This window comes from Pinus tabuliformis, chromosome 3_1, assembly GCF_031772625.1.
Source record: "Pinus tabuliformis cultivar Carrire ecotype Pingquan chromosome 3_1, CPIR1, whole genome shotgun sequence".
In the NCBI taxonomy this organism is placed as follows: Eukaryota; Viridiplantae; Streptophyta; class Pinopsida; order Pinales; family Pinaceae; genus Pinus; species Pinus tabuliformis.
The window spans coordinates 646,300,307-646,372,395 of NC_142301.1; the positions used below are offsets into that span (position 1 = coordinate 646,300,307).

At 36.1% G+C, this 72,089-nt stretch overlaps 1 protein-coding gene across 1 annotated transcript; it reads right to left on the reverse strand.

Annotated features, from left to right (window-relative positions):
* Positions 1-14,995: 14,995 nt before the first annotated feature.
* On the reverse strand, positions 14,996-38,539 carry LOC149188729 (tetraspanin-18-like). Its single transcript, XM_089411694.1, has 6 exons — positions 37,688-38,539; positions 33,470-33,569; positions 33,134-33,214; positions 32,928-33,032; positions 15,483-15,692; positions 14,996-15,401 (listed from the first exon to the last, which is right to left on the reverse strand). The coding sequence occupies exons 1-6, from the start codon at positions 38,038-38,040 to the stop codon at positions 15,312-15,314; spliced, it is 939 nt and encodes a 312-aa protein (XP_089267820.1). The 5' UTR covers positions 38,041-38,539; the 3' UTR covers positions 14,996-15,311.
* Positions 38,540-72,089: the final 33,550 nt, after the last annotated feature.

Below are 72,089 nucleotides of genomic sequence, written 5' to 3' on the forward strand. Positions count from 1 at the left end.
TTTGGACCAATTTTCTCTGCACACCAACAATCAATCTAGAAAATTTTCAGAGGTAAGCATATCACAGATCAAGGCCAAGAGAATGCAAGAGAGATTCCAAAATCAAGGGAAAAGACCTCAATAGGCATGCGGCTAGGGTAAAAGGACTAACAAGCCTTACGACAAGCCTGAAAGAGGCTTTCGTTGGGCTTAGGAGGGGTTGAAAGGCCCACTAGGGGCTGCGGCCTAGGGTTTTGAGGCCCTAAGACATGTGGCACCATAGGGAAGGCCTCGAAAGAGACAGTCGCAAGCCCTTTTAGGGTTTCGACTTAAGGGAGAGGAGCACCGAGGGCAAGCAGAGGGGTCAAGAAGGCTTAGAGGACGAGAATTTTGGCCACAGAGGGAGACGAAGGGCTAGCAAAGGAGGACAGAGGGCTGAGGAAGGTCGAAGAGAGGGCAGAAAGGCCTCTAGGGCCTGCGACAAGGATCAGAGAGCAGGACGGGAGCCTTAGGGCTTACGTCCAACCTTAGAAAGGCCAAAAGGCTTCACGTAGAGGGTCAGATAGGTGACCCTGGGGCTTGGAGGAGATAACTAGGGCTAAGATCCCTAAAAACCTTGAAACCCTTGCTCAGAAAATCTTTATTCTTCAACTCTTCAATTTTTTAAAAATTCTTTTGTGGGTAACCCTGCAAATTTTTTAAGAGACATAATCTTACCCTTAAGGGCCTAGATCTAGCTCTTCTTCCATTTGATCCTTTGATACAACCTGCAAAATAAAAATAAAAATACAGCACCCAAACCCCAAATATATACAAAATTCTTAAAACCCCAATCAAAAATATTATAATTTACAAAAAAAAAATAGAAATTATACAAGGGTTTTAAAATAAATTTTGAGAAATAATTTTTTCTATGGTACTTTCCCTTGATAAATGGCTAAAAATGCTTCAGAAACCCCATGCGTACTATAGCCTTAGCAAAGATTTAATCCACCATACAAATACTTAGGATCTAAGAAAAATGATGCTTGCCCACAGTCTGTGAACTTGGAGATCAAGGACTGAAGTACTTGCAAACACTATGTATTATCTCAAAATAATCATATATAAGCACAACATAGGAAACTCGTAGTCATTACATACCACAAGTCGATGAAAAAGTACACCTTGAGTTTCACCCCAAAGTATTTATTATGGCTGAAAAAATAGTCCTCAGCGAGACAATAGTTTACACAAATGTTTCAGCAGAAATTTACTAGCTAGAGCTCAAATGGCTAGAAACTCAACTGACTCTCTAATTTATAGTTAAATTCTCCAAGTGGAAAAATAACGACTAGTTTCTTTGATCATTGTCAAAATAATCTCAGCCGTCAAATAATACTTTATCATCTTTTAATCTTAGTCATTGAAATAAATTTTTTGTAGGAAAAATCGAACATTTATTTTGATCCCTTTTTTATTAGCTCAAAATTAATTATTTTGAGCTAATTTTCTCAAAAAAATGAGTTTGACTTAACCACCAAGGTCCAAGGGTCGAAATTTTCTTGAAATATACAATATTCTTTTGGTGGAGGACTTTTAAAAATTGATTCCTTTTAGACCCACGAATTTTTCTACTTGGAGAATTACTTTTGCTAAGACATTTTATTTTGACTCTAATTAATTCATTTTCTGGCTTAGGATTTAATTTTATTTTTCAAGAAAAATAATTAATTTACACATGAGGGGATTTAATTATTTTCCACTCTCTAATACATAAGATTTTAAATTTACAACCTTCAAGGGGGAATACACATTTGGTTAGATCCTCGAGACACATATCTAATCTGCGACACAATATGAACTAGTAGACCAAGTGATTTGTAATAAAATAATTTAGCCAAATAGCTTAAATTATTCCCAAATCAATTTTACATCAGACTTGACTAAAACATTAGGACTTACCTAAGACTTTGACAAAGAATTCCACCCTAGCTTTGGGGTGAGGTTGGAGGGAAAAACTTTGTCGACCATATGTGTTTAGAAACACAAATGAGTCAGTGAGACGAAAAACTTCCTAAGATGAAACTCTCGTCAAAATAATAGGCTTACCTAGGTTGTTACATACTTTCACAGTCTTACTAGCATCATTTACATCACATAACTTGTAGAATGGGTTTACAAATGATATGTAGATTGTTGATAAATGATCTGATCCTTTGAAAAAATTGGTCTTTCAACTTCCTTATAATTTTGACAAATTGAGTGCAACATGTCCTATGGGCCAATTTGTAATGCTCCCGAAGTGTTGGTCACCAAATTTGATTTCAATGCATAATATTAAATTACTAGGGGTTATTAGTTTAATTACTAATCCATGGTAATGTGGAAAAGCCAAAGACTTTGTAGGCCCTGATCAAACCACAACGTATAAATACAAGGGCAAGGTGATGATTGAATAGAGATTGTGTGCAATATACAAAGGACTAAAGTGCATGAAGTTGTGTGAATATAGTGATGTGTAGCGAGGCTATGTGACTGCATTTTTGGGCCATGTATGCAGTAATTTTTGAGAGAATATTACACAGAGAGAGAGAAAAAGGATTGATAGGAATGGTGAAGTCATAAGATGAGTAGTTTGTGCAAGTTATAGATGCTGAAAGAAGACAACAATCTAGTGCTACTACCGCGTGTGTGAATATGTTGATCAAGAAGAATTGGAACTATGTCGTGTACATGAATCTATGTAAGAGTAGTTATGGATATGAGTTTGAAAAATAACGAAAGAGGGATCAAAATGATTGAGAAAAGCAGGGGATCATAGTCTCCTTCACGTTGGTTCCTACAAGTTGTGGAAATGAGTGCTTCTAGCAAGTAGGTGCTTGTGAAGAAAGGGGATTGGTGTTTCCTATAGGTTGGTGCCTACAAAATTTGTTGTAAATTGAATTTGGTGCTTATGTTTTTTTTTTTTTTTTTCAATGTGGTTCACGGGCACTCAATGAGTGGCTGCTACGTCCACGTAGAGAAGCAGGGCAGTTCCACCCGAAGGGATCTGCCGGTCGGCCATATCAGGCCTAACCCCGAGGGCGTCGAGGAGATTTGACCCCGTGACCTCCCAACTGGGAAAGTGCTTAGCAACGGGAACTCGACCATTTGAGCTATCCCTTGGGGCTTATTTGGTGCTTATGTTTACCTTAATCAAGAAGTATTATTTTTTCCTCCATTTATAGGTTTCCACGTTAACATCTTGTGTTCAAAAATGTTATGTGGTTTATACTATGTTGTTGAATTTGTTTGGTTAGTTAAATAATTGTTAAAATTTACATAATATTGATTTTCCCTCGCCCCCCTCCACCCACCCTCTCAGTATTATTTTGGTTTCTTACAGTAGCACTATCTAGATTTAACCTTGGACAAACGGATATGTTTCCTAGAATGGAAAAAGTGTGTGAAAGAGTGCCTCCTTGGAAAGGGGGGTTTCTTTTGGAAGTTATGCCTTGAGAAAGGAAATGTAAAAATGTGTGACTCATGTGATTGGTGTTGATAATGAAATCAGCAAGGAAGAATAAAAGGAGGGAAAAGTGTAGTGAGTACACTTGCATACATAATGAAAACATATGGATATGTATGTATGTAGGAATTAGGATTCCATTGAAAGCAATGTAGGAAGTACATTATTGGACGTTATATTGACATGATATGAAGTAATGATTTAAGAAATGATGAAATGCATTCTTGAGATATATTTGTACATGAGTGGATCCCATTTAAGATGTTTTAGTTGAAGGAGCAAGAGTAATGACTTGTAGGAATCTTGGACAATGTGGATATTTCCTAGAAACATTGTTTTGAAGGTCATGGATGCCTTAGAATGGTTAAGGAATAGCTATATATGAGAGTTTGGGGTGGAAATGGACATACATGTATATCCTCGAAAGATTTCATGTTTGGATGCATGATGTGGTTATACTAAATATTTCCTTAAGGATGTGAGGTTTAGTAAATGGTGAAAAGGCTTAAATGGTTGAAGCTATAGTTATGCTAGGGATGAGAAATAGTGCTCACACTGAATGTGAAAAATGAAAAAAATCTGAGTTATAAGGCCTTAGTTTTAGGTCCAAGATAGGTGACGTGAATGGCTAAGGATTGGTGCCTTGAAGAAAAAGGAAAATGGTTATTGTACAGTATGATATGTGAAGTGAGTTTATGAACAAGTGATATGATTATTTGTGATGACTAAATATCACAGGAATGTTGAGCTAATAAGCAAAGGATAATGTTTACTTGACTTGTTTTAGAGTAGATTTAACTCTTCCTAGTTGCCTAGGTGAAAGGCTATCAAGCACATCGTGCTCATAGAAACAATGGTCCAAAAGAGAACTCTCTTGGAAAAGGGGAGCCACATTGTTAAATAGTATGGTTGAGGATTGTTGAATGGATAAGTAAGAAGGGGAAGTCTTAAAAACCAACTTAACTTTAAAATATAAGTGAAAAAGTATCATGGGTAGAGTGATCCACATGGATATATGTGTAGGTGCACATGAAGGTATGCAGGGCATACCTAGAGGTACCCTTGAGTTTCTTGTGTGATATAGCACAAATACATGTAAGTGGTATGAATGTTGATCATGTTAGAGAATTATTCCTTATGGAGATGAAGATATCCATGGGTAAGCTAAGTATGAGTTTTCAATTGGAAAGTGAGTGAGATTGTTGTTTGTATATTAGATTTTCCTATGGAAGAGGAAGGTTGCTTGATAAGAGTGCCTATATGAATTTCCATTGGGGAAACGGAAAGGCCTTGAAGATGTCATGAAATTCGAAAGGAAAGCCCATGGTAGGGATGTGAGAGCAAATGTAGATAATAGGACATATTGATGTTCTCCTTGGTAGAGGAATGTACCTGAAGTATAAATGTGAAATAAGTTATTTCAAACAAATGAGAATGGAGACGAATAAATTTTTGGTAACACTGAATATTGAATTCATTGATGTTGTCTAAGAGCAAAGAAAATCTCTCAAGAGAGGAGCTAAATTTCATGAGCCTCTAATGAGGCTTTAGGGACTAATGTCCAGTGATTTAAGGAAATCAAATGACATGGTGTTGTCATCCTTGAGTAAAAAGGGGATGATTTAAGATTTTAAAGCTAGTTGAATATCTTATGAAGTGCAAGTTGCACATAGGATTATGTGAATATCAACAAAATAAGTGTTGGATTAGGCATAATGCAACAACATGAGATTGCATGGAAAATGGTCCCTTGGGTGGACTACAAAAAGGTTTTTCAGGAGGTCAAAGGTTATATCAAAACATAAAAGTAATAAATACTCAAATGAAGACCAATTATGTTTTTAATGATCATCAAATTAAAATACAATGGTAAGGTATAAAATATGTTGAGATAGCAGGTATGCATAGGAGTGCAAGGTGAAGGGTCCCCCCAGTTGTTAAAAGAAATGTTGGAAATACTGAGAGGGGAGTGAATCAATATTTCACTTACAATTAGTTAATTGTTCTTTTTCAGAGAATTTATTATCTTAAGAACTTAAATCAATAGTTCACATAATCAAGGACAACAAACACAAAAAATTTAGGTGGAAACCCTTCCGAGAGAAAAACCACCAAATGCTTCTCTAATAATTTTCTAAGTACATCAATGCTTCAGCTCCAACTAAGAAGCCCCAACTCCAAAGTACTCTAGAAAGATGTTTTCATTTTATCATACAGCTCCAACTCTTGAAAGGATGCTCCTACACCCTGTTTTACTAGCACCCATTGGAAGGGAACTCCAAATCTTTGCAAGCTCCAACTTTCCCTAGCACCACCGTACCTCCCTGAAGATGATAATTATTTGACAACTATTGTGGGATCTTATACCAGGGACAATGACCCACATACAATGAGTAGATTCTAGCAAGTTGTTGTGGGCTCTAGTACTAAGGTCAATGACCCACTTACAATAAATACAAATTCAACAATGAACTCCCAATCAAACAAACCCTTACTCCAAAAACCCTAATGCAATAATGAAATAAAACCTTAATGATAAGACAATGTAATCTTTACTGCTATATTTTTGTTAGATGATATATGGAAGAAGCACATACTATTTCATAATGATTAATCAACCAAAGATGAAACCCTTACTATCTACTACAAATAATAGAGCATTTCTTACAAGATATGACAATGAAGACATTGTTGTAGAAAAAATGATGATATAGCCCAAACTTCTTATTGCTAAAGATGTGAAAACCCTAACCACATACTTCTTTAATAATATAGTTCTACAATAGTAAAACCCCTTATTGTTGATGGTTAACCCTTAATTCCAAAGTAGGGCAACAACCATAACTCTTTGCACAAGTTCATAACTTCAATATACTAGAAGGTAAGTTTCAAAATTTTATGTTCATACCTTTATCCTTACGTGTAGCAGATTTATATTTAGAATAGTTCAAAACAAGAGCAATGTGTCTAGTGGTTGTAATAATTCATCAACTACGAGAGTGTGAGAAACCTATGTTTGCTCATAAAGTTACCTTAATTTGTTGCATTGGAATTAACTTCTCATTGTGTATTGAGGACCAAAAATATAATGCACAGACCTCAGACTTGTTGCTATAGTCGACTCCCCTTCCTTTTGGCAGGCACAAGAATAAGTATATGTATTAAGGACATGTCATTATAAATGAGGGACTAGAACAAACATTTTTACAAGAACAGTTGTAATCATACATCGTTTGATCCTTTGCACAAGAGTAAACATGTCATTGTAGGTACGGGTCTAGGCCAAGACCTTTACAACAAAAACCGCAATCATTACCTTATTCCCAAGTCTGCAAGGTGGCTTTTCAAGCCTTTATGCTCATAATGATCCAAATTAAAAGCAAAGGCAACAATCAACTTCACATATTTTAAGATGCACAAGTCAAAATCATGAATTAGGGTTCTTCTTCAGGTAGTCTTCATTGTTAAATGCATCAGGTCCATAGGTGTTTTAAGCCTTAGAAATAATATATTAATTTGTTTCAACATACTTCAATTACTCTTCTTCAAAATATATCTAGGCCATAGAATGTTAAAGTCAAAAATCAACAGAGATGGGTCGATTTGGAGCCACATAGATCTGCATTCTAGACTTTAGAGGTTATGCCCATAAGGAGGGTCAAAAGCTACAAAAGATAGTAGGATTAGATCACTTCAATCCTTCAACTAACTCGTCTTTAATCCCTGCAAAATCAAACCAAGTGAAACCCATATAAAATTCACATTTGACAAGCTCTTTAGCTTAGAATGTGATGCCCTAGAGAGGGCCAAGGCTTGCACAAAACCTTAAACAAATCCAAAGTTCCCAAAACAAGAAAAAAAAAGGAACTTTTTCCAATGCCTCTCTTTTGATTCAAGAAACCACAAGGCTCAAAAAATTCATAGCACTCTTACTTGAATAATGAGTGTTTGAATTGATGCCAAGGAGGTGCGTTCAGATACCTTTATATAGTATTTGTAGATATCAGATTAGGGCATGACCTAATAGATTTTAGGAGGGAAAACCTCATTAAAACTTTGAATTTTTAATTTTGTGGAGCCAAAAAATCGACTTGACTTTTGGGAAAAATATTGAAATTCAAAGCCATTGGTGCCAAAGCCCTCTATTTGATTTATAATTAAGGGTTATTGTTGGTGCCAAAACCCTCTATTTGATTTAGAATTTTAAATAGATTTGAAAAACCCTACAAAAATATCCTTTTTCCATAAGGATTATTTTAATCGTTGGAGAGGAGCCTCATTAATTGACTAGTCTTAGCCAAAGAAAATTTGCAACATAATTATTCTTTGTGGGTTTTTCCCACAAGTTGGGGGCTTCATCTTCAACCAAGAATATATCCCAAGTCGTGAGGCCTCTTGTGGTATGCCACATACCATTGGAATCAGCATGACTAAGTGAATCCAATGAAGGTGACATTGATAAGAAATACCTTAAATCTTTGTGTCATTTTACCCTTAAAGGCGGAGATCCATTGATTGTTGCTTGGGTTGACATCAATGACAACCATAGTTCATCAATAAATAATTAGGCTATTGACCTTGATGAAAATCATAAGAAAATTCTAACAGAAACGGAAAAAAATAATATATATATATATATCATACAATTTATATTGAAAAAGTCACAATGAACTTGTGAAATCCCTTACTAAGATGCAACGTAGATTTGGATAATGTATTAGTCAAGTAGGAGTTGACTAGGTCAATATGGATAGTTGGAAAGTGAGGTCATAGCTATGAGAAAGGTTAACAGGGGAGTCTTCCCCAAAACGATATTATGTATCGGTTGATATATTTTCCTAAAAACATGAGAAAGATTATTTTTTGAAATAAATTAAACTTGTGAACACTCGAGTAATCATTGATATAAAATGCTAAAAATGCATAAATGAGTACATGAAAATTAAATCAATTGAGCTATTGATTTGGATTTTTATATCACATGTTTTAATTCATTAACTAACAAGTGATGTGTGGGTGATGTTGTGCATTAAGAAAATACGCAGATTGTTCGTGTGAATTTGATATTAAAGGCCACTTATTTGAAGTTGAATTGAGGCAACAACAACGTAAAGTTATTGAAATACCTTAAGGACAATGACAAAATTTGGTAAAAATGTTAATAATGTGTGCATATTTGACGTGTCATAATGGACAATAGTTAAATAAGGGAGTGATACACTCTCGAGTAAAAAGATAGTTCGTTTGATAATGCATTCTAAAATGTATGCTTATGTGTGATGTATGAAGGGAATGCAAAGATTCTAGTGTATGCATGAGCCCATGGGTGATGGCCCAAGATATTCTAAATATGAAGCAAATAATTTTAGTGATGAATATATAAGATGGTACAATATGCAATAAGCTAGAATATTTTAGGCTAACATGAATGACCATGTAAATTGCTAAATGATTTAACATTGGTTTATCACATGAATATGAAATCATTGTGCATGGGACAAGCAATCACACGAATGAGACGATGTCATGAAAAAAGTAAGGATATTAATGTTTCGAGTAATTGTTGAGTGTTGAAGTGAGTGGTGTGAATCCCTCACCCCATAGAGAATAAAATTGGAAAACCAATTGATAATACAATCTAGGAAATGTATTTTAGTGTGAAAAGTATTAATAACACTCTCATATTTGCATAATTATTTTAATTGTTGAAATAAATGATTGAATGCATTGTTGAGTGTTGGAATAGTAAAAAATGCAAGACATGATAGTGATGATGTGTATTTATATAATGCAAAAAGTGTTCTTTCTTAATTGAAAGGGCGAGTATATGATAATTCAGAGGTTCTTTATATTGAATGGATTTTATGCATGAAGATTTATAATTGGTTGGCTGAGTGAAATTGTAGATTGTAGGTAAAATGGTCATAAGAAGGTTGGGTATTATCAAGAGTGAAAAATCCAAACATTATGAAAATTTCTCTGATTTGTGAAATTTTGTTTATGTATGAAACATGTTGAAATCAAAGATTTTTTATTTGAAATATAATGATTAATCTCACAAGAACTATATGCATGTGACACGGATGAGATGATGTTTACTCAAGGAGGATAGTGATGGTTTTGAATCTGAAATCCTAGGAACAAGGCCACTATGATGATACTGGAACCCTATGATATGTCATAATCGTCATTGACATGTGTTATGACATGTTAAAGCAATCTAAATGGATGCATTGACTATAAGACTCTAAGTATCTGTAACCTTCCTATATGAGGAATCCATGGAAAACGGTGGATTCTCTTAGGCACTGTGTAGCAGTGAAGGGGATCCCTGAGCTTGAAGGGTGAGTAGCTGAGAAAGTGGAGACTTGAATGAATGGGTTATGGGAGATTCATGTTACAAGCTAGTTGGGATCATAGTGCATTTGGGTGAGTCTGAGCAAGTTGTGAACTAAACTTGTTTCCTATGGAATGCCTTATGTAGTAAAGAAAAACCATTCATATAAGTATTGAATTGAAATTTCATAGGTTTAAAAGCATGTTTACTTTTTGGGAAATTGAGATTCCCTATAAAAAGTTAATCGTTCTATAAGAAAATGATTACGATAAATGTTTATTGGGATGATTGTTATATAAACAACTAAAAAATTGTGTGCTAAGGCAATGAGGAGGATGACATTGCAAATATAGTTGAAGAACGAAGAGACATTGCTATACCGAAAGAAGACCAAGGTCAATTTTATTTCGAGGGGAGGCAATGTATTATTCCAATTTATCTCCTTGGAAAATTTATAGTTAAATTTGTTTAAGACTATGCATGAATATTTTTATTTTCTACTATATTGATCACCATGAGGTAGAGATAGCATGGTGTTCTAAATGTTGTAAATATTTTTATTTCGTAGCTACTAGAGTGATGTCAAGAAGATGTTCAATCCTATCCATTCTCATTCCAATTAATCTACCATTCTTAGAACTAGGAATAAAGAATTTGATGGGAGTATCTAACCACATGATGACCAAGCCTAACAGATAATGAGTGCCTATAGGGGCTATGATACCACTAGTGGAAAAACGTGGCAGGCCTACGGGATTTCTTTGTTATTCATCTATTTATCATGCATGGAGATAACTAATTCCTAGAGTACGGCCATCATTCCTTTACATTCTTGCAACAAGTAGTCGGAAAATTTCTTGTTAGGTAGTTATGCTCAAAAGATTCGAGGAGGAGAAGGGAGACACATAAAAGGAGAGAGAGAAAAAGATGGATGGAAAAGAACATATACAAAACCTGACATGAAAACGAGGAGGCTATTGGCAAAAAGAGCTGAGAAAACCAAGAAATATTGCCAAAATTTTTGTGACATCTATGCCACGTGTTATCCATGTGTCATGTGACATGGCAGAATGAGGTGATGGCAAATGGATCGAATGAAACATGTCAACTATTAACATGCATTTTTACAATGATACTTTTGATGACCATAACTTTGTGTCTAGAACTTGGAATTTGATGAAATTTATATTTTCTACAAAGCTCTCCATGATCAAAACACAATGTTGATATCAAATAGGAAGCTTGAATTAATTTAAATAAAGAAGATTTAATAACCCACCTTCTCATGGTATATTAAATACTTTCAATGAAAATATAACACTGAGACATGATCAGAGGATTATATATGTGTTAATTATATTTCCTTGTCATTTACTTGGTTATATCAATATAGTTTTTCATTTTGGTAAATGGATATTTTATAGCCGAAGGTTTACCTCGTAACTCTCTAAAAGTTAATTTATGTGAACAGTGTATTTATTGAAAACATGTTTGTGTTAGATTTCCATCTAGTGCTATAAGGGAAAAGACAATTATGGAGCTAGTTCATAGTGATGTATTTGGGGCATTACTAATACCATTACTAATATAACTATGTTTCTTTCATTAATGATTTCTCTGGGATGACATGGTTGTATTTCTTGAGGAAGAAATATTAGGTTTTCAAAAAAATGGAGTTCAAATCTCTTGTGGAATACGGGACAAATAGGAAGGTAAAGGTGTTGACAACTGACAATGAAGGTAAATGTAAATTCTATTGTAAATAATTTGAGAAATTCTACAAACAAAACAAGATAGTACACCAAACAATTACTCCATACACCCCTCAACAAAATGGATTTGCTAAAAAAATGAATAGGACATTGATGGACAAGGCGAGGACCATGCTTAGTAGTGTGGGACTAGCATAAAAAAATTGGATAGAAGCAGTCAACACTGTGTGTTGTCTAGTAAATAGGTCTTCATCATCAGCATTGGTCAACAAAATTCTATGTTAAGTATGGTTTCATAAAAGTGGATAAAAGCTTTGGTAATCTTTTGAGAATCTTGATATGCAAATTTTCTCAATTAAATGTCATGTTAGTAAGCAATTTTTTGGAGCTATATTATGTAGAAATTCTTGAAACTTCAAACGTTTGGAATAAATACCTTACCCATATTCAAGGATACAAAGCTACAATAATAATAAAAAGGAAGTAGGGTCATAAATATTAAACATTTTGAAAATTATAGTCCATAAAATAATAATTATCTATTAGAAAAAATGTACCCATATTCAAGGATACAAAGCTACAATAATAATAAAAAGGAAATAAGGTCATAAATATTAAACATTTTGAAAATTATAATCCATACAATAATAATTATCTATCAGAAAATAAGGAAGAAACAACCCTTTGAAAAAGGTTTGAATGAATAAGATGAACAAAATAATTAGGATTGGACTCAAAATCCAACCATGAGTCAAAAAGGGAGTTAGGATATTATTATTAGGATATTAAATTATAATAATAGTAATAAAGTTGGAAGATATTATATATAATATAATGAATATTAAATTATAATAATAATAATAAATTTTGAAAATATTATATATAATAATGAAGATTGTAAAATAAAATTAACAACTAAATAGATGAATAAGGGTTAAGAGCAAGAAATAATATTCATATTAAATTTGGGAATATTAGTTTTATGAAGATTGGAAAATAATATTAAGACACTTAAGTTATAATATATTAAGATACAAAATCAAGAGCAATACAAATTATTAACCACTTTGGATTAGATTTAAAAAACAGAAAGATTTCAAATAAGTGATTAAATTCAAGCTTTTAATAAAGTGAAAAGGAAATAAATAAAGTACAATTAATTTCACCATCGTGAAATGTGTTGGCTTATTATTGGGATACTTCTAAGCCTGTTTTTAATAAAAGGGATACTTCTAAGCCTGTTTTTAATAAAAGGCTTATTATTGGGATGCTTCGAAGTGTTTTTTAAATAAAAATCAAAGAGTCGAAGGGGTAGAAATCAGAATTTTGGTTAGGGTAGAGGCTAGAATTTTGGTTTTGTGGAAGCAGATTAGAATTTTGGTTTTTGGTTGTGGAAGCAGATGAAGTGTTTGGGGGAACTGCGGAGGTGTTCGACCGACCGATTTTGAGATTTGAGTATAATAATTGTTGACCATTTGCTTTTTAAAGCAGATTTTAAAATCTTTAAAATATCTCTAAATTTGGCTTAAATTTGATAAAATCTATGACCTTTAAAGCAAGCTTTAAAATATCTCCAAATTAGTCAAATTTGGCTTATATCAAATCTATGACCTTTAAAGCAAGCTTTAAAATACCTCCAAATTAGTCAAATTTGGCTTATATCAAATCTATGACCTTTAAAGCAAGCTTTAAAATACCTCCAAATTTGACATATTTGACTTATGTATGATTTGCCACAAGAACCTAAGATTTGATCAAATCTATGACCAAACATTGAGTTTGTTTTGTCCTCAGATTAGTGTCAAGTATTTCGAATGGTTGAGTTCAACAATGACAGTCAAGTGTTTCGAATTGTTGAGTTCAACAATGACAGTTTGTTTTGTCCTTAGATCAAGTGTTTTGGAATTATCAGAAAGTTTTTTTGGCCTTAGATCGAGTGTCAAGTGTTTGGAATTGTGAGAAAGTTCAACCATGACAGTTTGTCATTGTTTTGTCCTTAGATTAAGTGTCCAGTGTTTTGGAATTGTGGTAAAGTTCAACGATGACCGATTTTAAGATTTGATTATGATAAGTGTTTTGGACTTGTGGTAAAGTTCAACAATGACCGATTTTAAGATTTCATTATGATAATTGTCGACCACATGCTCTTTAAGGCAGACTTTAAAATATCTCCTAGTTTATCCTATGTATGGTTTGCCGTGATTTGCCGCGATTTGCCGCAAGCACATGGAATTTGATAAACTCTAGGGCTAAACATACATAGGTTCCGTTTTGCCTTTACCAAATCTGACTGATTATTTTAGAGTGTTTTGGGGACGCTCCAAGAGAATCTTAATATTCTTTTTAAAAAATATCTTTGAAATATAATCAATGGTCCCTTGAATATTCTTTTCAAAAAATATCTTTGAAACATAATCAATGATCCCTTGAATATAAGAGAAAGACATCTTAACAAAGTGGGCAGATGAAGAGATCATCCTCACCCTCGTATGATAATGAGTTTTTTAGAGTTCTGTCCATTTTCCTGGTTTTTATTCCTATGGGTTCATTATTATCAAATCAGATGTGAAATTTAGCTCAGCTCATCCACATGACTGCATTCTATGCCTTCTGTAAAACTCATTTTCATTTAAACCACAGATTCATCTGCCATGCTAGGTTCGCCTAAATTGTGTGCTTAAGCTAGGTTTTGCAATAGTTTTCGTCACAAAAAATGAGGTGCATTGGTACTGATTGGCTCATAAAGAATGTATATGTATGCATTCAATTGATCCCACTAGCATCAATATTTCCAAATGTTTGGAGAAATTTCCCACAGTACTTTCAAGTCCAAGATGCTTAGAGAAGTTTGCAACAGTACAATCAATTGAATGCACACATTTTATGCCTGACCCTCGTAATATCTAAACTGCACATTACAGGTGATAGAAGCCATATGTAATGAATGCTTCTGCCTTTGGCCACTGACTTTTAATATGTGAGAATTAGCACCATAGTCAAGTAATGAGTATATAGCCTCATTCGCAACTTATTGTTTAGAAATTGGAATTTCTGTCCAACTTTCATCTCCTGACAGTACAACAAAAATAACAGAATGCTAACTGTGTAGGAGTTCAGATTTCTGGCCACCTTCATCTCCTGACAGAACTACAAGAATAACAGAATGCTCCTACTTCAAACGATTTGCTTTGCTTCAGATTTATCAGCTCTATTCATACTTATGAGACGCCATAGTTGAGTAACGAGTACATAGCCTCATTAACGGCTTATTATTCAGGATTTCAAATTCAGTAACAAGTACATAGCCTCACTAAAGGCTTATTTTTAAGGAATTAAAATTTCTATTCAGCTTACATCTCCTGACAGTTGTACAGAAATTGAAAAAATGCTGCGCCTTCAAACTATTTGCTTTGCTTGTGGTTTACCAGTTCCATTCATACTTACATATAACTAAAAAGATATCAACAAAGAATCATCTTACAAAAAAAAACCTCCTTTATTGCTCAATTGAATATTTAACAAGCACCAGAAGTTTGCCTTCTAAATTTATATATAGCCAAAACTTAAACAGCACAAGCACTTAGCCTCTGATTACGAAGTCCAACGAGCTAAAACCTTAGGATAAGTTCTCATCAGAAAGAAATGTTGAACAGATCAATGAGTAAGAAAATACATGGAAAATATTCCATCCTATCACTAGCAAAACTATGTTACAGAACTTTCATGCCTAACTACATTTACAAATTATGATTCTATTTGGGCAGCCTCTTAACCGTACAGTTAAACCCGAGTTCTACATAATTGCACATCGACTTTCTGTGTTTTGATCTGTAATGCTTGGCTCAGTTGGATTATAAGTGAACTCATTTGGATTTATCGCATACTGCATAAAGGAAAGCATGGGATTAGAGTTCTTTCTATCTCAAACATTGGCAAGAAGTTTTGTACAAGCAAAAGTAATTACCTTCTCACGCATTCGTTTGCTCCAAGCATCTCTGCTCTTAGATTTGTTCTTGCCTGTAAGAGGAGCTGAGGGAGTTTCAGATCCTTGGCATAATAAAGGTTGGTGACTGTTGGCTCTTGAGGCAATGTAGTCATCATCATCACTGTCGTAATCAGGTCTCCTCGTTGACACCATAGCTCGAAGAATCGTAGCAAGTAGCAATGAAAATGCCTACAAATGAAATAACGATACATACAACCTTGAATATTCTGCTTACACATATCCATCTCAAATAAGATTCTTTTGTAGCCTAGGATATTATATTGAATAAGAATCTTAAAGATTATCACTGTGATTCAGCTCCAACAACATTGAACACCATCCAACAAAGATCCCAACTTCCTTCTGTTTTGGAAAAGGGGAGCATTTCGGACTTGATGAAGTTCAAGTTCAGTGCAGTAACAGATGCATATTGAAATTTATTAAAACATATATTATCAAATATAATTCTTCACTATAGCATTACAAGCAACAAAAAGGAAACCAACTCGCATTGCAAGGGTTATTGAGTGATGACAACCACAAACAGAATTCTGAGAGCAAAAAGAAAATACTGTGTTTGAAAAAATAATTAACAGAACTGATTTATATATAGCCCTTTATTTCCGATAAAAAAAAAAAGGAAATAATAATAAGATACTGTTGAAATATGAGCTTACAACTATAATGTGATTTAGTTAGAAGTGATTCCCTTCGATATAAAATCCTCCATAGAAAACACATCATCCAATTTCTAAAGAAAAATCTGCGTTGCTTATTTTAGCAATGGAATCCTTAAGAAAAATCTCACTTAAGTCCAGACTCCAGATATTATGTGAACACAAACAAACCTTTAATCAAGAGAAAAAGGATTCTTCCTATATAGATTATGTTGCACCAGAAGTGTCCACAGAATTTGGAGAATCTGTTTCTTCTTTTAGTAGGCAATAAAAACATTGTATTTCCGAGCATATAGATTTTCACAGTTCAAAAACATATTGCTTATTGCTTTTGGAGTAAATACTATATGACCAGTATTTTGGATCTGTCCAACTTTTCCGTGGACACTCCACCCATCCTCGCAGACCAAACCAAAGCATAATGATACGGGAAAGAGAGCATGGAGATATTTAAACATGAAAGGGTCTATCAATGGTAGGAAAAGGGCCGTTCTCTTTAAGAGTGGATTGATAATAAAATAATTAATCAATTAAAGGTCAATTCCAAGGAATAAGGGTCAACTCATTTTAAAGTGCCAGATTTACAGGGAAGCAAGAAATAGATTCAAAAAGGGGATTAAAATAACAATAAGTTATTAAAAGAAGCAGTTGAAATAAAAGTTAATAGACGATCCAGAGCAAAGAAAGAAAGTGAAATCGTAATCAAATTTATAACATAGGTTAAAAGGGTGGGAAATTAAAGACCATTAGAAGATTACAAGAAATTCTTTGTATTACTCTTTTGTATATGGTCTTGTACAAAAAATACATTGATAGACTACTGTATATGGAGCAAATTCTAGAAAATGTGTATTTTTCTTTTCTCTGGCTCATCCTGAGAATCTGAGAAATATCTAGATAATGGCAGATGCTGTTAATAGGAGCATATATTTAGTTTCCTGATTCATCTAGCATTTACAGTCTGAAATTCATGACCGATTTAAAGATTTTCCAGTTTATCAGCTTATCTACTCGCTCAGTTCAAACTTGTTTTTATATAAAATGCCAGCATTCCTTCATAGAATTCCTCTGTTTTGCTAATGTTTTAAAGTTTGAAAACACACAATTCTAAGTTATAAACAACATAGACAACACAAATCCACCATTGCATCATTCATTTCCTGTGACTGGTGCTATGGGAGGTACTCCTATTGGTGGTCCCAGTTCTCAGTATGCTACTAAGTCGTCACTTCTTCTGGAGAAGCTATTCCTTTTAACCACTGCTTGCAAGACTGCAACTTTGAGCAGTCCCATTTCTATCTAAATTGATCTCACCAGATTCTGAAGATGTTCTTCAAACCTTCCTAACCTCTCTTCGATCCTCCTTAGCAACTTCTATACTCAATCATTACATTTGCACATATGCCCATACACCAGTGTCTTCAAGACTATCGTAGCCACTTGTAATCATACAATGTCCATTGTATTTGTACACTGTTATGACCCACCCTGTCAGTGTTTGCTAAGCCTTCTTATTCGGTAGTGCAGCCATATAGACATGATCCTTCTCCCTTGCAGTGTACCCAAATTCTCCATTTCTCCAAGTACTGTCTAAAATCAGGGGGCAATCTTTGCTCAAAGACCTTGTCCATGCAACAGTTTCATAGTGGCAAGGTTCCATCTTCTTTTCCTACTACTCGACTTTACCCTCTCCCTCACCCTGCCACAATTTCTTCTCTTTTGGCATTTTCCCTTGGCTATCGAATTCCCCTCTCCAAACTTTCTTTCAACTTCTTACAGCAGTTTCCAAACCTATGATACTATGATGGTTCACTTTCATTTGAAATTAAAAAAAAAAAAACAAATTGGCTAAAATGTTCTACAAATTTTCCCAAGGTGACCAAACCATAAGATCTCTTTTCCATCTCTTTCCTGAGAGAGGAGGATCCCATTCCAGCTCATCTTGGAAACCTGCAGAGCTTGAACCTTGCCATCCATCATCAATACTCTGTCCTTCTTGCCTCTGACATCGCACACAGGCAGATTTTTCATCTCTTTCCTAAGAGAGGAGGATCACATTCCAGCTCATCTTGGAAACCTGCAGAGCTTGGACCCTGCCATCCATCATCAATACTCTGTCCTAAAGCCTCTCACATCGCACATAGGCAGATTTGGAAAGATATAGCACTACAGGTTTTCAACATTTGGCAGCACTTGATGCCCAAGTGCTTTTTACTCATGACTTTTTTCTATGCCAGAATCTTTACCAACCCGGAAGATGGCTTTGAGGTGCAAGTATCCAGGTTGGTGTGATAAAATCTTCACTCACTGGTACAGCTGTTTTGATGTCATGCTTTATGGGTCATCTTTGATTTCTGATTGTTATCTATGTGATGTTACAAGCTATCTCTACAGTGGTATATACCTGTGTTGGGATTTCATTTCACAATAATACTACTCTTCCACATTGTGTGTGCGCATGTTAACATCAACATTGGGTGTGTATTGTGAATAATACGACCAATGTTATCAGATCTGAACCGGTGATCGAACCAAAAAACCTTGTGGACCGGGAACTGGACGGAACCAGTAAAAAACCAGAAAAAAAATGGTTTACCAAAAATAAATAAAATATTCATATTTTAAAGAAAAACATATATATTCATGTGCATTGTGCATCCATATGAATCCAAACCATTTATACACAAATATGCAGAAGGCTCAATGTTTGGCTAGGGAGGCAGTTTCGGTGGCAGGAATTAGTTGTGGGGTGAGAGAAAATTCTCACAATAATTTTGCTAGTATTTTCCTTAGATTAGATTGTCAGTAGAACATCTAAATCATTGTACTCAGAATTGTCACTAAAGAACAATAATAAAACCCTCATCTGTTGCACCAGTTTTCCCACATTAGGTTTTTCCGGGGACAATTGTCCAAAAATAACTATGTCAAAATTCTTATGTGTGCTAGAATTTCTCAGTTTTCAATATTTTATTTTCCACAATATTTTTATGGTGAAAATTGCAATTGTGATTTTATTCATTGTTTGTCGTAAGCAAATAAACTACACAATTTAATTTATAGTTAGGAGAATATTTTTGCAGTTGTTGCAATAGATGAAATTTTCACACGGTATCAGAGCATAAGAGATCAGCCGGAAGCTCAAAAGTGAAAGGAAAGAATTTTTGCTGCGCAGGAGAAGCAACAAACCGAAATTCTTGAGACAGCGCAATTCATTGCGGGGCAGGCCGAGTTGCTTGAGGAAGTTTGATTCTTCAGTGCAGGAGGCAGAAAAAGTTCGAATTTCCCAAACTAGTGATTCGAGCAAGCAAAGGGAATAGTTGCAACTCAAATTTTCGCTGAACAGATTCCTGGTTGGATGCAAAGGGTTTTGCTGCAAGTTGCAGAAGCAAAATCAACATCGGGAAGGGAAGAGGAATAGCACACTGTATGGCCATGGATCAATTTCATATACAGGGAGCTTCAGAGTTATCTTCCAGATTGGAGGATGAATTTGCTTGCTTACCAGGGTCAACTTCACAGGGTGTCTGATATATAGACAGTGGAGCATCATCCCATATGACAGGGGTTAGAGATTATGTCTCTAGCTACAAGGAGGAGCAGATGAACTTCCAGATCACAATGGGAAACAAAACTAAGTGTACTCCAGTAGGGAGAGCCACCATTGATTTTCAAAGGGAGTTAAGAGCAAGCACCAACACTACAGATGTACTACATGTGCCAAGATTGGGTATGAACCTAATTTCAGTATCCCAACTACAGGATAAAGGATATGATATCCACTTCGCAGGGAAGAGTGTTTAGTAAACACTCAAGCTGGAAGAAGGTAAGACAAATTGGAGTTTGAAGCAACAGATTGTACAGGTTGCAAATCGACTCTCCAATCATAGGCAGTGACAATAGCAGTGGGAAGAATCTGAATGAGTTATGGCACAGGAGAATGGGACATCTACACCATGGAGCACTCAAGATGCTCAAGGAAGCAGTTACAAGGGTTCCAGAACTTGGCACGGAACACGATGATATGTGCAGAGGATGCGTACGTGGGAAGTATGTTAAGGAAACATTCCCGAAAAGTGACAGAGCAGAAGCCGTGTTAGGACTTATACATTCAAATATTTGTGGCCCGATGTCCACTAGAGCTCTCAGTGGTGTCGAATACTTTGTCACCTTTATTGATGACCATTCCAGGAAAACCTGGATCTACTTCTTGAAGACCAAAGATGAGGTCTTCGATCACTTTAAAGAGTTTAAGGCTCTCGTGGAAAATGCGACAGGGAAGAAGATCAAGGTGCTTCGCTCAAATAATGGTGGAGAATATATTGATAAGGACTTCACAGATTTTTGTGCGAAGGAAGGCATTAGAAGAGTATGGACAACCCCGTATAATCCAACAAAATGGGGTAGCAGAGCGGAAAAACAAAACCATAGTTGGGCATGCAAAGACTATGTTATATGACCAGGATTTGCCCAGGTTTCTATGGGAAAAAGCATGTAACACGACAGTGTATATCTAGAACAAGACTCCTCGTAGAGCTTTGGGGAAGAAAATGCCAGAAGGGGTCTTCACAGGGTAGAAGCCAGAAGTTAGTCACTTCAGGATCTTTGGCATCGTTGCTTATTGCCACATGCCAGATGAAAAGTGTGCCAAATTGGATCAGGCTGCAGAGAAGGGGTTTCTCGTTGGATAGAGCGAAACCTCAAAGGCATACAAGATCTACATTCCTAGCAGTACGAAGATTGTGGTGAGACGAGACATGAAGTTCATGGAGGACCGAGCTTTCAAGAGATCTCGTGAGATGCCTCCCGGTGATCAAAATCAGTCAGCAGAAGCTCCTTTGCTCCAGCAGCAGGGGTAGCCAGTGGGACCGGCAGGAGGACAGTCACATGGATCGAGTACAGTGACTAGTACCAATATTTCCTCAGGTGCAGGAGAGTCGTGGTGTTCTTAGCAGACGAAGCAGCAAAGACATGATGAGGAGGAGCTGGTTGAACCTCACACCACTAGTGGTCGAGCCAACAGAGACGTTCGTCAGACATTGAGAGATGCAAAGGAGTTTATTGGAACTCCTAGGACGAACAAAAGACAGCAGACAGCCTGACAGGTACCAAGCATTGGTTGCTCAGGTTGCAGAACCTTCCAGCTTTCAGGAGGCTGCACAGCATTAGGTGTGGGTAGACACCATGGTAGAAGAGTATAGCTCTATCATGACAAATGATGTTTGGGAGGTGGTGCCAGGGCCTGAAGACAAGTCAATTATAGGTTCTAGATGGATCTACAAGATTAGGTATGTTGCAGATGGTAGTGTGGAAAAGTATAAGGCTAGGTTCATGGCAAAGGGGTGAGCAGAAAAAGAAGGGATAGATTATGAAGACCTTTGCCCCAGTTGCCAGATACACCTCTATCCAGTCAGTTATATCTCTAACAGCTCAAATGGAATGGCAGATTCACCAGATGGACGTCAAGACAACTTTTTTGAACAGTGTGATAGAGGAAGAGGTGTACATAGAACAGCCAGAGTGCTTCGAGATTCATGAGAGGCACACTCATGTGTGCAAACTGAAGAAAGCCCGATACGGACATAAGCGGGCTCCCAGGGCATAGTATGGTCAGATTGAAAGCTACTTGCAGCAGATGGGATTTGTCAAGAGTAACGTAGATCCCAACCTTTACTATTTGATGGTAGAGGTGATCCACTTATCCCAGTTTTGTATGTGGATAATCTTTTTCTAACATGACCATTAGAGATCATACAGGATTGCAAAAGGAACCTAGCAACAGAGTTTGATATGAAGGACTTGGGGTTGATGCACTATTTCCTAGGATTGCAAGTGTGGCAGAAGGATGGGGAGATCTTCCTTGGGCAAGGAAGATATGCGACAGATATTCTGAAGAGGTTCAGAATGCAAGATTGTAGATCCATGTCTACACCCATGATCAACAATTGGAAGAAGATAGATGCATCAGATGAGAAGGATGTCAACCCCACCTTGTATAGACAACTTATTGGGTCTCTCATGTATCTGGTCAAACACAAGGCCAGATATTTGTTTCGCAGGCTAGATATTTGCGACACAGTCGAGTATGGGTTGAGATATACCCGAGGAGATGACGTTAGACTATGTGGGTTCATAGATGCAGATTGGGGCCTGGGCAGACACTTCAGTAGACAGGAAAAGTACCTCCAGGTACTGCTTCAGCGTTGGATCAAAGATGGTTTCATGGTGTAGCAGGAAGCAAAAGTCAGTAGCTCTCAGCTCTGTAGAAACAGAGTACATGGCAGCAAGCACAGCTATGTACGAAGCTATATGGATTCGAAAGCTGCTAGTAAGCTTACTCAGGTAGAGGATGGAGGCGACCAAAGTCTACTGTGATAATCAAAGTTACATCAAGCTCTTTGAGAATCCAATGTTTCATGACAAGTTGAATACGGTGTCATTTCATCAGAGATTGTGTACAGCGTGTGGTGATCCAGCTACAATATGTTCCCATAGAATAGCAGGTTGCAAACATACTCACAAATGCTCTAGGGAGAGTTAAATTCGTCTATTTCAGAGAAAAAATGGGTATGGTGGAAAACTCATTCCAGTACCAGGGATAGATTTTCAGTTGCAACAACAACAAATGAGAGGGAGTTACATTGCAGATGCAGCGTTGGCAACAATATGGTAGTGTCAGCAACAACATAGATGCAACATCAAAGTTGTGTAGTAGTTGGTGGGCAATAGCAGTCAGACATCAAGAGTGTGACAGGAGATGATACAAAGACAGAGTGTTGTGTCAGGATGTGCAGCACTAGAACACATTGCTCACTAAGAAGGACTATTAATTTTTGTAGCATCAGATGTGTTCTAACCACAAAATTTGGTGGACAGGCTACAATACATGAGATCTCCAAAACCTATAAATCGTTTCTGGAAATTCCTCTTAAAAGTGTCTAAATTAGATTATTAACCGATTTTTAAATATTTCCTAAGTCTAGACTTAGCGAATATGGTTAATTAATCGGTATTAATTGAGATAAGGTGAGAGACATCTAGAATCTCACACGGATCGATCTAGAGATGATTATAGCCATTGATTAAGTTTTAATCTTGTTCATTGGTGCTCCAACAATGGATTATAAGAAGAGATTGATGTGGTGATGGAGAACACACCAATGCAAATACTCAGTTGCCCAAGCAGTTCGATTTTCTCAGAGTCAAAGAGTCAGCAAGGAAGATAGAGCTAGAGGGTGAGTAGCAAGTGGCAGAGGGAGTAGCAGCATTCTAGGTGGAAGTATTCCAATCCCGTGAAGAGGTAGTGAGAGGAAGGCCGAATTACCCAGAGGATTTGCGCAAGCACTGCGCAAAGGGTGACGCAGAAGGCTCAGCGTGTGGCTAGGGAGGCAGTTTCGGTGGCAAAAATTAGTTGTGGGGTGAAAGAAAATTCTCACAATAGTTTTGCCAGTATTTTCCTCAGATTAGATTGCCACTAAAGCATCTAAATCATTGTCCTCAAAATTGCTGCTGAAAAATAAGAATATAACCCTCATCTGTTGCACCGGTTTTCCCACATTGGGTTTTTTCGGGGACAATTGTCCAAAAATAATTGTGTCAAAATTCTTATGTGTGTGCTAGAATTCCTTAGTTTCCAATATTTTATTTTCCAAAGTATTTTTATGGTGAAAATTGCAGTTGTGACTTTATTCATTGTTTGCCATATCAAATAAACTGCACAATTTAATTTACAGTTAGGAGAATAATTTCCAGTTGCTGCAATAGGTAAAGTTTTCGCAATAATGTTTATTTATCTTAGAAAATCAACAAATTAGACATCAACACCCTCAAGAAAATAGGAAGCATACTTGTGCTGAAATCATTTTAAGCCTATGTTGCACGAGGAGTTGTCCCCCAAAAAGTACTCACATACCCTGCGTCCCCGCGTACCGAGGAATTTTTGACCCTGAGGAAACATCCCCAAACTGTTGGGGACTCCATTGGGGAGTTGGGGACTTGCTAGTCGTCCCCAAGACATTTTGGACAGATTTCAGGGGTGTTTTTCACAGATTTCAAGGGTTTTTTGGGCAGGTTTAAAGGATGTTTTGGGAAGGTTTTAGGGATAATCCAAGCACAAAGCTTCAATTTTGACAATCATGGACATTGATGATTGAACAATATGATCATTTTTCCCATTCATTTTTTTTGGAATGCATTGAATCTAAATTTTCTGTACAAGTTGCAGCGCAAAGCATGGGTTTCATTTTGGATTTCTAGTGATTTAGATATTGGATTTTCATTGGTAAAATTACAAAAAGAAACCTCCATGTCAAGAAAACAGAAAATACAATGTTTTAAAAGGGTGATCCTTGTGGTTATTTTTCTTATTCTTTCTTACGATCATCTCAACTTTTACATATTGTATGTGGGTTTCGAGGACTCATTCAAGTTCAATGCTTCCATCATCCCAACCCCAAGCATCGTGAAAACAACCAAATAGTTGGATTGAGTACTAAATGTTCAAATAAATTCCTATTCAATCCCCTTCTTAATCTGAAATATGAATTTAATATCATTAGAAAACCAAATTATTTTATAGTGGTTTTCAACACAGCTATAAAAGTTTGCAAAACCTATTGAAAAGGGAATGCCTTTTGTGTTTAACATAGTCATCATTAACAAGAAATATGAGGAAAAAAACTAATATAAAGACAGTTCTCCTTGATAGATTGTTCATGGACCTTATTACAAATTTAAAGTAGTTACACCTACGTTGCAGGAAATGTGGGCAGAGGGTCCGTTTCCGTACTGAAACGAAACGGAAACGGGGAAATCCGTACGGTACGGCCCATTTCTCGAGGAAAACGTGGCCAGTACGGCCAGAAACGAGTTTCCGGGCCGTACGACAGAGTTTCCCCACGCAGATTGACTTTTTCTTATTTTTTTTTATTATTTTGTTTTCTATTTTTTAATTGGGTGACTAAAGTGGCTTCTAGTTGCTTCTAGATGCCTCTCTCAAGTTATAAAAGTGACCTTCGCCTCATTCTCTCATCACACAATTGAGCAAGTCGTTTCTCTTGGAGACTGGCGATTTTAGCAAAGGAGAAGAGAGGAAGAGAGCAGTGGTTTCAGCTAGGGTGTTTTCAACAGTGAACAAAAGAGATTTCAACAGCAAGAGCAAGAGATTTCAGCAGCAAGAGAAAGAGATTTCAGCAGTAGATTTGGAGTGCTGAGTTTCTGGCTACAGCATTCTTGGTTTTTTGGCTCAACTACAACCATATTTCTCGTCTTTTTTGGCATTTTGGGATAGCTTCAGCTACAGAAAATTAATTTGGGTAAGCAACATTTATTTTCTTAGTTATTTCCTACTATTTCTTCAATTTTTCGAGGGTTTATGCTACCAAAAATATGAAAAACGTTTTTTTTACAGATTTGTTTTTTTAATTTATTTTTGCAGCAATGGCTTCCAACCAAAGTGCAGCTACAAGTTCAAGCCCTAGGGCCAACCCAAGGGCTAAATATTATCCTCTTTGGAGGCATGTTCAGAAGCTTCAAAAATGTGGAGGTGGTGGCTCATGGGAATGGCGATGTAATCTTTGCAATAATTCATACAAGGGCTCCTACCCAAGAGTGAAGGCACGTCTTTTGCATGGAGGAGGACAGGGTGTTGTGGGTTGCACAAAAACAACAGATCCATTAGCAAGGAGGGCATATCAAAGAGAGCAAGATGAGGCGGATGTTATTAAGAGAAGGCATGATGAACTTACTCAAGCTACTCCTCAAGCTCCATCTAACATTGAGCCAAGGATTGTAGTTGAAGCAAGAAAAAGGAGAGTCGGTGCCACTCAACAACATGAACAACCAGCACCCAAAAATACCAGAGAGAGCAAGATGAGGCAGATGTTAGTAAGAGAAGGCATGATGAGCTTACTCAAGCTACTCTTCAAGCTCCATTTAACATTGAGCCAAGGATTGTAGTTGAAGCAAGAAAGAGGAGAGTCGGTGCCACTCAACAACATGAACAACCAACACCCAAAAATACCAGAGGGGCATCCCCTTCAGTTCAGGATAGCAGAATTGCTAAATTGGTGAATGTGCAAGCGAGAGAAGAAATTGATCCCAGAGTGGCTAGATGCATTTATGCATGTGGTATCCCAATCAATGTTGTTCGCTCTCCTTACTGGCAAGATATGATAAGGGCAATTAACAAAGCTCCTCAAGGGTACAAGGGGCCCAACTATGAGAAAGTCAGAACTCAGTTTCTCAAAAATGAGAAGGAGCTTGTGGAGGATATTTTATCACCAATTCATTCTTCTTGGAGTAGCTCTGGGGTTACCATAGTCTCAGATGGATGGACAGATACAAGGCGTAGACCATTGATAAATATCATTGCCACTTCCCCCAAAGGAGCAATGTTTATCAAGGCAGAAGACTGCTCATGAGAGGTAAAAGATGCACAATTCATTGTTGATGTTGTTATAAAAGCTATTGAACAAATAGGACCTAACAAGGTGGTGCAAGTTATCACGGATAATGGACCAGTTTGCAAAGCTGCAGGTTTAATTATTGAGGGGAGGTATGACCACATCTTTTGGACACCATGCATTGTCCATAATCTGAATCTGATCTTAGAGGAGATCGACAACAAAGTTTCTTGGATAAAGGAAATCACAGGGGAAGCAAGAGAGATTGTCAAATCCATCACCAACCACCACCAATCTCAGGCCATATTTCGAGAGTACTCCAATTTGGAGTTGTTAAAAGTTGTTGACACAAGATATGCCTCAAACTTCCTGATGTTGTGCCGCCTTGTTGAGGTTAAGCATGCATTAGTTTCTATGGTGGTGAGTCAACTTTGGATTGAGTGGAGACAAGCAAATTCAGAGCAGGGATATATGGTGCGTAGATTGTGCCTTGATGAGGATTGGTGGAGAAAGGTAGATTTCTTGCTAAAGTTCAAAACCCCTGCATTTGAGCTTCTTCGGAGTGCTGACACTGACCAACCTTTCTTAGGAGAGGTATATGATGGCATGGAATCCATGGTTGAGAAAACTATAGAAATCATTTCGCAAGAGTCTCCACAACTTTTGTTTGTTGATGATCATTTTGCTGGTTTAGTCAAGAAAATCATTGTTGATAGGTGGAACAATTTCAACGCTCCATTGCACACTTTAGCACATGCCTTGAACCCCAAATTTTATGATGAGGAGCTTATTGCTCAAAGCAATGGGAAGAGGAAGGCACCCCATAAGGATAGAGAGGTGGCTAATGGGGTGAAAAAAACCCTTATGAGAATGTTTCCTTCCCATCTACACAGGGAGGTAAACAAAGAATTTGTCAGTTTTGCTGCAGGAATAGATGATTATGCAGATATATCAGCTTTGGAGGACAGAAGCACCATGAATCCAGTTAGGTGGTGGATTTGTCATGCAGCAAATGGTGTACATTTGCAAAACCTTGCCATTCGTATTCTTTCACAAATGGCAAGCTCTTCATCAGCAGAAAGGAATTGGAGCACTTATGGTTTTATTCATTCTATGAAGCGCAATAGGTTAGGCTCACAGAAGGCAGAGGATCTTGTTTATGTGCACTCCAACCTTCGCCTTGCATCTCGTAGGGGTCCAGAATACAACAGTGGTCCTTCTAAAGAATGGGATGTGGATGCAAAAAGTCTTGATTTGGATCTCTCTCTTGCTGCCCTGAATATTGAGGTCCAACTTGGAAGTGGAATTGGCCCATCATCTTCTTCAACACCACCATCCACTGTTGAGCATTGTTCTGCTTTTATTTTTTATGAGGATTAGTCTTTTGTCTCTATAGTTCTTGCAGCCTTATAGTCTTGTACTTGCAGCCTCATATATTAATATATAATAAAAGCTGATTTTGAGATTTGGATACATAATAAAGGTTGCTTTCGGATATTCCGATATTTTTATTTTCATTATGTGATCATTCATGAGTAAATGTGATGTAAATTTAATCATAATGTTTAAATGTAATAAATTATAATGTATCATGTATGCTTTATGATTGCATATATATATATATATATATATATATATCAATGTTTTACAACTCGGACTCGGCCGAGGATCGACTCCGACTCGGTAATGACTCGGCCGGCTCGATTTCAATGACTTGGTCGTTGTAAAAAATACATTAAATATTTATTTTTTTTTATAAAAAAACATAATTTTAAATATTTTAAACATAATTTTAAAGATTTTCATTCAAGTTTCCAAACACACAACATTATAATATACATGGAAGACAACATATGATCAAAGTAGGCTCATGAACCAATCCATTATATCAAAATGGTACGGTGGTACCCAATGGCAATAGTAAATACATAGTCAACTGTAGTCTGTCATACATGATCAAAGACTCAAGAGTCAAAACAAAATACAAATAACCAAGGAGGCTAGTAGCTACTGCCAGAGGAGCCAAGATCATCTCGACCAATCTCTGGATCATCATCATCAGAGTCAGACAAGGGGCCCCATGGCTCCTCATCATCATCATCGTCTCCAACTGCAACTGTAGAAGTGGTGCCAGTACCACTAGGCTGTGCAGCAGATGCAAGCTGAGATAGAGTACAAATGCGGCTGCGCTTCTGTCGTGGCTGAGCAGAGGAAGGCGAAGCACCTACAACTGGAGTCCTACTAGCTGGTTGTGAGACTGAGGCTGGTGGATCGGGATCTGCATTCAACTGAACAGGCTGCAGTGGATGTTCAACATCAAGTTGATCAATCTCAAGATCCTCATCAGGATCAAACTCTGGTAGACGACTCTCCACTACCCAATCTGATGTTGGATCAATGTCTTCCAACACAATGGGATCTGAATCAGGTCTTTTGTTCAGCAATTGGTTCCGTCTGAGCCGAAGGTTGTATTGGACAAAAACTAGATCATTCAACCGTTTTTGCTCCAAACGGTTTCTCTTCTTTGTGTGAATCCTCTCAAAGACAGACCAATTGCGCTCACACCCAGATGCACTGCAAGTTTGACTCAAAATACGAATTGCAAACCTTTGCAATTCAGGGCACTGGCCACCAAAGGCCTCCCACCATTGTGCTGCAAAAAACATAGGAGTGTAATGAATTATGAGTTAGATGAAGGCTGAAGCTCAACAAAATTACAAATTATATCTAACTTTCAAATTATAAATGATTTAACAAACTTTAATAAAAAAAGTAAAACCATTAAGAAATTGAAAATTGAAATTTTTGTTTACCTGGCTCATCTGCTTCTCTTGCAATCTTTGCTAGGTTCTTCCCAAAGGTACCTGTTGCATTGCTGAAGGATGTGACCTGCTGATGTATCAGCAGTTGATCAGACTCCGATGGGACCATGCGCTCAATGCAATCAACCAGCCCATCTCTGACCTCCCCCCTCAAAGCTCCTGACTCCTTAGCTTTATAATGATACCGTGGGTTCAAAAAATACCCAGCTGCATGTATAGGGCGATGGAGTTGATTGTTCCATCTTTCATCAATGATTGCCCAAATGGGCCCATACTTTGCCACTCTATCCTTGTATGTTGTCTTTATTTGCTCCTTTGCTTGATCCATAGCCTCATAAATGAAGCCCATAGCCAACCTTTCCCCATCCACCAACCGCAACACCTTAACTAGTGGCTCAGCAAGCTTCACAATCTCTGCTGCCTTTCTCCAAAAAGTTTCATCATGGACTTTCCTTTTCAATTCTCTGCCTTCTGGTTTGTTAGACCAACTGCTTTGATTCCAGTCATCACTGGAAAACATCTTTTGCAAGTTTCTATGTTGGGAAAGCATAGATTGCAATGTCAAAAAATGTGTAGCAAATCTAGTGATGGCAGGCCTAATAATATCCTTGCCTCCAGTGTGTTTCCTCATGAGACTCAAAACCAGTGTATGATTGTAGATAAATTTTGTTATGCTTTTGGCATTATCTACAGTGTTTCTGACCCAATCTAATTTTCCAATATCCTCAAGCATGAGGTCTATGCAATGTGCAGCGCATGGGGTCCAAAAGATGGTCTTGTGTTTTTCCTCTAACAGTCTACCAGCAAGAACATAGTTAGAGGCATTGTCTGTGATGATTTGAACAACATTAGCCACCCCCACATCCTGAATAACCTCATCCAATAGCTGAAACAACAAGTGGCCATCTTTTACCTTATCAGATGCATCAACTGATTTTAAAAACATGGTTCCCTGTGGGCAGAAGACAAGAAAGTTTATGATGGTACGGTTTCTTTGATCAGTCCATCCATCTGACATGATGGTACACCCTGTTCTTGCCCATGATTCCTTGAAATCTTGCAAATACTCATTAATTGATTTAATTTCTTTCTGCAAACGAAACCCCCTTAGCTCTTGCATAGTAGGGCCTTTGAAGCCTTTTCCAGCAGCATGTATGGCCTCAAACATAGGCTCATAATATGGTGAACGAGCAGCATTAAAGGGGATATCAGCATCATACCACCATCTAGCTATGAAGTCACAAGCAGTCTCCCTCAATTCTTTCTTCCAATGGTCATCTAAAGTGGGCTGAGCAAGACCTTTACTAATACTAACTTCAGGACCATGTGCATCTGATGGAGAGGAGCCTGAGTGAGTGAAAAAACTTTTGATAGTCCCATCACCCTTCATTCTACCCTTTCCCTTATCTTGAACAGAAGCAAAAGAGGGAGGAACATAACGGAAAGGGTTTGATGCATCAGTTTGAGGGATAGAGGAAGAACCCTCAAACTCATAGTGGGGGTTGGCAGCCATCATTCTTTGTATCTCCCTCTTCCTCCCAATTTCAGCCTGTATCTCTTTTTGCCTAGTCTTTTCTTCTTTAAATTTTTCAAAGCTTTCCAACAAATTCTTTCTAATCTCCCCAATTTGATCAGAGGGACATGGAGTAATATTGCCTTTAATCCCTGCCAAGTGTTGTTTCAGCCTATGAATCCCCCCAGGACCTGACTTAATTTTCCTATGGCAAAACTTGCAACACATCTCACTATCAACCATTTCAACATATGCCCAAGCAGGATCTTTTGCTCTAGGTGCCATTTTTTGACTAGGAAAACAATCTGAAAATGAAAAAAAAAAAAAAATTGATTCAATGTTCATTTATTTGACTAAAAACACTCTCTAAGCTATCTTGATATGCACCTAAAATTTACTAAGTAAAAACAGATTTATAGAGGTGGAAAAAAATACCTCCAGGCACAAACTGCCTCCTCAAGCTTGCTCCAAGAATCAGCTCCTCAATGCTGCTCCAAATGGCTGCCAAAGAAGCTCCTCACTCCAGCTACAATGCTCCTCCAAGACTCCTCACTGCTGCTCCAAAACAAGCTCAAGAACTGCTCACTAACTCTCAAAGAAGACTCTCACTCAAATGCATAAGACTGCTGTGAGTGAAATGAGAGCATTTGGCTGTCTTAAATAGAGTTTGGGAGGGGGAAATGGACCCCAAAAGCATTTAACAATCTACCATTACCCTTTGGAATCCACAAACCCTACTTAACTTTACCAAATATCAGCAAAAAAATGAATTTTTTTTATAAAAAACGCTGCCCAGCCGTCCTTTTCATGACTCGGCCGAGTCAATACGGACCCGGCCGGGTTGACCGAGTCAGCTATGACTCGGCCGAGTCATTGGATGACTCGGTCAGCCGAGCCGGGTTGCTGGCCGGGTCAATGTTTTGGCTAGTGACTCGGTCCGAAACGGCCGTTTCGGTTTCAACTCGGCCGAGTTGTAAAACACTGATATATATATATATAGATATATATACATATATTCGCGTTTCCCCGTTTCCAAAATTTGGGGAGGTCGTGTTTCGTACCCATTCCTGTTTCGGAAACTCGTGCCCATTTCCCCGTCTCGTGCAACTTAGAGTTACACTTAAGTTTCTTAAAGCTAAAGCTCATGTCTAGTGGCCAATAATGGAATGTCACTCAACCCCTTTTTAAATTGTTTGAGATTTTAATTGGCGAGGGTAAGGGTTGTGCATAATACTAGCTTGAAACAACTACAAATGTTAATATTGAATTCTGCATATATATATATATATATATATATATATATATATATACTAGCTTGAAACAACTACAAATGTTAATACTGAATTCTGCTAGCTTGAAACAACTACAAATGTTAATACTGAATTCTGCATGCATATATATATATATATATATATATATATATATATTGTTGTCCCCAACCCCTCGTCTGCTGAAAATTTGCGGAAAAAAACTAATATAAAGACAGTTCTCCTTGATAGATTGTTCATGGACCTTATTACAAATTTAAAGTAGTTACACTTAAGTTTCCTAAAGCTAACGCTCATGTCTAGTGGCCAATAATGGAATGTCGCTCAACCCCTTTTTAAAATGTTTGAGATTTTAATTGGCGAGCGTAAGGGTTGTGCATAATACTAGCTTGAAACAACTACAAATGTTAATATTGAATTCTATATATATATATATATATATATATATTGTCGTCCCCAACACCCCGTCCCCACTGTTCCCCCATACCCAAAACCAGTGCAGCATAGTTTAAAGCCCATAAAGGCCAACACAGTTAAGCCAGTTTAAAGGGAAAATGGTTTCTTTATTGCTACCTAATTCAGAGATTCTGCACTAAGCTATGACAACAGATACTGGATTATGGATTCTATGCATAAATATAAAAAGTAAGATTCTGCTGGCTTAAGATATAATGGATCCAGACATGCATATTAAATAGAATACAATCAAACTTGTTTAAATATCACTGAAGTATTCCTTACCTGGATAATAACTACTGTAAGACCAACCCATTTGCATATGTCAATGTTATGTTCTATAAACTCTTTAATATTTTCAAACTCTCCAGTTGGATCATCCGGAATGTCCTACAATACAAAAAGGAGACAGATTAGATAATATTCATATGAATTTTTATTGAAAGATTTACAATAATTTTGCTACTGTAAGTCTTCCTAAAAAAACTCACCTTTTCCCAGTTATGGTTAAAGAATATATCTCCTACCAAAGCCGCTTCCACTAAAATGAGGAGGACTACAAAGGTGGAATACTATGTTCAAGTGAAGGACAACAAACATTATAATTTAGACCAAAATCAAAATGAAGTATTCAGCATCAGCCATCCTGACCTCTTAGACTTAGTTTTCTGTTACAACAGTATGAATAGAAATATCTTGAGGCTTAAGCGATAAAATATAAAGGATTTGTTTAGAAGTAAATGTTTTCTAATTTTTGGGGCTGAAACCAATTTTTTCAGTATGCACCAAGATGAAAATATTGCACACAGATTGAAAACACAGGATACACAGCAAAGACAGAAGCCATTGGTAATCTCTGCAGCAACATGACCAATACAAGTAATCACACACACAATAATGCCGATTCCAAGACATGTGTAGATAAACCTGCCACAAAACAGTGGAGTGCATCAGTTTTAACCTGGGTAGCAATTTGATATCTTATTATCAGCATACTGACAAACAACTTTTCTCTGCCATGTTTCAACATGGATAACAAAATAAAATTAGTATATTGTACAGCAGGGATAGTTTTTAAACAAATGGTAAATTAAAATGATAATACAGAGAAAGGCTCATGATAAACTTTTCATATGCGAGATAGCAAACAAATAGTAGAAAATTCACAACAAAACCTAGTCATGCAGAGTCCTTATGTGAGCTTAGAATAAAAATAAATTCCAAGGAAAACCTTGCAGGAAAATCCAGGGAAATTCCCCACATTACACAGATGGCACTGACTGTAAACACATTGGCACTGATTACAGCCCCTTACACAGTAGGGACATCAATTGAGACATGCAATACAGGCAGCCAGCCTGGGGAATCAACCACAAGACCTCCTACATTGAAGCTCAAAGCACTAAACCACTCATGCTATCCCACCATGCTACAAGTCTGCATACTTACGATCTCTAAAGGAAGATTAGCATCCTACAAATTCATTAATTTTTATCAAAAATATAGAAGTAGAACTTCATTTTCATTTTCAGAAGTCAATTTTAAAGCATTTCATCCCACCAATGTGAGGTCTACCCACAAGCAACAAGGTGTTCAAGCTCATATTAATGAAAAGAACCATGTTCAAAACCACCAAAGTGTGTTGCAGACATGGCCAGATGCAAGTCCTGTGTAATTTGACAGCCTAGAAACACCCCCAATGCATAGCCGCTCAGTCAAAAGGCAGTTGTAAGCTAAGTTGCACTGAAACGGATATGGATACAGGGTTTGAAACGGATATGGCAAATTTTCAAAAAATCCAGATACGATACGGCAAGGAAACAACGCATATATATATATATATATATAACAATTTCGTATTGCCATTCATGTTTTAGAATCTAGATTCACAAAAATCATCTAGCATATCATTCACAAAAAATAAGTGTTGGAGAGTGAATCTTTCTTAAATTTTAAATTTTATTTACTCGTGGATTCTCAAATTCACTCGTGTCATAAGCAAACTTTTAGGGTTTGTTGAAAACTTAAAAGTCCGACAAAAATAAACCTAAACACCATTTCATGCACTCTGACAAATTCACATTTTTGCTCCTGCATATCACTAGGTTGCTTTTCTTTTTGAAAGAATGTTGGACATGTGGAACAAACTTCACATGCAACAATACATTGCATTTCACATTAAGCTTTGATTATACTCTGTTGGTCTCTGTAAAATTCTATGTTCCCTTTCTAAAAATTCATTTGAATATATCCACATGGGTTTTATCAAATCACACTTAATCTGGAATTAGCATATGGGCACTTAAAATTTAAAGCGTAACTCACATAAATGGAATGGTGAATGTGCACAGAGTGGATGCTATGCCTGTAATTTGGCACATTTCTTTATTATATGGGCATATTCTGAATAATATGATTGTTATTTCTTCTGAGGATCTGAATAAACTATAACACTAACGAACATCGACAATACTTATTGAGTGTTTCAGATTATGTTCATAAAAGATATAATCCTCACAGTGGTTCCGAGCCTTACATTCTCAAGTTCTTTGTATAATGGAATTTCATTGACTTGTTTAACTTCGAAGGCAGATGATGGTCATTTAGTATGTGTTACACTGAGGGAGATACGCCCAACACATATCAGATCTCCATTCCCGGCAGTTGGCCTTTTTCAGGGTGGATCCGTTTCCGGAAACAGATCCAAAAAAATTGCATCCTAAAAAGCCGTTTCCAGAACCAGATCCGCCGTTTCCAAATTGTTGGTACGGTTTAAAAACGTTTTTCTGGTGTTTCCAGGCGGATCGTACGAGAATCATACCTGTTTCCGGGAAAGGCGTTTCAGGCAAAATCCCTAGCTGTTTCCGGTAACTTAGGTTGTAAGTTACTATATATAGCATTTCCAACCAAAAATGGGATTCATAGATCCCCACAAGTCAAAAAAAGCATCTGCCTAGCTGAGACAGGGACAAGAACAAAATGCAAAAGCCTGCCAAGCAGAGATGGGGACAAGAAAGAATGCAAATGTAATGGGGACAAGACGGAATGTAAATGTAACCTGGGATCATTGAAGATATTTTGACATTTTTTCTTCAAAAATAGTTGGATCCAACCAGTGGAGATAAAAACCAAGTAGCTATTATTTGACCTAATTCACTAACATGTTAAGATCCTTGTGAGCACACCTGTAGAATAACAAGCAAATATTCTTGATTCAAATATAGAAAAAATCTTGGGACGTCACCCAAGTATATTCCATCAAATAAATTCTCTCCTTTGCAGCTTATGAAATGAAAAACAAATTGTACTGAACAGTGGAAGTATGCAGAAAAACAAAGTAATGCAGTCTAATCATGGTCAGCAAAACACATTGGAGATGGCTGAAAATCTGATAAGGATACAGGTTAAGGGTTAACCGTTATTGACTAATTTTTAAATTATTTAGCAAAAGACATTCAATTTCACTATATTCACAGAAAATAGTTTGGTTTGATCCTATATAAATACACCATATAGCTCAGCAGGAATTAGGCATTAGACATTTCTCCACTAATAGCCTAAAAGTGGCCCACAATCCTATACTGACAATTTTCAATGTAGATTAAACTTTGCTCATGAAGACAAAAGCCTTCTTCCCTTGCCCTTTGGCTCAATCATTTTTTTGGTTTCCTCAGTTATAGTTGTAGGTCCGATCTATTTGTTACTCCACACCCTTTCGTGCAATTTCAACAGAGCTGTAGACAAGTACATCCAAGTCAAAAGATCCCAAGGCAGTCAACCACGTTTCCCATACAACCATGACAAACTTGGAGCAAACAGGATGGAACATGTATACCATGAATCCTACCAACTTCTAGTTTAACCAAATCAAAATTGTATGTCACATTCAAAATCAATTAGACTGAAGGCAATGATCCAGAAGAGAAGAAAGCACTGAAACCATCATTTATGCAATGAGCCAAGGCCCAGGTCTAGGACATGCCGTCTTTTCAAGATGCAACAAGGTGCGCTTACAGGCTTTTACAGGTTAAACAATAAAATTCAATTCAGGTAGGACAGGTACATCCAAGGCATTAGATCATGTGACACTCAACCCAGGTTTGAATACCACCACAACAAAATGGGGCAACCAAGAATAAAAACATGTCACATGCATGATTCCTACAACTTGCAGTAAACGTTTTAAACTAAGGCAATGATTTTGCTAAAAAAAAGATGAGAAGTCACTATCAAAATCATTTTAACCTTAAGGCAATTATTCCAAGGAGAAAAAAGAACAAGTAATTACTTACTAAATAAACTTGCACATGCTAGAGCATGTCCTCTGTTTCAAAGCACGTACAGGAAGACAAATAGGCTTTTTATGCTTCAAACCATTCCCCCTAGCCCACTCTTTCAAGCAGCATATAGCTGGATCCTTTCAAGAAAAGTGATTTGGAGGCTGCACCAGTTCACCGGCACTGTTATCTCTTTTTATGCCTAAATCATCCCCCTCCCCCCTCTTTCAAGCAGCACTTTTGGATCCTTCTAAGAAAAGTGATTTGGAGGGTGAGAGTTTCCCAGGACTGACATCGCTTTCTACGGTTCAAACTATCTCACTCCCCCTCTTTCAAGCAGCACAGTTGGATCCTTCTAACCCCAGTTCACCAGACTGCTATCAACGACATCATACAAAGATAAAATGTGATGATTCTAAATGTGTAAAGTGCTAGCGAGGGCCTTCTAGGCCACAATGGCGAGATGGGTGCCTAAAATAATTATGGAGTTACGCTTGAGCCCTGAGCTTTGTCAGGGAAAAGCCAAAAAAGAAAATATATGACACCTTAGACACAAGAAAACTGTGACAATACCTAATGAGTACCGCTCTTAATGGCTCGCCTTCAAGGTAAGGGAGAATGCAGCATGCAGGTGTGCACACACCACAACACCTCTAATTTGAAACCTTTACTAAGTAATTTTTCACAAACATGGACACCTATCCCGTTTTATTATTTTTAAAACAGAAATTTTAAATGAAACAACAAAAAAACAAACAAACGACTTACCAGGGAGCAGGAAGGCTCACAGCATCAAGATCCGCTCCAGCCACTATACCAAAAGAGTGTTGTCCAAGTTTCCGAAACTGAGTTTGATCTGCCCTCGAGATCGTTTGAGGATTTGAAAACGGAACATCCAGTTGTTGCCCCACTGAGGAATGAAGGGACATTAATTCTGCTGGTAAATTATACCCATCAACATTGTTGGGTGCAGGTGCAATCGGAGGAGGGCGAACATGAGAATTCCAGTGGTTGAGCATCCATACTGCATACAGAATCATCGACGCTCCAATGAAAGCTTGAATGAAATTCAAAAACTTCAGCAGAAATGCCACGAATACTCGGCATCCCAGGCACCCCATTTTCAAGAATCCTTTCTCCTACAAACCCACTTCAGAAAACAAACTCAATTTCGCAGAAACGGGATCGGAGTTCGCAACACGAATGCAGGATTGGTAAATCGGAGACCCAATTCAGAGAGGACCTAACTGGGTAGAAATCGAACCAGAATTCACAGCCCGAGCGGGGATTTCCTCGGAATTATGCAATCATGCATATGAACTCAATTGCAGAGTGGGAGATGTTCGGCTATTTTGGTTTGGAGTTGTGTCACAACTAAAATCTGGATGCTGTTTTTTGCATGTGATGACACGCAATTGGAAATAATTGGTAAGCCCAGGCCTTGATTGCCAGCGTAGGACGACAGCAGTGGCTGTTTACAAAGAGATATACACGAGAAATAAACGTTAAAAATTAAAGCCTAGATACGGCCAGATACTGGAACTTCTACTTCTACTGTATATAAATAGTAATCCCAAAGCCCGCACATGAATGAACTCGAAGAGTCCATGGCCGGAGGGCTTCTTCTTTCATCTTGAATCGCACACAAAGGTGGTTAAAGAATTTTATTGTTCGTCTTTGTGGGTCCATTTAGAAGCCAATCGTTGGAATTTCATAATAACTTTAAAAGGAAATTTAAACTTAATTATGAAGGGAAGAATAATACATAACGGAATGAAGGTTATTTGGTTTCTTGACCGAGAACATGTTTGAAATTTAATTTTTTGGGAGGTGGGTGTAGTGTAATCGATATATATTTCGGTTGTTTTTTCGAATTAGATTGTATAATATTTTTAATGTATAAATGAATCTAGGTTTTTTTTTAAGTTTAGGATACTTAATAGGTGTAGAATTGTGATATATATTTTTTTGGGTTAAATTTTATCTAAAAATTAAAAATTAAAAAAAAAAAAAAAAATTAAAATGTAAAAAAAAAAAAGAAAATAGTGAGATTATTAACTATTTTGGCGATGGGTTAGTTAACTAGTTTATTATTTTTGTTGAAATTTCAATGAACATTAATCTAAAATATTTTGGAAATGTTAGGAAAAAGATGGAAAAAAAAACAAATTTCAATGAACATTAATCTAAACTCATTTTGGAAATGGTACGAAAAGGATGGAAGAGTTTTGTCATCCATTCAAGAATATCAAGAAAAATAACTTCAAGGAAGATATGGATAATTTTTAATATTTATTTTGAAATTTCAAGGAAAGATACAGAGGTTTGCATTAATTTTAAAAATGTATGAAGAAGATTGTGGTAGTCAATTTGTCATCTATTCATAAATTAAAAAGAAAAATAAAAATAAGAAATTCCAAATATTTAAGTAAAATGAAAATTCTCATCTAACAATTTTAGAAAAGATATGATTTGTTTTTTATAAGTACAAAATTTAAAAAAAATACAATTTTATTATCTATTTAAAAAAAGAATTAAACATTAAAACATAATTTCTAAAAATATGAAAAAAAATATTATTTATTTAAAATTTTTAAAATATATATTATAAAATTATTTTTAAAATACTTATTACACTGATATTTATTAATTGTTTGTTTGGGATAGATCAATTGGTAATAGTTGTGGAAATGAAATCTCAACAAACCGGAAATCTTAGATTCAAATTTTATGTTATCCCCAATCAAAGTGAGAAGTTGGACAAAATAAAAATATAGCACTACCAAGCTTACAAAAAACTGATATCTATTAATTAAATAATAAAATTATTGCAATAAAATATTCAAATTTAATATTTTTATATTCAACCAAATATTTAACCTAAAATATTTTATATTTATATTTTTAATATTTAAAGTAAAATATTCAAACATTTAATTTTATTTAAAAATAATAATTAAATTTTTCACCATAATAGAAATTTTAAAAAATTTATTAAAATTTTGTTGTAAAATTAATTAAGAAATACTTTTAAGTAGATCTCGTTTCTCTATAGTTCTGACTTTCTTTTCCTTCATCAAAAATAAGGTCAAGGTGAATTTAATTTAAAAATATTAAATAATAATATATTTAAAATTATATAAATTTATATATTAAAAATTTCAATAATTCTTTGACATAGGTTGTCACGCAGCGGGATAATAAAATTTAATTTTACCATTTTTCTAAAAGCACTATGAACAGTTTTTTAAAAGAAAGTACAAGGCTCACGTCAGTGGGCATGTGCTTCGTAGGTGCATTCATTGCAGGATGCATTAATGAAGCGCATTAACTCCTCCCTGCAGCATTATTGCCGTACAAATATTCTCATTCTCAATTAAATAATATGATTGGTCTTTTCACATCCACTTGATTATATGTTGTCACCAACAATTTCCCTGATATCCGGAATTCTGCGTGTGTGAACAAAACATTTTGTAATGTATTGCTATACACATGTATCAAAACATTTTGTAATGTATTGTTATACACATGTATTATTATTGTGTTAATGCTTGTGATTTATGATCAGATTGTTGTTATTAGTTTCTCTCTATTGTGTAAAATTTTCAAATTTTTATAGTTAGTATTAGTTTTTTCCCGGAAATTTTTGAGTGATGTCAGCTCGCCGCCACATCCTTGGTTCCAGATTTCGAGGGTAAATGTTATCTTGCTATGCATAATTGACTGGGTTGATGAGATAGTACATAGGAGAGTGATTCTACGTATAGGTGGGAGTTAAATTCGACGTGCTTTAAGCTCTCGTGCCGTAAATTTGGTTTTAAGAGTGTTGGTGGAAAATTTATTAACAAATTATTGGTAAGCATGTTTCTAATTAGTTGTGTGTTGTTTTCTTGGTGTTGTGGCGCTTATTGAGGCTGGAATTCCTGTTTTTGTGCCTACGTTTTTTTGCGGCATAACTTCCGCTTCTCGGCCTTCTATAGTTACCAAGTTAGCTACTCGTTGCATCATCTGTTTTACTTGAACGGATGTGAGCAGTAAACTTTTGCTGCAGTAAACTTATGTGTCAGGTTGCAGGATTACTGACCTCCTTGACGACAATCTGACAGGTAAATGTATGGACATTAATCTCTGGTTTAATCATCGTGATGCATAGTTTGGACTTCTAATGGTTCACTATTTCGGAAAATTTGCAGATTAGACTTTAGAATTTAGTCAACAACAATTGTTCGGGTAAGTGGATTGTTGGATTCTAGCAACAGAAACCTGGTGAGTTTTCGAGATTTCCTTGCGAGAAAACTCTAGTTTAATGCGTTATTTTATTTCTTAAAGAAATTATGGAGTTTGTGGGTAGATATAAAAATAACACCAAATTTTCAGTGTTAAATACATTGTAGGGTCGAGTTTCGATGCTTTGAGTGCAATGTTGTAGGGGTAAAGTAGTAGTAACTGACCATGACTAAGTTGGAAGTCGACCCATCTTTGCATTTCCGCATTTCTTGTGAGTAAGGCGTTGACCCCGATTCGATATGCTCTACTTTTAAACAGTTTGTCGACCCCGATTCCATGTTTTTTTGTAGTGGTTACGACGAAGTTTTCCAGGAATTTAACACTCTAAAAGTTGTGAGGTCGAAAGTATAGACATCTTTGCATTTTTAGAAGGCTCATGAGCAAGGTGCGAACTCTAACTCCATATCGTGGTGTTTTAGATAGTCAGGAGGTCAGATTTCTACTAACATAAACATCTAGATGCGGAAGAAAAAAACTCTGAGCTAAGTGGGGCGCAATGCATAGACACAAGGATGTGTTAATTATTTACTTCTAAAATTTGCGATGTCGTAAGTTGAAGCATTTTTATGTTTCCATAAGACCAGTGAGCAAGATCTGGAGCCCGATTCCATATGGTGGTCTTTTAAATAATTGAGGATTCAGAGTTCTATTGGCATAAATATTTAGCTGGCAAAGAAAATAATGACGAGCTTAGTAGGACCCGACACATAGATGCAGCGTTTTAAGTTTCTAGAATTTTCAAAACACTAAATTTATTGGAATAAAAGTTATAGTTTAACTGACTAGAAATTACAATCTGGCATAATTGCCAACTAGAAAAACAAAAACATAAAAATAATTAATGACAAAATTCAACCTTCAATGATATTGGAGAACTTTCGAGACCAATGCTACCAATATTCTAAGTTTCCAGCTGTGGGATTTTCTAATGTGTGTTCTTCCTCAATTTTATACATAAACGAACATGCTTGAGCCACGGTTGTAAGAGTACGTTTAAAAAAATTCAAATTAAGAATAAGCACATCCCTCTTCATGTCAATTTTTTGGGTTTCTTTGGACTCGAATGAAACTCATAGTCAAGGTCGGGCTCAACTTCCTGGTCGGGCAGTTGACGTGTGTATGGAGAAGAATCATAAGGAAAAGGCCGACCTCCGACCCATCTTGGCAAAGGCTGACCTTCGAGTGATCTTGAAGTTGCAACTGGCATTTAAGTTAGTTATTTTCGACTTTTGTAATTTATCAACCATATTCACATTATTTTTTTCTTTAAAGGAGGGATAACGAGTTCATATCTTTTAAAAATTTTAATAGTAATTTGTTTCAATGTTAAATGCATTTTGGGGTCGAGTTTCAATGCTTTGAGTGCAATGTTGTAGGAGTAAAGCAGTAGTAACTGACCACAACTAAGTCATAATTCAGCGCATCTTTTGGATTTCCGCAAGTGATGTCAGCAAGGTGTCGACCCCTATTCCATATAGTTTGCTTTTAGATAGTGTGCCGACCGTGATTCCATGTTTTTCTCTAGTGGTTATGGCAGATTTTTCTAGGAATTTAACACTCTGAGAGTTGCGAAGTCGGAAGTGTACGAATCTTCGCATTTTCAAAAGGCTCGTGAGTAAGGTGTCAGCTTTGACTCCATATCGTGGTGTTTTAGATAGTCGGGGAGTTAGATTTATATTGACATATACATCTAGCTGCAGAAGAAAATAACTCTGATCTCACTCGGGTGCGACGCATAAACACAAGGATGTGTTAATTATTAACTTTCTAAAATTTGCGATGTTGGAAGTTGACATGTCTTTCCATTTTCACAAGACCCGTGAGCAAGGTATTGACCCTGACTCCATATCGTGTTCTTTTAAATAGTTGGGGTGTCAGAGTTCTATTAGCATAAATATCTACCTAGCGAAGAAAATAACGTCGACCATAGTGGTGCTCAACGCATAGATGCAACATTTTAAGTTTCTAAAATTTGCGGTGTCGTAAGTTGGTCGATATTTCCATTTCCACAAGACTCTTGAGCAATAAATATATGAAAAAAATAAATAAATAACCCCTGTTAGATCATTATATTTGCATTCTAGAGTTTGATCCTGTGTATACTAGTTTTCTCATGCCTTTTACGTTCATTGCACTATCATAGGACACACTACTGCTACTAATTTGTTTTTCAAGACATTCTAAGTTTCCAATGGTGGGATTTTGTAATGTACATTGTTCCTCAATTTTATACATAAATGAACATGCTTGAGTGGTTGTAAGAGTAAGTTTAAGAAAAATCAAATTAAGAATAAGTGCATTCGTCTGTATGTAAGTTTTTTGGGTTTCTTTGGACTCATACGAAACTGGTAGTCGAGATCGGGCCCAACTTCCTGGTCGGGCAGTCATTGTGTATGTGGAGAAGAATCATAAGTAAAAGGCTGACCTCCGACCCATATTAGCAAACGTTGACCTTCGAGCAATATTGAAGTTGCAACTAACGTTTAAATTAGTTATTTTCGACTTTTGTAATTTATGAACCATATTCACATTATTTTTTCCTTTAAACGAGACATAACAGGTCCATATCTTTTTAACATTTTAATAGTAATTTGTTTTAATTTGTACATGATTTTTTAATTTATTATGTTAAACTTTTAGATAATAAAAATAATAATATTTCAGTAAATTTGCTTTAAATAAATTTATCTTATAAAAATAGATTATTTTAAATAAAATTTATTAAATAATATGTTATATGAAATAAAAAAATTATAAATTATAAACACGCCAACTATACACATATGTTTCTTTTGTGGGCCCTCCTAGAAGCAAGTCGGAGGTCGCGTTGACTATGAGTTCGGAGGTTGGCCTTGTCTTTTGAATGGTACTATGACACTTCCTAACCAATTTGACTCCTTGTAAACACACATAACTATGTAAACATATTTCTTTTGTGGCCGCTACTAAAAGCAAGTCGGAGGTGAGCCTTCAGTATGCGGTTGTTTGAATGGTCTCTCTAGGCACTCTCGACTACTGACACTCCCCGACCAATTCAACTACAGTTACAATACTTCACGCGAGCTGGTGCGAGCCCTGACAAATTTAACGAAGGTTGCGATATTTGTTTCATTTAAATATTATTTTAATTAAAATTATTCACGTGTACATTAATGTTGATATTCCATGAGATTAAAATACACTATTGTTTTACGAGGAAATGAGCAACAATGGTCCAATTATTGTGTTTCATGGTTTTTATCATTTGTGTTGAGATTTGAGAGTAGTTATGTCATTTATTGGGTGCAAATTGTAACTTATTCCCTTGTTTTATTTCTTTTCTCATACATATTTGGTTTGTAATGTAGTTTTTTATTCAATATAAATTGAAAATATATTTTTTGGGTTTTGTTTCCTAGAATCCAAGTTCAGTGCTATTACTATTATTATTTTTTATGAAGGACTTAAATGAGGTCTATCATCAGTTGATATGTTATAAATTAAAAGTTAAATATCTAGTAAAATTAGTTGTTATTATACCTTTATTGTGTGACATTTAGCGAAAAAATTGTTAATTTAAATTTTTTTTTTATAATTATAAATAAGAAAGCAAATAGTTTTTATAATAATTTATATTATTTATTATTGACTAATTTGTATCATTAGTATTTGAAAAAAAAAATAGAAATAACCATATTCACATTATTTTTTTCTTTAAAGGAGGGATAACAGATTCATATCTTTTAAACATTTTAATAATAATTTGTTTAAATTTTGTACGTAGTTTTTCGCTTTGTTATCTTAAACTTTTAGATAGCAAGAATAACAATGTTTTTGTAAAATTGTTTTAAATAAATTTATGTTACAAGAATAATTTATTCAATTTATTTTTTTATTGATAGAAAAAAATATTTTTAATTAAATTTATTAAATAATATGTTATATGAGAAAACAAAATAATAAATTATAAAGAAGGCAACTATGCATATATATTTCTTCTGTGGGCCCTCCTAGAAGCAAGTCAGAGGTCGGACTAGCTATGAGGTCAAAGGCCGACCTTATCTTTTGAACGGTGCTATGACACCCCCGGACCAATTCGACCCCTCGTAAACACTTTCAACTATACACACATATTTCTTTTGTGGCCCCTACTGAAAGCAAGTTGGAGATCGGCCTTGTCATTTGTATGGTCTCTCTAGCCACTGCCGACCACTGGGACTCCCCAACCAATTCCATTGTACTTATAATAATTCAGAGGAGCTGGTGCGAGATCTGACAAATTCAACAAAGGTTGTGATAAGCATTATATTTAATTATTATTTTAATCAAAATATTCACATATGAATTAATGTTGATATTATGTGAGATTGAAGTACTCTACGAGGAAATGAGTAACAATGGTCAAATTATCTTGTTTCATGGTTTCTATGGCTTGTGTTGATATTTGAGAGTAATAATGCCATTTATTACCTGTAGATTGTAACTTATTCCCTTGTCCATGTTTTATTTCTCTTCGTACATATTTGGCTTGTAATGTATTTTTTTTATTCAATACATATTGAAAATAAAATTTTTGCATTTTGTTTTCTAGAATTCAAGTTCACTGCTATTATTATTATTATTATTATTTATAAACGACTTAAATGAGGTCTATCATCAGGTCTATCATCAGTTCATATCTTATAATTAAAAGCTAAATATCTGGTAAATTAGTTGTTATTATACATTCACTAAGTGATATTTAGCAAAAAAAAAATATTAATTTAAATTTTCTTTTTTTTGAATATAAATATGAATAGGCAAGCAAATAGTTTTTATGTGACTTCTTTTTATTTTCCTTTTTTTTTTTCTTCCCTAAATCAATTTTGTTTTAAATTTGAAAATTATTTATTTAAATTACAATTTTAGACAATGTACTCTAAAATATTAAGCCTATTTAGACACTTAAAAATTATATATATATATATATGTATATAAAATCTTGTCAAAAAATATACAACCAAATTAATTAAGAATGTATATAAAATAATTAAACTATTTTATACTTTTTAACTATTTTATCAATTTATATTTAAAATACACCTTTGTAGTATATTTGACTTTTGGTTTATAATACATTTTATATAAAGATCTTTTTTACTTTATTTGTTGATCATGTTCTTTTCTCTTTTTTTTGGTCCTAATAATTTTAAATTGTACTAAGCTATTAAATTGTTAGGTTTTGTTGATTTTACTTAAAATTGTGGATGATTGCAAAATGAATTAAAATTTCAATGAATGTTTTAATTATTAGGCTCAACTTTATAAGAGTGAAAGGGACTTGATTTAAAGTGACGTGAATCAAAATTTAATTTTTATTTCATTTTTACCCTTGATTGGGGAGTGAGACCGCTGGAGACCCACTTGGGCTTGATTGACATGACAAAGTTATTAATGTTTTGGGATAGTGGGTGGTATTCCCCACACCCTCACATGTGTATTCACTGTGATAATATGCAACGTCACAGCGCTTGGCAAATCCATGAGGTGAATGTTGGTAATCCTTGGCACCTACAGGTAGTGGGAGTGAAGGTGGAGTTAAGACCACATATCTGTCGTATAAACTTGGGTCCTCAGCTTCTTAAGGAGCCTAAGTTTGTTGGTTACAAGTTCGCGGTGCTAGGAACGTGAGAAGAATACCCAGCTACTGCCTGTCTCTGCTCAAGGTTGGCGTATAAAGTCTGGTATGTTATAATGCTACCTTTGTATCTTGGGTCGGGTTGACTACTTACGATAAACTTCACGCCCGGGGGGAGAGGAAACATTGGTTAAGTTAGCATTTTATGGGACTGGAAATATAGGCCTTCTCGATTATGTAATGTTGATTTTTATAGTTTTTGGCAATCTTCTTTCTCGCATGGGCATGTTTAATGGTTTCTGGTTTTTTATCATGATGTTTTCTCTACATGTTGATAATTGGGTTTCCTAATTTAAGCCTGAATTATTAGGGCAAGCCCTGTGGAGAGCAAGGGCTTTGGAAAATGATCAAGGCCAAGTCTACGAACTCAGGGCTTAGGGGGGGTGTGGGGACACCGTTCTTATTATGGTGATACCTCCCACCTCCGGAGGGTTACTAATTATATATGCTTGCTGGCTTGGGTGGTGGAATTCTGAAGGGACACAGTGTTGTTTGGCGTTGCATTTTTTTGGCCATTCATTAAGTTAATGCTTGTTTTTCAGGTGGTTCTCTGTACAAATTATATTCCAGGTCCACCTACACTGTATTTACTTCTAACCTCTGTACAGTGGGCTGGGTTACGAGCATGGGATAGTGGGAGAAGGGTGAAGAAAGGGGGCCCGACCTTGGCAAATATGGTAAAGTCTCAGCCTCGCGGTGGAGCCTTGGTCGAGGCGGAAGAGGCAGAAGACACCAGGAAGATAAAGGAAAAGATGTAGATCCATCTTCTAGTCGGACTGAGTGGCAGAGGACTGAGCGATAGAGGACTGAGTGGCGGGAGACTACACGACAGGCGACTGTGCGGTAGGGGACTGCGCGACAAGGGGCGACGCAGAGGGGGACTACGCTACAGGGGACTACTCGAAATATGGGTCGAAAAACAAATTCTGAGAATCTTCAGGCCCCGGTCAAATATTACTGCGAAGGGACCGCGACACAGGTGAAACAATTGATTTCGAATTGGGAGGTAGAGTTGAATTCACAAGTTGATATTGAACCACCATTCGAAGACTAGGGGAACTAATCATGGACCCTAGGTACACGCGTGGTCGTCTCACCCTGTTTAGGTAGTCCATTCATCTATACTGGGTAATGAAGTGCATAGTGGCCAAAGTAATGGCTGCCACCACCAACACAACATAGCATAGTGAGGCTGAGTTGAGTCTACATGACATTCAAAATGAGCTCCAACTTATCCAACATTAGTTGCAAAATCAAAACGCCCATATGGGCCACATCGAGCGACATATCCCATGTTTGCCGCAATCTGAATTACCAGGATCAAGTGCTAAAGATCTTGCTCCAATGGAATCGTCGAATGATTAATGGGTCAAAGCTATGACTGTTAATTTTGGCTTATTTTTTGTTGTTTATGTCAGGTAGCATTTATGCTTTTAGTTTGATGTTTATTAGTTAGTTTCCAAACTATCAGCGTTATAAGGCTTGGCTAAAAAGACTCAAACTATTTATGTTTTGGATGGCTTATAATGCGATTCGGTGGCCAACAAACTTGGTTTCCCACTGGGTAGGTTGAGGCCACCGAACAACCCATATATTTGTAACCTGCTTGTTTATAGATGAATGAATGAAAGGTATTGCTAATCTTACAAAAAAAATCATTTTTAATTTAATTTTATTCATATATTTTGTAAATTAAGTATTTGAAATATTTAATAATTAATTATGTTTAAAATTCATTATATTTATAGTAATTTCCATTAACATATATATATAAACTTTTTGATATAGAAAAATATGTATATTAAAATTTCGATAATGCTATATTCTTTAAATTGTTTATATAATGCTAAAATGCTTAATTATCAAATTATAGACTAGGTTTTGTTTTTAGATATAAATAAATAGAGTGTTAAATTATTATATTAAGTCATTTTATATTTTCTTATTTTAAGTTTCATGAATGTTAAAATTGTTTGTTCAAGTAGTTTCCTTGGATCTCATTGTGATGTTGTATAATTTATATTGAATTTAAGAAAACAAAGAATATATATAAATAAACATGAAAAATACAACAATATTGTAATTAATAAAGACATTGCCTTGTATTATATTATAATAGTTTAAAGATAATTTGATTATATATATATAGATATATCGTTGTAGTACTAATATCTCTTTTTTTTGTTGCTTATTATTATTATTATTTTATTTAATGGTGTATAGTTAGAAACATTTTATTGTTTTTATTAGTGGTTTTTGTAAATCATGATGCATTGCTTGATATTCAATGAACATAGGTTATCGAAAAAAAAATTGATTTAAGCAATAAAAATATAGAATCATAGATACAAATCACTAGTATAAATTATTGTATCTAGGTATTTTATGTAAATAGATGTACTAGTTTATTGTCTTAGTAATATTTATAGTGGCCCTTTGAAATATATATTTTTAGGATTCAATGAAGTGATTGCTATATTAACTAAGAAATAATTGATTTTGCATGTGCTTTTAATTTTATGAATATGAGATCCTAATGATTAAGATGTTGCGAACATCTGTGCAAGTTTGAATTTTCTCTAAATTTTTAAGTGCTAGATACTTTTATCTAGATGAGGCAATATCCAAAACTTGCCAGATTTTCCAAAAACTTTAAATGAACTTTATTCTTGTCCATTAATCTGGGGTCACATTACATTATTTATGTCTAGGTGGCAAGCTAGACATTAAAAAAAAAATGAATTATGGAATAATATTAATGTTTTTATGTAGCAATTATGTGCATTCTTTTTTCAAAACAAGTGAAAAACAATAAAAGACAAATGTGAACTAGAAGGAATTAAAAAACCTTATAATCTTTGTTATTTGCAATTGTGGTAATTAATAACATTAAATGTATAAGCACTTAAAGACAATTATCAGTTTTTTTCAAATATTTTTTAGATACTTAGATTTGAATTTTTTGCCAATTGACGTTTGGTGCGATTTGAAGTACAATGACTAATTTGTTTACATTTGAACATGGTCAACTAATAGAATTAGTTCTTAGAACACTTTTTCTTGGTATTATTTATTGTAGTTGATAATAAAAAGCCTTTAAAGAGTGATATAATTTAGATTCCTAAGTCATTATTTGACTTGCTGATATACTAGGGTGAGGTGAAGTCTACTTGTTTGGGTAGAGTCTTTTAAAAAAAATGTTGTGCAATTGTGAATAATTATGAGTCATGGAATGTGTAGCTATGCAACTATCAAAATCGTTGCAACATCTTATAAAAGAGGAGGAGATTGATAATCAGAAATTGGATTATGCAAATAAAATGGAGAAGAAGAAAAATAATGAGCATTTAAAATGCAATTTTCGTGGCAAGTGGATTAGTTTTAGTTTAAGTTGGTGCAAATGTTGGTGTTGTTGCATGCAATATATTTGTACAAATCTAGAGAGCAATGAATAATTGTCAAAGGCCAACATGCAACAAATTTTTTTTGGTGTGATTTAAATGATAAATTTGTTGATTCACTAGGTGTCATGTGAGAAAGAATTTTCATGAATTATAATGCTAAAATTAGTGAATATTGCATGCACCTCTAAATCTCATAGTCATTTCTTCTGTGTATGTCTACTTGGAATCTTTATTCCAAGATGAGCGGCTATAGAAGCTTAAATTATTGTATTTTCTAGTTAATTTTGGTGCAATATCTTTTGCTCAAATTGACACATTTAATAAAGTACGTATGCAATTTAATGTAATTATAATACTATGATTACATTTGGGTAATGTTTTTTATTTGCAATTTTTGTAGTCATGTGTGACTAGAATGTTATTTGTTATTTATGACATAGTAGATAATGTTTTCAATGGCTAGCAAAATGTATGATACAAAATCACATTGCCCACCTTTATATGCAATTTAATGGAGTTATAGTACTATGATTACAATTGAGTGATTATTTTTTATTTGAAATTTCTTCAATTATGTTTCACTAGAATGTTATTTGTTATTTATGACATAGTAGATAATGATTTCCATGGCTAGCAAACAATATGATACAAAGCCTCATTGGCCACCTTTGGTGATTGTTATTTGCACTATATATATATATATATATATATCTATATTAGCTCTTGTAGTATTGAATATATATCTATATTAGCTCTTGTAGTATTGAATACAATGTTACTTTGTCTTTATATCGAAGCCTTGTGTACCTTGGATAAATTGACGGCTACAATGCTATAAATACTAATGTTCCTTGCATAAATTGATGGCTACAATGCTATAAATGATATTATTATTAATGCAAATAATCCTAATTTTGAAGGCACTATGGTTCTCATGTACTCTCATTCTAAGTATATCAATCTCTTGATGACCAAGTTTTAAAAAACAAATACTACATTATGCTAGGCACCTAAATACTTTACATTTTATTTGATAGCATAATGTCTTTATAATGCAGTGGTAGGTTAGTAACTTAGACAAGGTGCAATTGATAGCTTTATGGTAATAAGCATTTGAATATGTTTATTATTTCAATAAAATTTTGAATATGATTATTGTTTTAAGTAATTTTATGCTTGTTATTTTAAATTAAAGTTGTTTATTATAAAAATCTATATTGCAATTGGTTTTTGAAACTAATTTTTGGATTCTATTTGATTTATACATTTTGAAAAGAATTTACAAAAATGGTTAGTTGATATATACATTTTGAAAAGAATTTACAGTAATTGTCACTGTTTTTTATGGAATTTTGCAAATTAAATATTGTGTTTTGAAATTTGTTAGAATGATAATAGTGTTTTTATTGGTATTATTTTAAATTATATAAATATATTTAGTTTTAAATTATATTTTGATTGAAAAGAATGCAATATTCAAGGTTCCTTATGCCCATTTTGTCTACTCCTTTGTCATAGTGCTAGGTACTCATTTTTAGAGTATTGTCAAACAAAAACCAAGAAAAAAATAGTCGCAGAGACAACATAGGCTACATAATATATAAGAGGTCTAAAAATGTTCTAATATGACACTTGGTAATTGAACATTCAATGCAACTCATGTTCTTCATGCTATAAATCATTGTCACATTTGGACAATTTATCACATTGTCTCAATATACTTCATGGCAATGAAAAATAGTTTTTGCATTGAAATGATCAAAATTGCAATAAATTGATCACAAGTTATCTAGATTCAATTTACATATATTAAGTATTTATTCTATTATCTTGGTGACTGTTTATTTCACTCAATCACTATTCTTCTTCACTTTCGCTATACTTCAACTAAGATAAAACATGGAATTGTAAACCACTTTGGACATTGCTTATCTTTGCATTCATTGCATACAGAATTGACTCCTGAATATCTTCACGATATTAATCATGTTAATGGTCTTGAAATTTACTTGGAAGGATTGTCTACACCTTCTTCTAATTGTGCTTCATCTACAATTAGCTTATGGGGGGATTCATTTTGTATGAAATGGTTCTCCAAATGGTTGGAAATCCCAGTCAATGTTTGGTTATTTACAAATGGCAAAGCATATCTATAGTTCAATGCAGACATTGATGGATATCAATATAATATTTTTTTGCATAACCAAAATCCTACATGTGGACATTTTGAACCACTCTTGTTACATAGCACAATAGATAGTGTAGCTTCAATAGATAAAGTGATTGGCTCTTGTATTTGTCCACACCAATTCTGACTTGGACACTTTGACATATTTTTAATTGAGCAAACCTTATTTGAACAAGGCTTCTTGATCTATCGACAAAAATTCAGTGACAGCCATGAATCTTTGTTTGATTTTATTTGCACACTTGCACCATGGTTTGATATGTCTAATATGAGGAAAACAATTGCACAATTTTTTTTCAATTGTTTCATTTGTAATGAAAATAGAGCTACCATTGCTTAAAACAACACATGAATGCTAGAAACATTGAACAAAAGCAATGTATCAATGATTAGCAAGCTTCTATTATAAACTCATCAATGCCATATGCATATATACATATATAGGGAAAAGGTTTTGAAATACAATGGATATGTGTACTACTTGATGTTAACATATATATCTAGAATATAGAAACAAAAGATATTTCCTTGAGATTCTATTCAGCAAATACTTGCTCCAAAGTCTTGTACTGTATGCATGTACCAATATCTACATCGCATGCACATTTCCATGCACTTCTAGAAATTTAGAATGTTGAAAATATTAATCACAATGACAAGACACCACAAGTGCTCCAAAGAATCGCAGAAAGAGAAAACTGCAAGTCAATTTCAAGTGTACCTTATAGATATCTTGTTAGCAAAGAATTTAGTTTTGCTAAACCTTGTACTCAACTAAAGCATTTGTCATTTGAGAATACAATATCAAAAAAAAATTAGTTGAAGCATCGAAGGATTTCACATCATCAAGTGAGGACAATAATCCTTTTTCAATGGAAACACAAAATAACAAAGAAGTCTCTACCTCTCTTTCCAATGGATATAGTAATCGCTATACTCACTTACATTAGTTGAAATTTGCAATACGAGCACAAGGTGCTCTAATAAAAGAAGCACAAAAGTGAAATGTAAAGTCAAATAAAGAAATTGAGGCATATTTGCAATCGATCCAAGACACGCCTATGTATGCATGTTGAATTTGTGATAGATTGTACTTTGGAAAGGACATGCAATCTATTAACAAGCACATTTTATCTACTATTTGATATCTGATGCTTGCATCAAACTTCAAGGCCATTAAACTCAATGATCAAATATGAAAATCTTTTAATAAGGTGATACTCAATGAAGCCCTAAGGGTTAGCTTAGTTGGTTGAGTTCCTGTTGTTAAGTACCTTGCCGTCGGGAGGTCACGGGGTCAAATCTCCTCGACACCCTTGGGGTTAAGCCTTGCTTGTTTGGCCGATGACCAGATCCCTTTGGGTTGATTTGCTTGGATTTTCTCATGGATGTAGTGACCACCTAATGTCCATGAACCACACTTAAAAAAAAGGCAATACTCAATGAAAAATTTCCTACATTTGCATCGCCTCTTAATATTCGACGAAACGAAAAATTGATCTCCGTTGCACAATTGACATATTTGGAAGAGATATTAGTGGCAAAAAGAATGGATTTTCTATAAATAAGACAAATTGGTTACAAAAGATCACAAATTGGATTAACAAGAACAATCATAAATGTTCCTTCCAGTCTAGATAGAATTCAAACAACATTATCTAGAGATATTAATGACAATATGATGGTGGAAATTATGCTAAAAAGAAAATTGGAATACAAGAATGCTTATTTGTCTAGAAATATTCAACCAGAAAAGTGATATCTGCATTACATGACTTGTGCAACACATCTCTACACAAGAGCGAACACATAGTAATCAAATATGAATGGAAAAAACATTTTAATCAAAGTAGGAAAAATCATCAGAATGATATTCCAAAAATGAAGGAATTAGACTCACCAGATGTAGATAATGATATAGAGGCAGAAACTGAAACACTTGTACATGGTTATCCATAGGCCTGCCTTAGCCGTGATCTTGATACAAGAATAATACAAGTTTCACCTTCTGAACGGTTTCATCCCGTAGGCATTTTTCAAGACTACTTATCTAAGAAAATGAACTTCAGGACACTGTTCGTTGGATCAAGTTGTCTATTGATGTTATCAATCACTTTTTGTATAATAAAAAAAAACACAATGGGAACTTTTGTACATGTATGGTGACTTTTCAACACATATTACAAACATTTTTTTTTTTTAAATCATATTTTGATAAACTAGGTTTCTAACTCGGCTTGGATTTCTATTCGCAAAGGACAACTAAAAGGACAAAAACTAGTTGCTAAAGATGTCAAAAATAAAAGCAATCTTCAGAAATTATTAAAATGACCAATTACATATTAATGTTTAAGAAGCATTCGCACATCTCTTGACTATTTTTAACATTTACAAAAATATATATTTGCAATGATATAACAACTTGACCCACCAACTTTATTTGTCACATTCACTAGTGTTGAGCATGTTTGGGAACCATTGATAAATGCACTAAAAATACAAATCACTGAGTCCATAACAAATCAAACAAACAACTTTGATGATGAATGTATTGACACATTGATCAAATGTCAACCGATCATCTGTATTCGATATTATAGGCATAAAATGTCGTCAATGCGTTCCTTGATAACAAAAAACAATGAAATATTTGGTCAATTGCAATATTATTTTTTTATTATAGAATTCCAAAGTAGAGGAACAGAGCATGACCATGGATTACTTTGGATTCAAGATGCGTCAATATATAAACAATCCCCTGATATCGATGTCATAGGTTTCATTGATCAATATTTGACTTGTGATTCTACAAGTTTGTTGAATCAAATGATTCAATTTCAAACTCATCACCACACAAGAACTTACAAAAACCATAAAAAATCTACTTGTATATTTTGTTTCCCTTTCCCACAAATTAACGAAACTTGTATCTTACATCCTTTGTGCAGTGAAAACAATGATATCCAAACAATGCAAAAGAAACTTTAATTTCTTCTACATGACAAATCCTATTCAAAAAGCATAACATTTGACATGTTTTTAGTCAACATTGGAATTACAAAACAAGAATACATCATACTCTTACGATGTTGTATTACTTGGCCAATTGTACTACTCAAAACAAATCTTTGTGATGTGTGGATAAATGCATTTGAAAAAAAGATGCATTCGTTGTGGCAAGCAAACACAGATGCTCAATTTATTTTAGATGCCTATGTTGCAACAACATATTGTAGCTCTTATATGACAAAAATGGATTGTTCCATGACAACTGCATTCAAAAAATTCGAGAAAATTGCATATCTTGTGGAGATAACAAAATTGAAACTATTCAAAAACTTGGAAACACATTTCTAAATATGCAACAAATGTCAAGTCGATAAGCAGTCCACATTGCTCTGTCATTGCCTTTGTATTCAAATTCTTGAAAACTGCTCTAGTTGTAAAACAAACATATGTTCTAAAAATACCTATTTTGTTAGAACAAGAACCTGATAATTCTGAAGATATTGTTTGCATGAAAACTATTGATAAATATTTTGCACAACCCGTTGTCCTTGAATACGTTTGCTTGGTAGAATATGTATCCTCTTATTCAATCACGAAAACAATATCAAAAAAAAGAAATCGTCCATATGTCATAAGATTCATTTGATACAATGAACACATGGACCCAAAAAACCATTATAAAGAAAAAAATGTGCTTTACATCCCATAGAAAGATTTAGAATACACATTAAATAAAAATGAAGAGACATGGGCTGAATCATACTTTTCGCATTAACACATTGTTGATGTCACTGAAAAACAATTTTCTTGTTTAATCACGTCATGGGGTGATATTGAAATTGCTTCTACTACAATTGCATCAAAAAATGATGAAATATTTATGCTTCACTTGCCATTAGAAACTGATAATAGGGCTTGTTCTAATGAAAAATATGACATACAACAAGACTTGCAGGCGAAAATGCAATTCAAAAACACTCAAACTAAATATGCAAAAAACAATGGATTCATTAAGCATCCCTTTGTTTTGGACACATGAGAATACCATGAAATTATGAGACCTTTAAATCAAGAACAAAAATAAATAATCAAACAAATAGTACGTCTTTATAACAAAGACTTACAAAGTGACCCCTTCAAAAAAAAGGGTTTAATACTTGCATTTACTGGCAAAGCTGCATATATTGCACATGGTATCACAATCCATTCAGCTTTGCATTTGCCACTTTCACCATGTCACATGGTTCCATTGACTTCTAACAAACTTGATGTATTGAGCAAAGAATATGAACAACTTAAATTTATATTGATAGATGAGGCTTCATTAATTAGCTCTCGATTGCTATATAACATTGAGAAGTGACTTTGGGAAATTATGCATACTCGAGTTTCCCTGTTTGGGAACCTTGATGCAATATTTTGTGGTGACCTATGTCAAGCAGAACCTGTACGTGATCCTTGGATATTGGAACAATTGTTTCTTAAAGGAACTAGTGTTCCTTTGATCAGGAGCTCAAAATTTTTCAAAACTTCAAAGTGTCAAAATTTTGAAAAACTTAGCTTCAAATTGAAGAGCTCGTCATTCTGACTCCAATAGTGTGAACGACACTCAAATCCGAGTTCGTATGCAGAAGTTAGAGCCCGTCAAAGTTCAGGGTTGACTTGATGACATGATAGGATTGGATGACATGGTAAAGGTCCTACCCAATCAGGAAGCGCCAAGTGGCAGCCTGTCATTGGTCCTTGTAAATCACATATTGCAGTGGCAAGGTGAATCGGGTAAGAATCGACCCCCAGACAATGCCCTTTGCGATTAGCGAAATCGCATATTGCAGGAAAGGATATCGGCCCCGACCCCGACATTTTATGGAGTGCGATGATATGCAATCACATATTGCAATCGAATTGGCGACAAGAATCAGCCCCGACCCCGACAAAGTATGGAGTTGCGATGCGATGCTATCGCATAGGCCACAAGTTATCGATACCGATCCAGGCGCAGTTAAGTCCCGTGATAACACCAATTGTGATGATCAGGGAGTTTCAGATGCAATACTGTATAGTGTTTCAGTTTATAATCTAGAGGGTTCCCTTATCACTAGTTCACATGTTTGATGGGTTAAAGTCTTGTGTAATGTGTATTACCCCTGACACGCCGATTTTGATATCCGACAGACTGCGGGACCGTTGTCGTAATGCCAGACATAACTGCAAGTGTGACCACTTAGCCCTTAATCGCGAGATTGGCAGGATTGATGGCAGAACCGCTATTTGTGGAGGAACTACTAGTTTTTTCTGTGGTTAATGAATTTAATTGACAGTAAGCTAGATTTGGAGGAGGAAATTGTGGTGAGACTGGGAGAAGTCGTAACTAAGGCAGTTTTTGACCAAATTGGATGCAAAAAAAGGCTAGATAGCCATGTTTGAGTATTCTGAACTAATTGGAATAGGTTTTAGGATCAAAGGAGCACTTATGGATAGGGTTTTCGTAAAGTGAAGCGTATGGGTGCCCTAGTCAACTAGAGTGTTGATTCAGTTTATGGAGGAGTTTGAAGCTGGAGATGACCTTGTGGGGATCTTCCAACCTTAGTGTGCTTTCCGCAACAGCCATTATAACAGTGTTGTAGCTGTATTTCTTCTTTTCTCTATATGTTCATGGAGAAAGAGACTTGTTTATGTGCTTCAAGTGGATTTTTGTACTTTTTTATCCTCTTGGAAGTTAGATTATGGGGTCTTGATTTGAGAACCCTTAACTTGTTGATTGTTCCATGATTAGTTGTAGGTTGTCATATGCTTAGAGTGAGAATTATTTGCAGAAGAATGTTTCCTTGAAGGGGAAACAAATCACTCTTTTTGTCAGCACATTTATGTACTCTTTATCTGAAGAATTTTGAGCATAATGAGAAGGGTTCATGCCTTTAGAGCTGATCCAAGGAGATGTAGCCCAAAACGGGTGAACTCCTTTATCAATGGTTGGTGTATTATTGTTTGATGCATTCTTCCATTTAGTGTTTTGGTTTCATGTTTTAAGTTTTTCTTCATGAAACTATCTTAAGCAAAACACATAAAATTCATCCTTTTACTTGTTATTTTGGAGTACAACCTCAAGAACATTTTTTATATTCTAAAGAGGGGAATTAGCATAGCATTACTAATTTTCCCCAATTCAAATCAGGTTGGTATGAGAGCTTAGGTTTTCTTTGTGCAAGGAGGAATTTACTGATGTTTGCAAGTAAATGTGTTTTGAAGCTCATTGAGGAGAAGGTTTTAGAAAGAGAGCAAGATTGTTTCAATCTCTACCACCAAGATCTACCTCAAATTGTTGTAGAAGCTTCAATCAAGCATGTCCCAAGGAGGAGATCCTACAAGAATGTTAGAGGATGTGAAGGCTTTTAGAAAGGCTTTCTTAGACATGGCATAAATGGTGAAAGTCCTCTATGAAGAGAGGAATACCAATTTTCAAGGTGAAGGATCTAGGACTCCAAGAGGAGAACGTTCTCCAAGGGAAGAAGGTAACAAGAATGGTGATAAACCACCATCTTCTCCACAATCATCATTTTTTTCTACAACTATTATGCAATATGTAGTGTAGAAAGTCCTTCAAACAAGGTAGATGGACAAGTTCGTAACTTCTGTCCACATGATGTGGAAAATGAGGTTCAATCAACAACCAAGTTCGAGGAGTTGAAAGAATAGAGCCGAAGAGTCCAAGAGGACACATGTCGAATCAAAAGGAATTCAAAATCATCTTCGTATGTCAATCAAAGGATGCAAAAAATGGTAAGAATTTACATGCATCTTCCTTATGTGAAAGTATTGATGTAAATTCATTTGCAGCCTTTGGAAAACACAATAAAGGCATTGGATCCAAACTCTTGACCAAAATGGGTTATAAGGGAGGAGGCCTTGGAGTAAATTAGCAAGGCATTAAAAATCCAATTACAGCCAAATAGAGGCCTAAATACGAAGGCTTAGGTTATGTCTCCAAAGAATAATGGTCTTCTAGCGATGGTTCATGGGTCACATGTTCATGTTGTCGTAAGGGAGGACACAAGGAGGCAAGGTGTTGGATCTTGCACACAGAATTGGTTCCCACGTGGTTCCTCAAACGTAAGGAGGATTCAAAGGGGAAAACAACTCCAAGGAGAGATGTCGGGTGGATAAATCGTTCTTGCGGACAAGACTGATCTCCATAGTATCTATGGATATCTAGAGACAAGCAAACCAAACAAATTCTACCTTTCTCTAAATATTGTGATTTATAAATAAAAGCCAAGAGATGTTTCAGACCCTACCTCAAGTCCAATGCCAGTTTGTGAAAGCCACGCTCCGTTTTTCCAAATGAGCTCCCTTTTAAAGAACCTGCAAACAAAAACAGGCACACATCAAATAACACCTGCATAGCCAATATAATAAACCATATTTATCATGATGATCAAGGAATTCATGAAATAAACCATAAAAGACAATTTATTGAAAAAAATGAATCTGATTGTATTAACTTTAAACAAAGAAGAACTTTACAACCTTGGTGCCTTGATGCTGTACAAGCTCCTCCCAGGGTCCAGCAAGAATCTCCTCTACTTTGACAAGTTTCACTCTCTTCCCAAAGAGATCAAAAGGTATGTAATCTCTCCTCTTAAGCTCAATTAGGAAGTCTAAATTCCAACAGCATTTACCCTAAAAAATATTTAGCTTTCAGCCTCCCTAGCAACCAGCCCAATGCCTCATTTTATAGTGTAGAGGAAGGAAGTTACTAGGTCCACATTCAAAGGGATAGAGTCCTCCTTCAAAGGGATAATCTCCTCTCATCAAGGGGTTAGCTCATTTAGTTATGGGATGCATGAACCACCTAGGAGCGAACTTGCCACCTCAAGATTCCTTCTAGAAGTGTCCAGAATTAATCCAAAGTGAGTTTTTAATAATAAACTTGCGCCTTTTTGACTTTTACAGGGGTCCGCACCCATTCCTTTAGAGACGGAGCGGGCAGGTTCGCAGGTGACATGACCAAGGGGTGCGAGACCACAGGTAATGCTAAGAGAAAGTGCAGAACCAGAGTTTTAGAGATTTTCAAGGACTTTCTCTCATTTTTAAGGCTTGACATGAAGAGCTGAGGTTTAAGACTTGCAAAGGAGGATAGCATGAGTGGTGATAGACTCATACTGACTGTAGAAAGTCATGGTGACAATATTTTGTGTAACAAATTTCCCCCTAAAGTGCGAAGTCTGTAATAGATAGTATTTGTCATCTAAGAAGAGTGAAGTACTTTATCATTTCGAGGATCATCTTGTGGAGAGCCTGGTTGGAACCTGTAAAAAAATTCAATACAAAATATATATATGAGATCATATCATCGCTGAGGTAGGCATTCCCATACTCAGATCAAAACTGACTAGAAAACTAACTAAACTGCTCTGATATAGGAATGATATTGTAATACATCACAAGTATAGACACATGTAGACACAGTATGGGCACAACCATCTGTTTATGAATAGTCCACTATATAATGAATACAAAATTCCTCGCAGCCTAGATGGTGGAAACTAGATCCAGGGTCTTGATTTCTACTTCCCGAAATAGTACGATTCTATCCATGTGAATGAATGTGTCGAAGTCGAACATGGTAGAAACCACTTGATTACCAGTCAATGATGTAAACTGTTAACAAGTGTGAGAGAAACCACCAGTAATGTCAATGGCTCTCAAAGTACTCAGTGCAATCCATGAAATGTGAATAAATGTGTTGATGTCGAACATGTCACGGAATCCTTTGATCGAAGGTCAATGATGCAACCTGTCATTGAAGGCGAGAAACCTGCCATTGAGGCATGCAGATCCCAAGGTACTGACGATTTCTAGATCATCTTTCTAGATAATGAGCTGAAGTCGATAGAAAGCGATCTGTCGTAGGCAAGCCCACAACACGAAATCATAGATCAAGTTTGAAGAAATATAGTTGCAAGGATTGACTCAAGGATGGTAAAGATGGATGACAGATATTTTGCAGATGAATGGTTTATTTGCACTGACCTCTTGAACACATAATGACACTACAGATGGTTTGGTGACAATTGACCCAAAGCTAATACCCAGAAATCGGCTGAAGACTTTCAATATGGTTTGATTAACTATTAGGCAAAGGATTTCCCAACCCAGGTGAACAAAAAGTGTCATGTTCAAGAGTCGTTAAATGTCTTTCTGAGACACAAAGTATGACAAACAGGTTCATTTTTCTCTCTTTTCCCCCACCATTTCTGGCAAGTACCTCTTTATTTTTGACAAGCTTGAGGAGGATAACATTTGCTTGATTATAAGCTCATCCTTCGGATGAGTCCAACTTAGTTTAAATTTGAACCCTAAGAAGGAGTGGTCCGTTCCTATTTGTAATTGAACAGGTCCTTTACTGTTAAATTTTAACGAGTCCAGTATAGGAGAAACTCAGTGTTTTTCAATTTTAGGGAGTCAGAAGAAAAACTTAAGAAAACTCCATGGTTGTCCTTTTTTATAAATTTGTGTCTCCCAAGCCCGAAAAAGTATAAAATAATACTTGAGAGAACCACTTGACCATTACGATCAAGGAGTACTTTTCATAATTAGTGTCTCTGATCTGAAAAAGTAAAAAAGTGATCAACGACACGTCGTTTTATAACCAATATCGAATTTGAAACGACAAAAATCCGGCAATCTTTTCATGTTTATACGATCAGAAAGGAGCTGTAAGTGGACCGTCCTTTTAATTCCGTTTGAACGAGCTTAAAAAGAAAAACTCGGCAATCTTTTCATATTTTAGGAGTCAGAAAAGAGCTTAAAGATGACTCTAATGTTTTCGTTGAAAATGATAAATTTTGCCTGAAAAATCCGATATCCTGCACAAAAACTCAAACATTACTCATACCTGTTTAAAAATAAATAAAAATGCTTCAAAAGTTACCTCTTTAAAGTGAAAAATAAACAAATTAAAAATTCATTTATTCAAAAAAGCTTATAAAAAGGGGTTTTGTAAATTCATTTTTACCGTTTGATTTCAGAGTGAGAAAGAGAGATTTTGGGTAAGAAACTTCCCGTGAAGATTGCGGAAAATCTGTCCATTGGAATCGAACACCGTCACCTCCAGGTAATCCACATCACTTTCAGGTTTGAAATTTGTTTTTAGGTTTATATTTTGATTTTTAGGAAGAATTTTGTTTAAAAGTACGCTCGCGGGGGTCCACAGCCGCAGCACACGAAACCTGCGGACCTCGACTTTTACCCACAGAGGAAAAAGCCAGGGGACTGCACCTGCTGTTCGGGTAGAGTGCAGACCTATGCACTGTCTCTAACTAGAGAGTGCGGTCCCCGCGGCATAGGTTTTATAATTCCAAATTCTTCAAATTTCGCCCAAAAACTTTGATTTAAAATGTTCTAATCCACCTTTTCTTTCAATGTAGGGTATACACCATGCTTAGCTGGCGGGAATGGGAGCACGAAGATGTGGACCTTGCCGCAATCAATCATCAACCTTCAATTGATGCATTAAAGGCATGCAGGTTATTTAAATTCTGGGCCATACCTGGCATGAGGGCCCAAGTAGACTTTCTGCAGTGGCTGGTGGACAGGTGGAATGTACAGGACCAATGTTTCATTATTGGTGGCCACCAGCTTGAAATGGAGCCAGAGGACATTTACTTTTTGACTGGTTTGCCTAAGAGAGGTGAACAATTGACTCTATTCGGGACTAGGCCAGGTGGCCAGTCTGTCGATAGCCTCCGGCTAGAGTTTTGTAACGACCAAACCAAGGACAAAGGGATTGACATCAAAACCATCTCCCATCCTAAACTCAAAGTGATTGCATTTGCTGTCACCAGACTCTGCGGAAGCGTAGTACTACATATGGCCATCGGATCCCAAATGCGGATGGCAGTAAACTATTTTCGAGGCATCGTCTTCAACTGGTGCGAAGCTGTGTTGGCTAATGTAAAAGGCCAACTGACTAGAGCAAAGAATGGAAAATTGAAAAAATTTGGATGTGGTTTCTTAGTTGTAAGCTTTGGTCTAGAGAGGGTTCCAATGTTGGTCCCACAGCATCTTTTCGTTGAAGCTGGACTTCCCCGAGAGCCCAAGCTGATGCGTTGGGTTGCAGTTATGGCCCGTCATCCTGAGGAGGGTTCAGAGGTTGTTCAATTTCCTCCTGAGTATTTTCATTGGTTGGAGAACCAAGTTTTTTCGATTTAGGATTTTCCTTATGCTGGGATGGATTATCGTGGTGACCCAGACATGGCTCTTCCACCAGGAGAGCAATGGGATGACTCAGGTAAAATCATTTTCAACATTTTCTAATTTAATTTTTTTTTTGTTTTTAAATCGTCCCAAAATTGATAGTAAAAAGTTTCAAATGCAGATGTAGGTCCACGGCGACCAGCCACTCTCTGGCCCTATGAGAGGAAATAGTCAGCTGCAGCAACACTAGCCCCACGGGACGAATCTATAGAGACCCTAGCCGAATTGGAAAACCATCTAGAGTGTTTGACAGCAGACATTCCAGAGACTAGCATAGATGACATTCCTCTTAGGCTACAACGCTATGTGATTGGGGTCCCAGGACCTTTCAGGAGGTTCCTTTGTAGGGTGGCCCGTACAGTGGTTTCTTATCGTGATCATCACCAGTGATAGGATGATTGCCTGTTGTAGACTCATATGACATTTTTGCTTTTTGTACTATCATTTTTGCCGATCATAAGGTGTTTTTCAACCTATGATCGAAGACGATGTATATATGACACACTTCTATGCTATGCTATATCACTATTACTGGCTATCTTGTAAAACATGTTATGAAATGTTTTTAAATTTACTGTTTGATTATTGCAAATGTCTACTTAACATTCGAGAAGCAATTGCATCTGCTAATGTATTTAAATATCTTGGAATATGCTGATACTCAATATAGTCAAATTCACGTTCCAAGAGATGAACTCTCAAAAATAATCTTAATAACACTGGATTTCTAATGGCATAAACTTTATTAAGCTGTAACACAACCAGTTTAGAATCTAACCTCACAATCAAACTCCGAATACCAAATGAGATGGATTCAGATAATAACTCAATCACTGCACTATACTCTGCAATGTTGTTCGTTGTTTGACTGAGGCTTACCCCATGCATAGATACCAACTCATCAGAGGGTGAATAGATAACCCAAGCTGCGGAAGAAATGTTCTATGTATTATGACAAGCACCATTAGTGAAACCAATGTATGTTTGAAGAGACGTCGACATCTGCAATATCAAGAGTAAAATAAAGATAAGCAGGAATAATGACAAAAACACTCTCTAAACTACGCACACTTTTCTAATCTAAAACACACCAGCTAGAAAGAAAACTAATCTAACTAAAATCTCCACACCCAGATTTAGGCATAATATCTCTTCAGGTAAAGACAATTTCTGGGCTTACCTAAAGAGACACCGTCAAAGTCTACCAATTCATAGGCCCCTTTTGCCAGATTTCGCTTAACAACATAAGGACCATGCCACATGGGTAAAATTTTTCCAGCACCTAGCTTATCATTTGCTTGATCGTACAGTAAGACTAGATCTCCTTCCGAAAAATTACGAGGTGTAACACTTCGATCGTACTGAGCTTTAATACGTTTGGCATGAGTTTCGATTGCTAGTGCAGCATCACGTCGATTCTCATCTAGCTGAGCCAAGTACAACAAATGTTTCTCCTCTTCAGAAGTGGCTGGAAGTAATTCTATGGCCATTTGCAATGACGGGATTTCGCATTCAATGGGTAACACAGCTTCCAAATCGTAAACCAGTTGGAAAGGAGTGAAACCAGTTGATGTTTTTACTGAGGTTCGATACGCCCAAAGCGCTGAAAATAACATGTTATGCCAATTCGACCTATGAATCCCAATGATTCGTCAGATCATAATGACTAGAACTTTGTTGATGGCTTCAACCAGACCATTAGCCTGTGGGTAATATGGGGTTTAACTATCGTGACGTAGGCCAAGCTGATCTGTTAGTTCAGTCATCATGATGTTTCGAAAATGACGCCCATGATCAGTGATAATCGCTTGTGGAACACCGAATCTAGTAATTATATGATTGAAAACGAAAATCGCAGCAGTTTTGTCGTCTGCCGAAAATGTAGGCATCGTCTCGGCCCACTTAGTAAAATAATCTACCGCAAGGATGATATATGCATGCCCCCCGGCCAAGTGAGGGTTAGATGTAATAACATCGATACCCCATTTCGCAAAAGGATCGACGGCAATTATAGGGTGGAGAGGAGCTGGTGGAGCACACATCTTTCGATCAAAAATTTGGCAGTTGTGGCATTTTCAGACCGCGTCAATACAATCTTTAAACAAAGATGGCCAGAAATAGCGAGCGCGCAATATCTTTTGGGCTGTGGCAAACCCAGACATATGACCACCACACGCTCCAGAGTGACTGTCATTTAGAACCCTTTCAGCTTCTTCATGAGTTAAACAATGTCAGAAAACAGAGTCTGCCCCACGACGATAAAGTGTATCTCCAATAATTTTGTATTGTTGGGATTGGAATTGTATTTTCCGACGTTGAGAACTTGAAATTTCAGGCTGAAAGGATTGGGTTTGGAGATAAACTATGATATCTCCATACCATGGATCAAGAGTGTTGATAAGAAACAAGGATTTGTTCGCAATGGGCTCTTCCGCCACAGTTTCAGTATCAACACGCGGGAAGTCACACATCAACTCCGCAAAAACTAAATATTTCTTTGACTTAGATTTTTCAAATTCCAAGTCAAATTCCTGCAGGATTACAATCCATTTGGAATACTTGCCCCCTAGTAATTGTTTTGTCAAAATATAGATCATAGGGTTACAGTCGGAAATTATAGTAGTTTTGCGTAGTAAAATGTAATGACGAAATCGTTGGACAGCTTGAACAGCTGCCAAGGCCAATTTCTCCACATGTGAATATTTTAGCTCAGTTGGATTCAAAGTTTGACTAAGGTAATAAATCACATGTTCACTACCGAATTCATCTTCCTGAACTAACACCATTCCAATGGTGGAATGAGAGGCGGCGAGATATAAGAAGTAGTCCTGGTTGTAGTTGGGAGGATGCAATAACGGTGCATGGGTCAACGCGTGTTTAAGTGCATCAAAAGATTTGTCAGCTATCTCATCCCAAAAGAATGGAGTATTCTGTTTCAACAACCTGGTAAAACCCTTTGTTATCTTGGCGTAGTTAGGAATGAATCGACGTAAAAAGTTTGCTTTCCCTTGCAAACTTTGGAGTTGGTGAAGAGTCGAAGGAGGAGGAAATTTTACAATAGCTTCAACCTTCGAGGGATTGACATGAATGCCGGCTTTCGAAATCACAAATCCCAGTAACCGACCCGTTTCTATACATAAAACAAATTTGTGTGGATTCAACCTAATTCGATAATGCCTACACCTCATAAAGATTGCTCGTAAATGAATAAGATGATCGGCTCTACGTAATGAATGAGCAAGTAAATCATCGAGATAAGGTTGCACAATGTGCTTGATGTCATGAAACGCGTAAGACATGGCTCTTTGAAAAGTTGCTCCGGCGTTCTTGAGCCCAAAAGGTAATTTTCAATAAGCAAATATTCCTCATGGACAAATGAAAGCCATTTTTGGTTGATCAGCAGGTAGAATGTTGATTTGATTGTAACCGGAAAAACCATCCATAAAGGAGAATATTTCACTGCCGACACAATCATCAATGATTTGATCGAAATAGGGAGTCAGATAATTGTCTTTTGGACATGCTCGATTAATATCCCTATAATCGATACATATTCTTATTGCTCCTTGCTTTTTGTTAACATGAACAATATTCGATACCCAATCTGTTAAGGGAATTGGATAAATGAAACCTGATTTAAGTAATTTCTCAACTTCTGCTTTAATAGCAGCAACTTTTCGCGGGTGAATCTGACGCAAACGTTGCCAGACGGGTTTAGCATCCGGGTAAGTTTTGATTTCATGAACAACAATTGCTAGATCAATTCCTGGAATTTCCTCATATGACCAGGCAAACACGTCTCGGAATTATTGAAATAGGGCCTTATATGTTTGAAATTCATTTTCCGTACAAGAGGCACCTATATGAATGTTTTCAACAATTCCAGGTTTAACCGAAATGTCAATAGGAACTGTTCGAGAAATATTTCCCAAATTTAACTCAGAATCAGGATTTTGCAATGGATTCTGTGGTTCCTTGAGATAATCAGTCGTAAAATAGATGAAAAATCATTTTCAAAATGATCAATCTCAGGTAAGAACGAAGATCTATGATGAAGATATTCCCATGGTAAATCATCAACAGACAAAATTTCTCAAATCTGCTCATCTGTGTGAACAAGTTCGGAAAAAGTTGTTGAATCTGAGTTTGATGTTGAAAATGATTCTTCATGGACCACATTCATTAGGTCAATCTCGGTTGAAGAAGGGTTGGAAAACGACTGTACGGCCTGCTACGCAACTTCATAGGGACTCAAAGGCATAGCATCACCAAATGAATCCATCTCAGATTCGGAAGGTATGATCCAAGGATCATCATAAACAATGGTGTCTGATGAAATCATATGAATGGTTGCAGTAGAAGGTGATACGTTAGGAATAGGAAAGGAAAAAGTTCCTAGTAAACTAGAATCTTTAACTAATCCTACTCCAACATCCTTATAGGGGATAGTTGTTTTGCCGACATGCTGGATACTTTCAGAAGAGGCTGGGTCGGATGAAAAGTAAGTTCGCTGGTCTATAGTTACAATCTTTCCATTATGAGGAAACTTTATAAGCCAAAAGACCGATGAAACAACAACAGTCATAGCGTAAGACCAACTATGACCCAAGAGAAGGTTGTAATGTAGAGGGGCATCAATCACTTCCACATCTAGGTTAACAGTTTTGCCTTCAACCCCTATAGGTAAATCTTGTAGAATGCCAAAAGGATGGAACCCACAACAATCAAAAGCCTTTAGAATTGTCGGAGATTGATTGAGTGTAGGAGAACCAAGCGATCTCCAACACTGGATTGACATAATACACGTTGAAGCTCCCTCATCAATCACAGTCCTATAGCAAGGTCTGTTTTTGACTAACACTGGAATCTGGAAAGCCATTTAATGAGGTAAGCGAGGTGTACTATTTTCTAAATCTAATATTATAAGGTTCGAGTCCTGAATATCAACAGCTCCTATAGCCGAAAAAATAAATCTACGCTGTGCTGGACATGATTGCAGCACCTCCAAAGCCGACATTGTTGAAGGTGAAATAGCTAAATCTTCAACAATGTTATAGTTCTGAGCAGCTCTCGCATGTGGATTGAAAGCTGACTTTCGAAGTATACCCTTAGCAGGTGGTTTGATTACTAAGTCTGGGTTAGGTTTCTCGATCTGTAGCGGATCGGAACCAGGAGTTGAAGTTGATGGGTTCAAATTAGAAGATTCTGCTTCCTTACCACCAACAGGACTTTTACTTCCATAATCTTGCGATCGTGTCGCAATCCTAACATGGGACATCATCATTATGGGTTCTTCTGAGGCATTTGAGGAAGAACCTATCATCTTACTATCTTGACTAGGAAAAGGATCCTTCAAGACAGCAGGCGTTTGAGAACCTTTGACGATTTTCGCAACCTCAGCGCGATGAGGGCAGTCTCTTGTAAAATGCTCTTCGTCACAAATGAGACAAGGATAACGAGGTTTACGTTTCTCATCAGTAGATTCCGTTTTATCTGGTTTCTCTTTCGAATTTTTATCTGATTTATTTTTCTTCTTCCCCTTCTTCTTACCGCCGGATTTTGATTTGGCCGTAGATGACTCTACGACATGAATATCGACAGAAATTTCTGCGGAAGAGTCTCCTATCGGGGAATCTGGTAAAGTTATGATAGGAGAAGAATTCTTGGAAGATTTCTTCTTACTTTTGGTGTTAACTGTACCAATCATACCATCAGCGGCATGAGACCCTGAAGGAGCTGCAGTTATTTGATTTTGTTTAGGAAGGTCAGGGATTTTCTCGTGTAAAGTACCCGACTGTGTATAAACGAGGTCAAGGTACTGAGCTTGAGCAATTACTTGCTCTTCAGTAACAACTCCTGCCTTAGCTACATCCTCAGTGATTTTAGGTAATAATGATTTAACAAACCATTCTGCTAAGATCTGATCCGGAATAAAAACTTTCACTAAATGCCGTCAATGTCTCCATTCATGAATGTGATCTGAAATGTAAGTGGACATTGACTGTTTTAATGAAGTTAATAATTTTGTGCCATTGTCATATTTGACAGGCAACTAAAAATGAGTTAAGAATGAAGTAGCTAGCTGACTAAAATTATAAAAAGTGGCTCGTGGTAACTCAATGTACCACTTTGCCGCAAGACCAATCAGAGTGCATTGAAAAAGACGTAAACGAATTGAATCATCTGAAATGGAGTTAGATGCCCACCAGAGGTGATAAGTCATCACATGGTTTGACGGATCCTATCTTGATTTACCTTCAAACTTTGGGATGTCACTGGGCAACTTATTCGGCATTGGCGACCAAAACGGAAGATAATTAATCGGATCGTTCATAAGGCGCGACAAATCAGGCAAGTCCAAAGTTGCAATGAATGGTAACTGATGATTAGGGTCTCGAAAACCCTGGGTCATGAGACCAGCCCCAGGAGGAGGATATCCAGGATAACTAGGAATTGGAATTGCATTTGGGATATTATATCCTCCTGGAAAACTAGGATTAACTAGACCATACTGGGGTTGTTGAGGTTGCTGATAAGTATATCCAGGGTACGGTTGATACTGATAGACTGGTTTTTGCACAGCAGGACCGAATTGGTACTGTCACTGGTATAGTTGATAAGTAAATTGAGGTTGACTTGTGACAACCGTACTTGGACCAGGTTGTCCTACAGGCATTTGAACCGAAGTCTGAATTGTAGGTCCAGACTGAGGTAAAGATGCTTGAGGAGTTTATGCAGGAACAATAGAAACTGGAGCTGCCAATACTCCAGAAGTAGGTGGGGTAGATGGAACAGATGTTGCAGCAATTGTAGCAGTTGTTTGAGGCGGAGTTCGAGGCAAACTAGGCCGAGGCTTAGAAACTACAGAAGGTGCAGAAGTTTGAATAGTAGGCTGGACAGGTTGCTGGGTTGAACCAGAAACCAAGGGTTGTCCAGATTGAGATGAAAACTGCACATTCGGTTGCAAGTTCTATTGAGATTGAGATGGATCCCACACCATGTTCATTCCGGGGTATGGACCCATAGAAGGTTGAGCATATTGGAGACCATAACCAGGTTGAGGGTAGGGTTGATAATTCAAAGGTACATTTCCAGCTCCTTGGACAAATGATTGACTTGAAGGTGGTTGGAAACCTTGGGTTGGGTACTGACCTTGAGGTTGATAACCTTGAGGCACGTACTGAAACTGGGGTTGACCTTAAGGTACATATTGATACTGGGGTTGACCTTGAAGTACGTACTCAGTCTGGGGTTGACCTTGAGGAATATACTTTCCTGAAGGTATGTACTATCCTTGAAGTTGCCCCCCAGGCGGTAACTGGGTACCTTGAGGTTGCCCCCTAGGCGATAATTGAGGACCTTGAGGTTGCCCCCCAGGCGATAACTGACTACCTTGAGGCTGTGGATTTGGAATGGTACCTGACATCATAAGAATATCTTCTACACTCAACGACTTAGTTCCGTTATTACCAGTTAATAACCCTTGTTCAACAGGTTGAGGAGATGCTCCCGAAAAAGTACCAGTAAGTGACTGATACCCAGAAGGAACAGAAGGACCACCATATAAAAATGTTTCTGGAGATTGAGAAAACATGGATGACTGTCTCGACATATTCAAAGGAGGATAATAACCTCTAGGTCTTGGATGAAAAGGAATGCGAGGTGGTGAAAAACTTAGTCCCGGGTTTTCTAGAAAATTGGTCAATGAAAGATACCAAGCGTCCCTCCTAGGTGGACTGTAAAAGATCGATTCACACTCCCTAAGTTCTATAGTTGGTTGATTTTCAGGGATAGATATACCTTCTTCCGGAGTAACAAGTTCTTCAATAGCAATGAGTCCAGAAGGAAGATTTTGGGTAATGACTCTTCCTACCCTGGGTGAACCAGGACCACTGGAAGTTGGAGAGGCAAATCTTGATGATGGAGTAGCAGCAGGTTCAGTTTCAGGTTCAGAAATTTCAGGTTCCTCGGCTAATTCACTAGTAGAAGAAAAACTACCAGTAACTTCGAAAAATGAAATAGGTTCAATAATATACTCTGGTGCTTGAACTTGATAATCAGGATGCACAACTAAAGAAGATTCTCCTTCTTCTAGTGACCCAAATCTACTGTCACTAGGAGTTACAAGAGCTCGTAGCCCTTCAAGCTGGCTTGGTGAAAACTTAGGAGGTTGGCCTTGAAGTCTACAGGACTGCCTCGGTAATTCAGCCACGATTAAATATTTTAATTACTTCACATGCAAACAAAGAAAAATGTCAATGAAAACCACCTAAACTCTCTAAAGAACCAAAGAAATTTGAATCACATGCCTAAAGAATCTAGGAATTCAAACCACACACAAACAGTAACTTTCCGTACCGAAAA

Bases quoted from the DNA above. Each gene is read 5' to 3' on its own strand.
- LOC149188729 (XM_089411694.1), bottom strand. From the start codon at position 38,040: ATGGGGTGCCTGGGATGCCGAGTATTCGTGGCATTTCTGCTGAAGTTT. The intron at 33,215-33,469 runs GTATCCTGTGTT...ACTTGAACATAG, and splicing joins ATGGCTTCTGTCTTTGCTGT to TATTCCACCTTTGTAGTCCT. The intron at 15,693-32,927 runs GTAAGGAATACT...TTTCATTTGTAG, and splicing joins TTACAGTAGTTATTATCCAG to GCATTTTCATTGCTACTTGC.